General features: G+C 43.4%; 1 protein-coding gene and 1 pseudogene across 4 annotated transcripts; one reads left to right on the top strand and one right to left on the bottom strand.

The window, feature by feature from the left end:
• Positions 1–2385: 2385 nt before the first annotated feature.
• On the top strand, positions 2386–2761 carry LOC150010465 (large ribosomal subunit protein eL31 pseudogene; annotated as a pseudogene).
• Positions 2762–25001: 22240 nt separating this feature from the next.
• On the bottom strand, positions 25002–54780 carry OGDHL (oxoglutarate dehydrogenase L). Of its 4 annotated transcripts, none has more exons than XM_090278362.1 (24): positions 54752–54780; positions 52372–52441; positions 50662–50866; positions 48494–48664; positions 42623–42725; positions 42071–42186; positions 41791–41945; positions 40806–40952; positions 38974–39064; positions 36417–36596; positions 36145–36273; positions 35140–35319; positions 34687–34839; positions 34078–34180; positions 33467–33595; positions 32277–32427; positions 31037–31164; positions 29894–30072; positions 28332–28403; positions 28130–28255; positions 27956–28028; positions 26417–26580; positions 26126–26280; positions 25002–25722 (listed from the first exon to the last, which is right to left on the bottom strand). In XM_090278362.1, exons 3-24 carry the CDS (start codon positions 50863–50865, stop codon positions 25599–25601), a joined length of 3033 nt encoding a protein of 1010 aa, XP_090134488.1. In that variant the 5' UTR covers position 50866; positions 52372–52441; positions 54752–54780; the 3' UTR covers positions 25002–25598. The 4 variants fall into 4 exon arrangements, with proteins under 4 accessions (XP_090134488.1, XP_090134487.1, XP_090134490.1 ...); XM_090278361.1 differs by having other exon boundaries at positions 54660–54762; XM_090278364.1 differs by lacking the exon at positions 54752–54780 and adding an exon at positions 54437–54454.
• Between the last annotated feature and the right edge of the window lie 17309 nt (positions 54781–72089).

Here is a 72089-nt window from a genome sequence, read left to right on the forward strand (position 1 = left end):
TGATATCAAACTATATTCCAAGGCCACTGTAATCAAAACAATCTGGTATTGCATAAGAACAGATATATAAACTAATGGAACACTATAGAGAGCCCAGAAATAAACCCAAGTCTCTATGGTCAATTAATATTTCACAAAGGGGGCAGGAGCATAAAATGAAGTATAAATAGCTTCTTCATCAAATGGTGTTGGGAGAACTGGACAGGGACATGCAAAAAAGAAAAAAAAAAGAAACTAGACCACCAACCTACACCATACACCAAAATAAATTCAAGATGGATAAAGGACTTAAATGTAAACTGCACCACCATGAAAGTCCTAGAGGAAAACATAGGCAGTACAATTTCAGATATCCCACATAGCAATATTTTCACTGATATTTCCCCTAGGGCAAGGGAAGTAAAGGAAAGAATAAACAAATGGGACTACATCAAACTAAAAAGTTTGTGCTCTGCCATAGAAAATGTCAGAAAAATGAAAAAGGATCCAACCATATGGGAAAACGTATTTTCCAATGATACTTTGGACAATGATTTGATCTCCAAAACATATAAAGAACTTATATGACTCAAACCAAGAAGACATACAATCCAATTTAAAAATGGGCAAAGAACCTGAACAGATACTTCTCCAATGAGGACATACGGAGGTCCCATAGTCATATGAAAGGATGCTCAACATCACTAGTCATCAGATAGATGCAAATTAAAACCACAATGAGAAAGCACCTCACGCAGGTCAGAATGGCCATCATTAACAAACTCACAAACAACAAGTGCTGATGAGGATGTGGAGAAAAGGGAACCCTTGTGCATCGTTGGTGGGAATGCAGACTGGTGCAGCCACTGTGGAAAACAGTATGGAATTACCTCAGGAAACTAAAAATGGAACTGACTTTTTATTCAGCGATTCCATTTGTAGGATTATACCTAAAGAATCATGAAACACCAATTCAAAAGAACCTATGCAACCCTGTTCATAGCAGCGCTATTTACAATAGCCAAGTCCTGGAAACAGCCTAAGTGCCCATCAGTGGATGAATGGATTAAAAAACTGGTACATTTATATAATGGAATACTATGCAGCAGAAAGAGAGGAGGATCTCCTACCTTTTGCAACAGCATGGATGGAACTGGAGAGTATTATGTTTAGTGAAATAAACCAAGCAGCAAAAGACAAATACCATATGATCTCACCTAAGAGGAACCTAATGAACAAAACAAACAAACGAGCAAAACAGAACCAGAGGCACGGAAACAAGAAACAGACTGACAGTGACCAGAGGAGAGGGGGTAATGGGAGAAAGGGAGAAAGAAGGGAGAGGGTTTAGTCAAGGAACTAGTATAAATAACCCCTGGATATGGACAACAGGGTGGTGATTGACTGTGGAAGAGGGGATGGGGTAGGCGGGGCAGGGGAGAGCAATGGGGAAAAAATGGGACAAATGTAATAGAACAATAATAAATTTTAAAAAATAAAAATAAAAATATGAATAATAAAATGACAATAACTATGTACCTATCAGAAATCACTTTAAATGTCAATGGATTAAATGTTCCAATCAGAACATATAGGGTAGCTAAATAAAAAGAAAACAGGACTCATACATATGCTGCCTACAACAGACCCACTTCAAATTGAAAGACTCACATAAACTAATAGTAAAAGGATAGAAAAATATATTTCATGCAAATTTTTAAAAAGCTGAAGTAGCAATACTTATATCACACAAAATAGACTTTAAAACAAAGGTTATAAAAGGAGACAAAGAAAGACATTTCATACAATAGCCAAGATATTGAAGCAACTTAAGTGTCCCCCAATAGACAATTAGATTAAAAAGCTGTGGTACATATGTAGTACAATGGAATATTACTCAGTAATAAAAAAGAATGGAATCTTACCAGTTGCAACAACATGGATGAATATTGAGGGTATTATGCTAAGTGAAATAAGTCAGACAGAGAAATACAAATACCATATGATTTTACTTATGTGGAATCTAAAAAACAAAATCAATGAATAATCCAAACAGAAACAAGCTTATAGATAACAGAAAACAAACTGATAATTGCCAAATGGAACAGAGGTTGTTAGGATGGGTGAAAAAGGTACAGGAAGTAAGAAGTAAAAATTGGCAGTTATAAAATAGTCATGGGGATATAAAGTACGGCATAGGGAACAGAGTCAATATGGTGATAACTACATGCCAGGTTGGTACTAAACTTCTACGGGAGGGATCACTTTTTAAGTTATATAAATATCTAACCACCATGCTGTACACCTAAAACTAATATAATATTGAACGCCAACTATAATTGAAAAATAAAATATAAAAAAGTTTAAAAAATTGTTTAGCTTTCTTTCCAGCTTGGGCCTGGTATAATGGCTCCTGCTAAGAAGGGTGGTGAGAGGAAGAAGGGCCATTGTGCCATAAACAAGGTAGTGACCAGAGAATACACCATCACCATTCACAAGCACATCCATGGACTGGGTTTCAAGAAGTGTACCCCTCAAACATTCAAAGGGATCCAGAAATTTGCCATGGAGGAGATGAGAACTCTGGATGTACCCATTGACTTCAGGCTCAATAAATTGTCTGGGCCAAAAGAATAAGTAATGCCCCATACCATATCTAGGTGTGGTTGCCCAGAAAATGTGATGAGGATAAAGATTCACCAAACAAGCTCTGTATGTTGGTCACCTACATACCTGTCATCACTTTCAAAATTTACAAACAGTTAATGTGGATGAGAACTAACTTCTGACTGTCAAATAAAGTTATAGAACTACCAAAAAAATAGTTTAAGGGTGAATGCAAATACTGAAAAAAAAGTCAGGAAAATAAATAATTGAAACATGAATTCACTCTATATAAAATTAAGTTCACCCAGTCAGGGCACATGATTAGGTTGCACGTCAGATCCCCAGTTGGGGGCGCGAGTGAGAGGCAACCACACAGTGATGTTTCTCTCCCTCTCTTTCTCCTTTCCCCTCTCTCTAAAAAATAAATAAAAACAAAAAAATCAACAAACAAATAAATAAATAAATAATTTTAAATAAATAAAATAAAATTAAGTTCATAAAGCAGTCTGACAAAAATTATTGTTGCTCAAAAAAGTTTTAAAATAGCACTTGCTAAAAATAAAAATAATTTTAAATAAGCAGAAATGAAGAATACATACAAAAATGAAATATTGGGTGGATATAAACAATTTAGAAATCTTGGAAAAGTATGGTCATTTAAATTTTTTAAAAACTCACTAGAGCCACTCTGGAAGATAGTTTGGCAGTTTCTTATAAAATTAAAACATAATTTTGCCATATGATTTAGCAGCCATGCTCCTCGGTATTTACCCAAAGGAGATGAAACTTATGTTCACACAAAAACCTGCACATGAATGTTTATTGCAACTTTATTCATAATTGCTTAAACTTAGAAGCAAGTAAGACATCTTTCAGTGGGTGAATGGGTAAATAAATTTTGGCATAGCAAGACAATGGACTATTATTCAGCACTATAAAGAAATGAGCTACCAAGCCATGACAAGACATGGAGGAACTGTGAATGCATATTACTAAGTGAAAGAAGCTAAACTGAAAAGGCTACATACTGTATCATTCCAACTACATGACATCTGGAAAAGACAAAACTACAGAGACAGCAAAAAAATCAGTGATTGCCAGGGGTTAGGGCAGATGATGGTGGAGAGGAAAAATCAGGCAGAACACAGAGACTTTTTAGAGCAGCAAAAATATTCGTATGTAACCATAATGATGGATCATGTCATTATACATTTGTCCAAACCCATAGAATGTGCTATATTAAAAGTGAACTCTAATGTAAACTATGGACTTTGGGTGATTATGGTGGGTCAGTGTAGGTTTATCAATTGTAACAAATGTACCTCTCTGGTGGGGCTGTTGATAAGGAAGGAGGCTATGCATGTATAAGGGAAGGGGGGTATGGGAAATCTCTGTACCTTCTCCTCAATTTTGCTGTGAACCTGAAATGCTCTTTAAAAAAAGACTTAAAACAAACTTCATTGGACAGAATAAATTCTACATAGAAACTAATTGAAAACATTAAACCATTGGAAGATAGTACTGAGAAATTCACCCATGACACAGGATACAGGTAAAAATAAATTAAGATATATTTGAAAAAGCAGTTATGACTTGAAGCCTGCTTCGAGATGTTCTAACAGTTATCTAATAGTGGTTACAGAAGCAGGGAATGAAGAAAATACCTATTTAAAGATGCATATAATACCTGAGACATTTCCAGAATTAAATAAAGTGTTCTCAGAGGGCACTATTAGTACCAGTCAGCATAAAGAAAGACAAATCTATACCTAACTAAACAGTAATAAAACTGCAGAACATCAAGGGTAAAAAGCTTCCAGAGAGAAAACAAAAATTGCTAATAGAACAATTAGACCGATGACAGGCTTTTCATCAGCAACAATGAGAGCCAAAGACAATGGAGTAATATCATCCAAAGGGCAGAGAGTAATGGACTCAATTTAGAGTTTTATACCAGATAAACTTTCCCTGTTAAGTGCTAATGAAAGAGTGTTATACATACAGACTAAGGGTTTATCACCTATTGACTTTCACTAAAGTAATTATTAAATGTTTGTTTTAAGGGTAAAAGGATTTGTTTTACTCAGGTGCGGTAAGACCCAAAGACATGGAAATAAATGTCATGAAACAAAGTTTTATACTCACAGATCCTGAGAAACAGAGGGCATGGAAAACCACATGCGGGGCCAGATAGGGAAGTACCAGAGTCTGTCAGAAGGCAGAGAGAGTGGGAGAAACATGGGCAAGAGCCTTTATTGTGGTTTCTGCAGGAAGCAATGGGTAGGAGAGATGAGCAGGCTTTGGACTAGCTAGTTTGAATAATCTTGGTGAGCTCTGAAGCAGAGGAGTTTTCCCTAGTTCCCTGGTACCTGACCTTTGGGTGATTAGGACAGGTGGATAGTGGTCCAAAACAGAAGAGTCCAATGAAGAATATAGTGTAGGTATGGGTTCTAAAATGGTTGGTTTGCATGTTAAATCCATGGTCTAGGGCAGGTCACTTAGTACCTCTAGAAACTGGCTAGCTCTGGGAGAGGCAGTCTCTCCAGGGTAAGCAAAAACCCAGATGTCAGAACATCAGAAAATAAAAATTAAAAATATGATTAATGCAAGGTTGTATTTAGCTCAAAGTACAATGAATCCAGAGGGAAGTTGTGGGGTACAAAATACAATGCTAAACATAGGGATGAATAAAACATCATTAAATTTAACAAAAATGATAATATAGTTTGTTAAAGTAATGTAATTTCTGCTTAACAATATTTTTTTTAGGTAAAAAGACCAAAAATGGAAGTTATTCAATGGGTTGTTAATTTTTTCAAAGTTACCTTGCTGATGAGGTTACAAATACTAAATAACTCTCTCTGTCTCTTTCTCTCTCTCCCTCTCTCCATATATATAAATGCATAGCCTAAAGAATGCATAATAAAATGAATAAAAATATCTATGGCTTCCAAACAAGAGGAAGATAAATTGGATTTTAAAAGTTTTCAATGTTTGTTCAATAAAATATAGAATTAGAAAATGGAAAGGTAAGCTACAATTTTGAAAAGGATATTTGTAACTGTCAAGATTGGATTCCATAATTTGTAAACTCATAGAACTCAAAAGAAATACAACAGAGTTTCAATTGTATCGGTTAGGTTTTATTGTTTTAAAAATATATAAATCATTATTGTAAGACATTAGGATTTAATCAAGTAAGTGGTTGATGGGCACACTGATGTTTGTACTCATATTTTTTATTTTTCTGCATATTTTAAATATTTCATAATTTTTTAAGAATGAGAAACAACTATAAACATTATAGCAAGATCAAATACCCATTTGATCCCCAAGTCTTTACTTTAACCACCATACGAGAAAGCAAATGCTCACTGTGCCCCCTCCCCAACCCAAAGTGGTCTCAGCTGAGACCATAAGGCTGGGATGGTGGAGGAAGGGAGCTCTGTGACAGGGCTTTGTCAAGCAGCAAAGATCTTTGCCTCACTGCTGGAGGGAGTCCTTTTCTTTCTGCTGCTCTGAAGAAGCTGAAGATTCCACATGGGTGGCAGATGTAGTTCTCCAACTGGCCTTGCTCTGAAGAATCCTTTCTCTTTTAGGGTTGTTTTCCCACGGAGCCTCCCCATAGGTTGTCTAGCAATAGGGAACCACTGGCTGTTCCATATGGTTCACAGGGGGTGGAAGAACTGCTGTCATTTCTGCTGCAGATGCCCACTGACTCTTTAGGACTACTCACTCCCCAGCATTTCAGGACCTTTGGGATAGGGATTTCAATACAAGACAATACAGTTCAGCAGTTAACTGGAGGAAGATAGGTAACCTTGAGCAGCCTTCAGGCCGTGGATGTTTCAGATGGCACACCCTACACGTTTTCCAGAGAAGTTAAACTTTAAAGATAGAAATTTTATATAAGTTGTTCCTGAAATGATAACATTGGAGTCCCAGGAAAGGCAGAAACTCCAATTTAAAGTAAAAAAACACATCAATACAATCAGTTTTCAACCCATAGTTTCCCAGCTTTCATTAATTGCAAAGAACTTACCTCTTGGAGAGATCTCAAGGGCATTCTGCTGAATGAAAAAAGCCAATCTCAAAAGGTGCCATACTGTTTGATTCCACTTACATAACATTCTAAAGATGATAAAATTATAGAAATGGAAAATAGGTTAATGGTTGCCAGGGATTGCCAGGAAATTAATGGTGGTGGAGGGGGTGGAAGTTGTTACTATAAAGTAAGAGCAATGAGGAGATCTTTGTGATGGTAGAATAGCTCTGTGTCTTGAAGAGAGTGGTAGTTACAGATGTCTACACCTGTGATGAAATAGTGTAAAACTATACACACACATTGTATCTATGTCAATTTCCTGGGCTTAATATTGTAATAAAGTTATGTACAGTGTAACCCCTGGGGAAACTGGGTGAAGGGTATACATGCTCACTGTACTATCTTTGCAAACCTACAACTAATTTGAAATTTAAAAAAGAACTTACTTGTATATAAATGGTTAAATCCATAGATAAGGAGTGAGCAATTTATGAACCACAGGCCAAATCAGGCTTACCAGTTATTTCTGTATGAAGAATGTATGTGCACATGTAGGAATATCTCCAGGATAGAAACCAAGAAATAAAGTCATTTAACTTTTTAATAGATATTGCTAATTATCCTAGGGAACAGCTTCTGGTAATGTGAAAAACTTATATCAGATTAACCCTCCTGCAGATATTTACAAATGCTGGACAAAGTGTAAAAAGAACACTGGATATCCACTAAAAGCAGGCAGAAATTCATGGGATATGACTCTTTTTTTTTTTTTTAGTTTTTTTCGGGGAACCCCGCTTTGTCACAATTCCCCCCTCTCAGACTTAAGAGTGTTTATAATCTTATAAAAAACAATGGGCGAAGGTCCCATGCTCCTCTAGTTGCTTCAAATTGGACATGGTCATCATCCTACCTACCCTTGGGTCCATAAATCCCTAATATGAGTGGGGTTGTGAAGAGAAGGGTGGCCTTCCCACATGGGGAAGGATCTTGCATAGGCCAGGTCAGTTGGCTGTCCCTGGGCAACAGCATGCTCAATTTAACAAGCTGGTATTCTTGTTGTATTTTCAGGGTAACATATCTGGCAACAGGGTTAAAAGGCATCATTAAAACCATAACCACTAGATGACAAAATGCAGGGGTTAATTTTTCAATGTCTCACATAGGGAAAAAAAAAAAGGTTTCTTTGGAGGAAGGTGTGCAAGGCACGCCACACCTGTCTAAAGCCCTTTTGCCCACTATACTTAGTTTGGGCTCATGGGAATATACTAGGTTTCCCCTCTCTCAGACCTCTGGGCCCTTTCTGTCCAAGCCATTAGGACAGAAAAGAGAAACCGGTTTAAGTGAAGCCCACAGTCCACCCCATACTTCACCAAATGAACCACTTAGTTCAGCCAAACCGTTGAGTCTCAGGAGGCAGTGATGCAGACAGGATTAAGTGAGGCCTATACATAGAGACAATCACTTAGGTAATGAGATCATAGGCTTATGCCCTATGAAAACAGAATACATATATTAATTTACACGACATAACCCACAAAACAGTCTCTAAATCTGCGAGACTTATTGGGAAGACATCCAGTTGCAAGGCATTTGACATTATTCTTCCTGTAAATTAAGCATCCTTGATGATGTCACAGACATAGTTTAACTTTTAAATGAAAAAAAATTTCAAATGAAAATAAACTTTAAAGACAGTTAGCCGACTAGTTTATAGTTGACCACCGAGCATTGTGATTTTCCTTGAATCGCGATTTTTCTCCTTAAGATTAGCCTCCTTGTCATTAAAGGAACTGCATCAAGTCCAGTTTAAATTTATCCTGTTCATTTGCACAAACACAACAAGAGCAGAAAATGATCACATATGATCTTTATGTCTGCTTCGCTGGAATTTACACAAGGAAGCTTTAAGTTGACCTTCAGTCTGCCCTTCAGGGCACAGAAGGTGAGCCACACACTGCCATCTGGCCTTGCCTGTAAAACCCATGCTTTTTCCAAGTCTTTCAGGTTTTCTATTGTACCTTAAGGCACCGTCTATCCATCTTTCATGAAAGCAAGCTTCGTTTCTTCCCTGGATAGATTGCCATGAACCGCACAACCAACCAAGGTACCAGGATTTTTTTCTCATGGACTTTTTTTACCTTCAAAAGTCAATCTCAGTTCCTCAGGGCTTTTTTATAACAACTAGAGCCCAGGCATGCCTCCTTAGGGCATGACATTCCAGTCAAAGTCTTGGTTAACAAAACCTCTATTAACAACGAGTCTTATTAGTTTTATGCAAAGAAACTTACGTCATTACTTACTTCTTCAGAATGCCAAATTCTGGAGAGGTCAGGTAGGGAGAAAAATATACAGTGGGAAGAAAAATCCTTGTCATTCTAATATTTACTAAGATTGTATTTCCATACTTTACACTTTCTTTTGTTCACTTTCCTACATGTGAAGGGTTTTTTTGTTTGTTTGTTTTTTGGTGGGGGATGATTTGCTGGCTTACTTATTTATTTGCTTTTATTTTATTTTCCCACTAAAATTTTGTTTGTTTTTCTATTACAGTTGTTCCATTTTTTCCCTATTTCTTCCCCTCACCCTGCCCACCCTTTCTCCCAAGTCAACCGCACCCTATTGCCCCTGTCTATGGGTCATGTATACATGTTCTTTGACTAGACCCTTCCCCTTCTTACCCCCTTCTCTCCCTCCCTGCCTTAGTCACTATTAGTTCTGCTATTTGTTACATGCCTCTAGTTCAATTGTGCTCATTTGTTTCTGTTGTTCATTAGTTTCCTGTGTTAGGTGATATCATATGGTATTTGTCTTTCATTGACTGGCTTATTTTACTAAGCATAACTCTCTGTAGTTCCATCCATGTTGTCACAAATGGTAGGAGTTCCTTCTTTCTTTCTGCTACGTAGTACTCCACAGTTTTTTGATCCACTCATCTATACACGAACACTTAGGTTGTTTCTAGCACTTGGCTATTGTAAATAGTGCTGCTATGAACATAGGGGTACATAAGTTCTTTTGAATTGGTGTATCAGGTTTCTTTGGGTATAATCCAGCAATGGAATTGCTGGTTCAAAAGGCAGTTCCATTTTTAGTTTGTTGAGGAAATTCCATACTGTTTTCCATAGTGGCTGCACCGGTCTGTATTCCCACAAGCGGTGCACGAGGGTTCCCTTTTCTCCACATCCTTGCCAGCACAAGTTGTTTGTTGATTTGTTGATGACGGCCATTGTGACCCGGTGTGAGGTGGTATCTCACTGTGATTTTTATTTGCATCTCTCTGATGGCTAGTGATGTTGACCATTCTTTCATCTGCCTATGGGCCCTCTGTATGTACTCTCTGGAGAAGTGTTTGTTCAGGTCCTTTACCCGTTTTTTAATTGAGTTGTCTGTCTTCTTGGTATTGAGTCATATATGTTCTTTATATATTTTGGAGATCAATTCCTTGCCTGAGATATCATTCGCAAATGTTTTCCCATTTGGTTAGTTCCTTTTTTTATTTCTGTTGTATTCTTTTGCTGAGCAGAAACTCTTTAGTTTGATGTAGTCCCATTTGTTTATTATTTCTTTTATTTCCCTTGCCTTAGGAGATATATCAGTGAAAATATTGCTATGTAGGATATCTGAAAATTTCCTGCCTGTGTTTTCCTCTAGGACTTTTATGGTGTCACAGCTTACATTTAAGTCCTTTATCCATCTTGATTTTATTCTGGTATATGGTGTAAGTTGGTGGTCTAGTTTCATTTTTTTTTTTCATGTCCTTATCCATTTCTCCGAGCACCATTTGTTGAAGAGCCTATTTTACTCCATTTCATGTTCCTTTCCCCTTTGTCAAATATTAGTTGACCATATATACCAGGGCATATTTATGGGGTCTCTATTCTGTTCCATTAATCTATATGTCTGTTCTTATGCCAGTACCAGGCTGTTTTGATTACTGTGGCCTTGTACTATACTTTGGTATTGTGATTCCTCCAGTGTTCTTCTTTCTCAAGATTGCTGTGGCTATTCGGGGTCTTTTTTGGTTCCATATAAATTTTTGAAGTATTTGTTCTAGGTCCATGAAATATGTCATTGGTATTTTAATAAGAATTGCATTGAATATATAAATTGCTTTGGGTAGTATGGACATTTTAAAGATGTTGATTCTTCCCATCCATGAACATGGTATTTGCTTCCATTTATTTGTATCTTCCTTAATTTCTTTCTTCAGTGTTATGTATTTTTCTGAGTACAGGTCTTTTACCTCTTTGGTTTAGTTTATTCCTACGTACATTATTTTTCTTGTTGCTATAGTAAATGGGATTTCTTTTCTAGTTTCTATCTCTGATATTTTATTGTTGGTGTACAGAAATGCCTTCAACTTCTGAATATTGACTTTGTAGCTTGCTATATTGTCAGATTCACTTATTAGGTCGAGTAGTTTTTTCCTAGAGTCTGTAGTGTTTTCTATGTACATTATCATGTCATCTGCAAATAATGACAGTTTTACTTCCTCTTTTCCAATTTGGATGCCTTTTATTTCTCTTTCTTGTCTGATTGCTGTGGCTAGAACTTCCAAGAGTATGTTGAATAAGAGTGGAGAGAGTGGACATTCTTGTCTTATTCCTGATCTCAGGGGAAATGCTTTCAGTTTTTGCCCATTGACTATGATGTTAGCTTCAAGATTCTTGTATATAGCCTTAATTATGTGGAGGTATGCTCCCTCTATTTCCATTTTGATGAGTGTTTTCATCATAAATGGGTACTTGACTTTATCAAATGCTTTTTCAGCCTCTATTGATATGCTCATGTGGTTTTTGTCTTTCATTTTTTTTATGTGGTGTCTTATGTTTATTGATTTGAAAATATTAAACTATCCTTTCATCCCTGAGATGAATCCCACTTGATCATGGTGTATGACCTTTTTAATGTATTGCTGGATCCAGATTGCCAATATTTTGTTGAGGATGTTAGCATCTATGTTCATCAGCGAGATTGGCTTGTAGTTTTCTTTCTTTGTTGTGTGTTGATCTGGTAATACTGGCTTCATAGAAAGAGTTTGGAAGTCTTCCCTCTCCTTGGATTTTTTGGAATAGTTTGAGGACTATAGGAGTTAGTTTTTTCCTGATATTTTGTAAAGTTCACCTGTGAAGACATACGGTCCAGGGCTTTTGTGTGTCAGGAGTTTTTTGATTACTGCTCCTATTTTACTCTTTGTTATCAGTCTGTTCAGGCTTTCTGCTTCTTCTTGATTCAGTTTGGAATATTATGTTTCCAGAAATTTTTACATTTCATCTAGGTTGTCAAATTTCTTGTGATACAGTTGTTCATAGTTATTTTTTACAATCATTTGTACTTCTGTGGTATAGATTGTGATTTCTCTTTTTTCATTTCTGGGTTTGTTTATTTGTGTCCCCTCTATTTTTCTTGATTAGCCTGGATAAAAGCTTATAAGTTTTGTTTATCTTTTCAAAGAACCAGCTCCTTGTTTTATTGATCTTATCAATTGTTTGTTTAGTCTCTATGTCATTTAAGTCTGCTCTGATCTTGATGATTTCCTTCCTTATACTCACTCTGGGCTTTGTTTTTTGTTGTTCCTCTAGTTCTTGTAGCTGTAGGGTTAGATTTTTTATTTGAGATTCTTCTATCCCTTTCAGGTAGGCTTGTATTGCTATGAACTTTCCTCTCAGGACTGCTTTTGCGGTGTCCCATAGGTTTAGGGTTGTTGTGTGTTCATTATCATTAGTTTCCAGAAACTTTTTGATTTCTTCTTTGCTGTCGTTGTTAACCCATTCATTATTTAATAGTATGTTATTCATTCTCCATGAGTTTGAATTACTTTGAGTTTTTTCCTTGAGGTTGATTTCTAGTTTCAATCCATTTTGATATGATAAGATGCTTCATATAATTGCAATTTTTTTTACTTTGTTAAGGCTTGTTTCATGTCATACCATGTGGTCTATCTTTGAAAATGTTCCATGTGCATTTGAAAAGAATGTATATTTTGCTTCTTTGGGGTAAAAAGTTGTTCAATGCCTCAATATCCTTGACGTTTCTTTGTTTTGAAGATCTGTCCATTGTTGACAATGGTGTCTTAAAATCCCCTACCATGGTGTGTTGCTGTCTATATCCTTCCTGAAGTCTTTCAAAATTTTCCTTACATAATTGGGTGCTCCTATGTTGGGTGCATATATGTTTACCAGGGTTATATCTTCTTTATGGATTGTTCCCTTAAGTATTATGAAATGTCCTCATTTGTCTCTTTTTATGGCCTTTCCTATGAAATCTGTTTTGTCTGATATAAATATTACTACCCCTGATTTTTTTTCATGTCCATTTGCTTGAAATATTTTTTTCCATTCCTTCGCTTTCAGTCTGTGTATATCTTTTGTTCTGTGGTGGTTCTCTTGTAGACAGCACATATGTGGGTCATGCTCTCTAATCCATTTAGCTACCTTATGTCATTTGATTGGTGCATTTAATCCATTTATATTTAAAGTTATTATTGATAGGTATTTATTCATTGTCATTTTCCCCCTTTATACTTGTGTTCCTCTCTGTATCTCTATGCTTCTTAATTTTCTTAAAACAGACCTTTTGCATCTCTTGCAATGCTGTTTTGGTGGAGATGTATTCTTTTAGCCTTCTTTTGTCTGGGAAACTCCTTATTTCACTGCCATTTTGAATGAGAACTTTGCTGGGTAGAGTAGTGTTGGCTGTAGGCCTTTGTTTTTCATTACTTGAAATATTTTTTGCCATTCCCTCTGGCTTGTAGTGTTTCTGTTGAAAAATCTGATTTAGCCTTAATGCAGCTCTCTTCTATGTTATTAGCTGTTTCTCTCTTGCTGCTTTTAGGATTCTGTCTTTGTTTTTCAATGTTGTCATTTTAATTATTATGTGTCTTCGAGTGGGCCTGTTGGGGTTCATCTTCATTGGGACCCTCTGTGCCTCATGGACTTGTGTGACTTTTTCTCTCAACAAGTTAGGGAAGTTTCCTGTCATTACTTTTTCAAACAGGTTTTCTATCCCTTGCTCCCCTTCTTCTCCTATGATATGGATATTATTGCATTTCATGTTGTCCTGCAGCTCTCGCAAAACCTCTTCATTCTTTTTCAGTCTTTCTTCATTTTGTTGCACTGTCTGCGAATTTTTTCCTACATTGTCCTCCAGCTTGCTGATGTAATCTTTTGCTTCCTCTAGCCTGCTTTTAATTTATTCTATTGTGTTCTTCAATTTAGAAATTGTATTCTTCATTTCCTCCTGGCTCTTATTGATAGCTTCTATGTCCTTTTTCATTCTGATTAATTCTCAGCAAGTTCCTTGTAGTTTCCCTGGCATTCTTTGTAGTTTTCTTTGAGCTCACTGAGCTCATTGAGCTTCCCTATAATCCATATTTTGAATTCCATATTTTGCTTTCCTCTATTTCTTTTAGCACTCTTTCTGGGGATTCCTTCTTTCCTTTTGATAGGGGTTGTTCCTGTGTCTCCCCATTTTTGTGACTCTTGTTTATTTCTGCTTCTTAGATTGATCTGCACTCCTGGTTCTGCCCCTGGTGGTGTCAGATCATGTAACAGTCTGGGCCTAGGCAACCTGTTGGAGACTACCAGAGATCTATTGCCTTTGTCTGTCTCCTTTAGTTGTTAATCTATTCAATCTGTGATAGTCATCAGGCTTAAGCACTGAGGGTCGGATAGATTAATTCCTGTGGGCGGGGCTGTTGCTTCCCCTCAGGCTGATGCTAGTTGCAGGGGAATGGTCTGCCTGCATTGTGGGGAATGAGTCAGCACTGGGACCTGGTCAGCTGCTCCCCTAGTTCTCTCCTCAAAGCCACCAGCCCAATTTCTCCCCAAGCATCTCTATTCCTCTCTGCCCTCCCTCTGCTTGAGCTCATGGTAAGTGGGTGCCAAAATATTTTTATACATGATGTGTTTAAGAGCATTTTGTCTACAGCTGTTTCTTTCAGGACAGCCTAAAACCCTGTGGCTTTTCACTTTTCACAACTGGATGCTATTTTACTTTCCGCTCTGTTGTTGTAGGCTGGGAAGCTCAGCTGGGGGTTTATACCCTGCTCTTCTCAGAAGGAACCCCTGGCTGCCGAGCTGTTTCTCAGTCCCTTCAGCTGCCACCCATGGGAGCCCAACCAGTTATTTCGTGTCTCCACACTTCCTACCTATTACATTGTGATGAAGTGGCATTTTCTTTCTCTCCATGGTTACAGGACTTCTCTTTAGCTAGTGTTCAGTTGGTTATTCCACATGATTTCTCCACAATTAAGTTGAAATTCCAGATTGGTCCTGTGAGGAGGTTAGTGTAGCTTCCACTTACTCCTCCACCATCTTGGATCACAGCATATGACTCTTATTAGAAGAGAAGTATGTGAGAGATACATTCAAACAACTTTTACTCTGAGGCCACCCCCTTAAAGGACAATGGGGAATAGGGCCCAAGTAGACAGTGTTTTATAGAGTCAAGGAGTCAGAAAGGTAAAGAACAGAGATTTTAACAACTGCCAGTTGATGGGGAATTGGGAGCTTGGAATTTAAATTCTGCAACTTATAGAACTGTGGTAAATTCAGAATTTCCACTGATATCTCAGAAGGATCATAATTTCAGAGTAAAGAACACTTACAAAGACTAAGGACTATACACAGCCAGAATTCTTCAGCCTTTGTTTTTTCATTATGTCCCCCCTCGGTGCCTACTGAGGAGAAAAAGTAAATTTAAATTCCCTTTAATGAGAAAAATAAAATAATAAAGAATAATATTTTGTCATGTAGGGTTGAGCATTGGAAGACCACAAACCATTGTCAAATCTAAGATAATTTTTGTTTCCACCAAGTACCAATTTTTATCCCTTTGGGGGAAATATTGCTCCTACTGAGAATGCATGTCTTGAGAATACGAGAAAATCTGAAAAAACTCACTAAACTTAAAGCCAATATCACACATAATGTCCAGCATACAATAACTTTGAAAAATTGCTAGACATCTGAAGCAGGAAAAAGTGATCCATGACCAAAGAAAAAATAATTAATACAAGCACATTTATAGATAAGCCAGATTTTGGAATTAGCAGGCAAAGACTTTAAAACAACTATTATAAATATGTTAACAAACTTACAGGAAAAACTAAATATAACAGGAGAAGTGATGTAAAATTTCAGGAGAGTATGAGACTCATAAGAATATATGGTAATTACAGAACCAAAATATACAATATCTGAAGTAAAATTCATTGAATGGGATTATCAGCATGTTTGGACTCTATTGAGGAATGGAGCAGTGAATCTGAAAGTCAATCAAAATGATCCAAACTGAAACTCAGATAAAAAATGGAAGAAAAACAAGAGAACAGTCTCAGTGATCCAAGGGATAACATCAATTTATCTAGTAGGAGAAGAGAGATGGATAGATATGAGGTCATTATGCTAAGTGAAATAAATCAGACAAAAAAGAGACAAATACTGTACATTCTCACTCATAGGTGGAGTCTATAAGAGCTGAACTCATAGAAACAAAGTAGTTGCCAGGGACTGGGGGATGGGAAAAATGGTGAGATGTTGGTCAAAAAGTACAGACTTCCAGCTATAAGATGAATAAGTTCTTGGAATCAAATATTTATCATGGTGAGTATAAGATCCTTTCAGTGCCAATGTCGCTGTGAGCAATGCTGACAAATTTTCCCAAAAGTGCCAGCATCACTCCCAGTGACTCTTTTTTTGATGGCTATAAATGTAAATAACACTGGAATAATTTGTATTTTATGTTTTGTTCTTTTTATTTTGTACCTCAGGTTATATATAGATATAACTTTTTCTCATATTGATCCAAATTTCAAATTTTTACACTTTTTCAAATACTGACATATTAATTGTTATAATTTTTACTTACATTTTAAACGGTCCTTTTAATTTCATTTATCTTTGCAATAATCGTCAAAACTATGCAGTGTGCATGATAAGGAAGCTTTTGTTAATGGACATTTTCATTGTTTCACAGTATAGCGTTAGCATTTTGTTTATAAACTGTTTTTCACTGTTGATATCTATTGATATACGTCTCTAGTGTGAATGCCGTTTGTGTTCATTTTTTTGGCACATTATAAAGTTTTCTCTTTTTCCAAAAATTTATGCAATATTTGGCATACTTCTTGCTTATTATCCATGTTGCTATGTGTTTTTTCAAATTATAATAATAGGTTTTATATTATGCCATATATTATACTTCAAAAGCCATATTGAATGAAATAATTTATTTTTTCTAAAATAATTGTTATAATAAAATAATTTTAATGCAATAATTTTTTTGCCAAATTGCATCAAAGAACATTGCTTACAAAAGAAGAATGTATTTACTATATGTCATGAAATTTTCAGGAAATCGTTATGAATAATAATGTTTTTAATAGACATTTTTCATAAACTCTGCATTTCTCAGCAAATTAGCCTGGCATTTCTCACATGAATTTTAGCAATTACACATGGCACTCAAAGGGTTAACAGTAATTAACTAGAAAGTTGTTGAGAGTAGATCTTGTTACCACCACACAAATATACAAAAAGGTAATTGTGTGAGGGGATAAAAGTACCAACATGAAAAATATTAGAAAAATAATGGATAAAAATTCTGCAAATATCATTTAAAACATCAACCCATGAATTCAAAAAACTCCAAGCAAGATAAATGCAAAGAAAATCACACCTAAATATGTTGTATCCAAACTTCTGAAAACTCCAGAAAAAGTTAAGCCATTGTTGATATGACAAGAATGGTTTGTGTGACATTGATGTAAACTAACAGCCAGGGAGAGAGGACTGGATGCACATTTGTGAACAAGAATGACTTCACTGTACTAGTCAGTGGGGACAGCAGATGCCATTGAGTGAGCATGTGTATTCAAAAGGTTGCATTCAAAATGACTAAGTAAAGCAATGAATCTGCATCAGATTTTGCGTTAAGCTTGAACATTTCCCCATGGAAACTATTCAGATGAGTCAGAAGGTTGCAGCTATGTGCAACTGGTGATTGGCAGCTTCATCATCACAACACACCTGCTCATGCATCACCTCTCGTGCAGAGTTTTTTGTGAAACATCAAATCACCTAGCCCCCTACAGCCCAGATTTGGTGCCCTGTGACTTCTTGCTTTTCCCAAAACTAAAATCACCTTTGAAAGGGAAGAAATTTCAGACTGTCAATGAGATTCAGGAAAATACAACAAGGCAGCTGATAGTGACTGGGAGAACTGTGTGAGGTTCCAAGGTGTCTACTTTGTCATTGTCCTATGTACAGTGTTTCTTGTATCTTGTACCTTCTTCAATAAATGTCTCTGTTTTTCATATCACATGGCTGGATACCTTCTGGACAGACTTCGCATATGGTAAACCCTAAAGATACTACTCACAAAAATAAAAACAAATAGGTCTAGTGTGTAAGTTAATAGTGAATATAAAATGGGACATTAAAAATACTTAACCCAAAGTAAGACAGAATAAGAGAAAAGGGAAAAGAATGGATTAAATGGGGGTGGGGGGAAGTGGCAATATGATAAGTTTAAACCATATTAATAACCACATTAAATAAGAATGACCTACCCAATACAATGTTGATGAAAATGTTCTGAATCTATACCATCCAATACAATAGCCACTACCCACGTGTGGCTACTGAGCACTTGAAATGTGGTTAATATAACTGAAGAAATAAATTTTCATTTTACTTACTTTTAATTATTTTAAACTTAAATAGCTATAGGTGGATACTGGTTACTTTATTTAATGAAGATCTAAACAATTCAATTAATAGGCAGCAAAAATCAGATTAGATAAAATATAAAGGTTTAACTATATACTTTCTACAAGAAAAATCATTTTGAGTACATAATGATACAATACAGACTAAAAATAAAAGACTAGAAAATATATACCATTTAGATACAAAACAAAAGGAAGTTGGAGTAGCTATATTAATGTCACACAAAGCAGAATTCAGAAGAAGAAATATTAGAAAGAATAAAGAATGATATTATGAAGAAATCAATTGATCAAAAAATTATGTGTGCATGCATCTAAGAACAAAGCTTCAAAACATATACTATATGATCTAACCTATAAGAGGAATCTAATGAACAAAATAAACTTATGAACAAAATAGAACCAGAGGAATGGAAACATGGAACAGACTGACAATGACCAGAGGGGAGGCAGGAGGGGGATAGTGGTGGAAAGAATGGGAAGAGATTAATTAGTCAAAGAACAGGTATCAATGACCGATGGACATGGACAACTGTGTGGAAATTGACTGTGGGAGCTGAGGGTGGGATGTGTGGAAGAGGGCAAAGAGGGAAAAATTGGGACAACTGTAATAGAATAATAAAAATGATTTAAAAACATATAAAGAAATAACTGATAGAACTGAAAGGAAAAAATAGAATAAATCATAATTGTAAACAGCATTATCAACCAACCTAATTGGCATTTATGAAAGAGTCTACATAACAACAACAGAATAAACATCTAAGTTTACATGGAGCATCATCAAGATAGACTATATTTGGGGACATAAAACAAATCTCAGTAAATTTGAAAAGGATTAAAATAGGCATACTTTCTCACCAAAACAGAACTAAATATCAATAACAGAAAGGTATGAGAAAAATACCCAAATATTTGGAAATTAAACCACATGTTCTTAAATAATTTATGGGTCAAGTAAGATATCACAAGGGAAATTAGAAAATATTTTACACAAAATGAAAATGAAAATACAATCTGCTAAAATTTGTGGGATCCAATTAAAGTATCCCTTAGAGGAAAATGTATATTAATTATTTATATTGGAAAACAATAAAGGTTAAATATCAGTGATCTACCTGAAGAAACTTTTAAAAAAACAAATGAATCTTAAGATAAGAAGAAAATAATGATGAGAGTGGAAGTCAATGACAGATAATTTTAAAAATAGAGAAAATCAATAAAATCAAAGTAGGTTCTTTGAAAATATTTTAATTGAACAACTTTAGTCAGAATTATCAGAAAAAAAGAAAGAAGACACAAATTGCCATAATCAGGAGTGAAAAAAAAGACAATACTACAACACTACAGAGGTTACACACATTGAAAGAATAAAGGCAATACTGTGAACATTTTTTTCTTGTGGTATAATATACATAACATAAAATTTACTATCTTAACCATTATGTGTACAGTTCAGTGGTATTACATTTGTAATATTATACATCACTACTATCCATCTACAAAACTCTTTTCATCTTGCAAAACTGAAACTCTATACCCATTAAACAGTAAGACTCTATTCCCTCCCACGCCACCCTGGGCAACCACCATTCTACTTCTGTCTCTGTGATTTTGACTACTCTAAGTACCTCATGTAAGTATATATTGGTATAAATAGCTTATTTTACTTAGTATGTCCTCAAAGTTCACCACATTAAAGCATAAGTCAGAATTTTCTTCCTTTGTAAGGTTAAATATTCCACTGCATTTATATACCACATTTTTCTTATTCATTCACTCATCAATGGACACTTGGATTGCTGTCACATTTTAACTATTATAAATATTGTTCCTATGAAAATGGGTATACAAATGTCTCTTTGAGACCCAGGTTTTAATTCTTTTGAGTATATACCCAGAGGTGGAATTGCTGGTTAATTCTATTTGCAATTTTTTGAGGAACTGCCATACTGTTTTCCACATGCCTGTACCATTCTACATTCCCATGAAATGTGCACAAGGGTTCCAATTTCACCACATCCTCATCAACATGTTATTTTCTTTCTTTTTATTTTTTTTTGATAGTAGTCATTCTAATAAGTGTTAGGTAGACTGTTGTAATTTTGATTTGTATTTCCAATACAATTTTATGCTACAAAATTCAATAACTTAGTGAAATAGACAAGTTCTTTGAAAGACTCTGTATTACTTTACTAGGGCTGCCATAACAAAGTACTAAATACTACAAACCAGGTGGCTTAATCCATAGAAATTTCTTTTTCTCACAATTCTGGAAGCTAGAATTCAAAATCAAGGCGTAAACAGGGTTGGTTTCTTGAGGCCTCTCTTCTTAGTCTGTAGATGACCATCTTCTCCCTGTATCTTTATATGATCATTCCTTTGCGCATGTCTGTGTCCTAACCTCTTTTTATGTGGACATCAGTCATATAGGACCCATCCTAATGTCCTCATTTTAACTTAATTATCTGTTGAAAGGCCCTACCTCTGAACTCAGTCACATTATGTAGAACTGAGGGTTAGCCCTGGATGAGTGGCTCAGTTGATTGGAGCATTGTCCCATATACCAAAAGGTTGTGGGTTTGATCCCCAGTCAGGGCACATTCATACTTGGGTGAGGGCACACATGAGAGGCAACTGATCAACGTTCCTCACATTGATGTTTCTCTCTCTCACTCTCATTCTCTCCCTTCTCTCTCTTTAAAATCAATAAACATATCCTTAGGTGAGGATTAAAAATAAAAGTTTACTTTGTCTTTCCCACTTTCAAAAAATACAGGAAGAACTGAGAATTAGGACATTAGAACTTGGGGGGGGGGGCAACATTCAGCCCGATAACAGATATAAACTACCAAAGCTCATGCAAGAGAAAGTAGGTAACATGACTAGCCCTGAATTTATTACAGAAATTGAGTTCATAGTTTAAAACCTTTCCATAAAGAAAACCACAATCCCAGGTATCTTCACTGGTTAACTCTATCAAACATTTAAAGAATTAATACCATGTGTGCACAAACTCTCTAGAAAATAAAAGATGATGAAACACTTTTCAACTGATATCAAAACCTGACAGAGACATTACAAGAAAAAACAAACTACAGAACAATAGTCCTCATATGTGAATGCAAAAATCTTAACCAAAATTTTAACAAATCAAGTCCATCAATATATAAATGGATAACACATCATGACCAAGTGGGTTTATTCCAGAAATGCAGAGTTGGCTTAGTATTCAAAAGTCAAGCAATATAATCTACCATATTAATAGACTATGAAAGAAAACTATATGATCCTGTCAATAGATGGAGGAAATATTATGAAAATCCTATTTAAAAAATCTTAAAAGCTCTCGGCAAATAGAAATAGAAAAAAAGTTGCTCATCCTGATAAATAGTATCCAAGAATAACTTTGGGTAACATCATGCTTAATGATGAAAGACTAAATGCTTTCTCCCTAAGAACAGAAACAAGGCAACTTGTCACAACTTCTATTCAACATATCAGAGAAGGTTCAAGCCAGTACAATAAGGCAAGAAGAATAAATAAAATGCATAAATAGTATAAAAGGAGGTATAAGACTATTTGGAGATATGAGTGTTTTATAGAAAATTCAAGAGGATTAATTTTTAACAGCCATTAAAATCAGTGAACCTGTTCACATGATGTAAAATAAATTACATTCTTCCCTGGCCGGGTGGCTCAGTTGGTTGAAGCATCAAACCATATACCAAGTGGTTTTGGGTTCGATCTCCAGTCAGGGCACATATCTAGGCTGTGGTTTTGATCCCCGGTCAAGGCACATATGGATTGATGTTTCTCTCTCATATTGATATTGGTCTCTCTCTCTCTCCCTTCCTCTCTCTCTAAAGTGTTAAAAAAAATACAACATATCCTTGAGTGAGGATTAAAAATAAATAAATAAGTAAATAACATTCCAATATACCTAATAAAAATTAGAAATTAAAAATTAAAAAATAGCATTTATGATGGCTATAAAAGTACAGATAAATTAAACTAATTATGTGTTATAAATAAACACTAAAAAAACTACAAAAGATTCTGGAGTGAAATTTAAAGACATAAGTAAATGGAGATATAGAACATATTCATGGATTAAAAAGTATTTCTCCTGAAATTGATATATAGATTCAACATAATTCCAATAAAATCCCAGCAGGCCTTTATTGTGGTTTTATAATAAATCTTGAAATTAAGTAGTGTAAATCTTTTGAGTTATTCCCTTTCAAAGTTGTTTTGACTATCTAAGTATTCACCTATTTTTAGAATCTACATTTTAAAAAGTTCAATATAATTTGGACAGGGATTGTGTAAAATATAGATCAACTTGGGGAGAACTGATTCTTAACATTAAGCCTTCTAATCTAGGAACATAGTATAACTCTCCATTTTTTAGGTCTTATTTATCTCAGTAATATTTTACCTTCAGCATATAGGTCTTATATATCTTTTCATATTTTTGATGCTCTACAATTTACTATACATACAAAAGGTATCAACTTAATTCAATAAATAAAAGATAGTTTTTTTAACAAATGGTATGGAATCAATTTGGTATCATATAGAAAATACTAGGTTTTCACCCTCACCTCATACCACATGCAAAATACCTCAAAGCGTATGTTACAGACATAACCTCAGGAGTTAGAACTATAAACTAATATAGGAGAAGAAAATATAGGAGAAAGTCTTTGTGATATTAGGTCAAGCAACAATTTTTTACTTGGGATACAAAAAATGAAAACCATTAAAAATAACAAGTTGGACTTCATAAGAATAAAAATATTTTAATCTTAGAGAAAATTAAAATATAAGCCGCAAATTGACAATATTTACAAAACATATATCTGATAAAAGATTTGTATCCAGATTACATAAGGAGTTCTTAAAAACCAGTTAACAGGGAGCAAACAGTTCATTTTTAAACTTTTACATTTGATTTAATTGTATACTTACATGCAATTGTAAGAAATATATCTTATGTAGCCTTTATCCAGTTTCCCCCAATGATAACATCTCGCAAAACTATAGTACAATATCACAATCAGGATATTGACATGATATAGTCAGAAGACACAACATTTCCATCACCACAAGAACCCTTCATGTTTTCTCCTCTTGGGAGTCCTGTTAACATGCATGTGAGGAACTGCAGGATCTAAATGTACTCTATGTCTCTTTTAAGAAATTTTTTAAATATATCTTTGTTCTTTGTTCTACTTTCTTAGGATAATTCCTAGGCCTTTTGTCCAAACTTATTATTTTACATTTCAGCTATGTCCATTCTGCTATTCGTCCCATTTCTGAGGTTTTATTTTGGCAATATCTGGTATTTTCTAAATATCTGCTTATCCTCCTTGCCATCTTAAAATCATTAGTTTCAAGTTTTTGTTTGTTCCATGAGTTCCATTTCATTTCCAGCATTAGTTCTTATGTTTACAGTTTGCAGTTCTGTTTTCATATGATTGGTTGTCCTCAGTTTAGTGATGTTGGCAGATGGCCCCCACAGTCATCCTCCATGAGACTGAGGAAAAAGCAGTGTGTGCTATGGAGAAGATGTGCCCACCACCTAACTGTAGAGCATGAGGATGCCCATGCAGCCCAGGCATCTGTGTCCCGCCCACTGTCAGAGCTAAACTGCAGGGGGAGCCCAGACTGATGGATCTCCATGAGGCCAGGGTTATATGATATGAGAAAAGCTTATGTCCCAAGAGAAGCAATGTGGTCTTAGGGACAGAGGCCAAGTCCAGTTGGCAAGTGTTCCTAGACAAATAACTTCAGGTGAACCTCAATTTCCTCATCTGGAAAATGGGCATATTCCCAGCATGCAAAGACACAGTGAAGGTTAAATAGTATTTAGTAATACACGCAAAACACCCAGCAGAAGACCCGTGACACAGTGGACACACTATAAAGGCAGCTGTAATTATTTTTACTTTATGTCACTTAGAATGCTCACTGTAGTGTGATTCAAAGTAAACTCCAACAAGCTATATTTGAGACTGATGGAACTTAACACTTGTTTTCTCCAACCTTAGGCTGATTTTTTCTTTAGGTTGCCCCTCCCCAACTCCATGACCAGTATTTCTGCTCTGCTCCATGGAAGGCTCATGTCTCCCATATTCTCCTGTAAGACTACTTCCTTCAGACACCACCTCCTCCAGGGCACCTTCCTATACTCCCACAACCCTCTGCACTCTTACCTTCAATGTAACTCATAACTCAATGAATGAAACTATTTACAGGTCTCCCCAGCTGGACACTGAATTGGAAGAACTGGCACACAGACCCATGCCTCTTTCTTCCCAGGCAGCATCTAACACAGAGGTAGTGCTCTGAGAAGGGGATAAATGAATAAATGATTTACAGAAAGTGAAACTGCCCTCCTGTGCCATAGCTTCCCCAGCATCTTTGCAGGGAAGCAAAACCAAGAAAGGGCTGAAGAGTGGAGATATCAACAGATTTGCAAACATGGCCTGGAGCTCAAAGAAAAACATGTCCAATGGAGGTAGATATTTTATCTTCTACATGTCTAATTTTTTTCTCCTTCCCATTTTATACCCTCTCTAAACCATCTGCTTTTTCCCCCCAATTTTATGACAGGAAATGAAAACACAAATCTCTTTTAAGCATTTTTTATTTCTCTGTCATTTGGTTTTCTAGGTTGGTGTACACGAGCTGTGGCTATATTTCACATTCATTATGACAACCCATAAAACAGAGCACATATAAATCATCTGGCACAGTTTTGTTTCGCCTGGTTGTTATTGCTGAAATCTCTATTTCTAAGAGCACAAAAGATAACATTCCTTGCATCTACAGATGAACAAGGACAGGGTGAGTGGCAGATCTGCCAGGAGGGGAAAGACCAAAGACATGGGCTGCTGGATGGCTGTCTGCAGAGACACAGATGGGAAAAGCCACACAGAAATTCTAGAAAGACCAGGACAGCTGGGGAACACTCCAGAACCACATCCCATCTGTCACCTCCTCTGGTTTTCTCATTCCTAACAGATTTTGAAATAAACACAAAGGCCCAAGGTGGCATAACACCAAAGCCAGGGGTGCCTACTCTAGGGCCTCAATTGCTACACGAGCATGTTTTATCCTGGGGCCTTCGACAAACCTCTCTGGTACATGAGCATTGACCCTCCCCTCACCAGCCCTTTGTAGTCCCAGACAATGCCATGGAAAGACCCAGGCAAGCCCTGCCACGCTCTAAAATGTCTTGCCCTCAAAGGCCTGAAGACTGAAGGCAGTATCCAGAAACTTCTTTAGAGACACCAGGTGCGTGTTCCTGTTTCCTGTGGCTGGTGCAGCTGCTGGTTCACGGCCAACATACCTAGGGGAGGAGAGACAAGACAAGAACTACCCCGAACTGCATCAGGTCTAATCCTTATTAGTTCCCTGCTATGGAGATAAAGAGCCTGAGGCACTACAAGGCAAAGTAACAGGCCTCAGATCAGAGGTAGGAGATTTGAGACATGCAGGAGGTTCTTTAGTTCTGGCTCCAGAACAAAAGCAAAGGTTTTTCTCTGTTAGGTGGTACTCGCAAGAGTCCCAGATGGGGAAGCTGTCATAGAGCCAGTAGGTACTATGGTTTCCAATGTGGTACAGAAAAGGACAGTGGCCAGTTCTGGATTACACAACAAATGGGGCAGGCAAAGTCAGCACAGGGCCTCAGGCCCCACAAAGGGGAAGGAGAAGTAGAAGTGACTGACATCCCCCAATACCCGGCTTCGTACCATATGGGCCGTGCCCGGCTCACGATGGTCATGAAGCGTGGACTGATGTAGTCATAGTAGCCCATGTTCTTGTGCTCCTCCTGGCACCACACCAACTCCGCACCTGGGTACTTCTCCACCTCCCGCTTGATCAGGTCGAAGGGGAATGGAGAGATCTGGGGCACAGAGGGTGAAAGAGCAGCATAGCCCAAGGAAAGGGGGCAACAAAGCTCCCTTTGACTCTGCCAGGCACAATGCCCAGGGCCAAGGGGCTACCTACTTGACCTTGTCCATCATCCTGAGCAGGCGTACCTGCTCCAGGCGTGTGATGGCCACTTGCTCCTCCAGGCCCTGGCTGCTGCGCTCCTTCACCAGGTCATAGAACACCTTTCCAGTGCAGAAGATGAGTCGCTGCACCCGCTCGGGAGACCGAGCCGAGGCCCCATCCTCAGGAATCACCCGCTGGAAGCTGGTCCCTGCAGGACCAACAGGGTATGGTAGAGGAATCCGCTCTAGAGAGGCTGGAGTAGCTCGGGAACCAGGCCCACATCTCTGGCACCCACAGTCTCTCCCTGGCCACTGAGACTAGTCTCAGGTTTAGATCTGAGACTGTAATGGGTACCTCTTGAGCCAAACAATGGGGAAGAGTATAAATGAAACCTGAGATGTCATAGGGAAAGAAGTAGAGACAGGGGCTGGAGCCAAGGGCAGAGCACTGGGAGCATCAATGTTCAAGGTGATGGGGTGGGGGGGGGGAGGTATGATGGAAAAATCCTCTGGCAGGGACAAAAAAGGTGATGTTGTGTCCCTATCTGAGAGGTCATTATCTGGACCAGATCTGCTCCCCATCCAGTCCAGCCCATGTCCTGTGTGCATTCTAGCTACCCAATCATCAAGCTTAAAGGTGAGCAGCTGTCTCCAGAGACCACAGCACATTCCTCCCTCCCTCAGCCCCACAACCAAACCCCCATCTCTTAAGCCCTGTCCATCTTTCCTTCCTGAGCTCACATCATATGCCAGGCACCAGGCCAAGCATGATGCAAAAGCCTCTGAGAAAGCGACTATAGTGTCCCTGCATAACAGGTGAGGACAGTGAGCAGAAAGGGTAACAAGCAGCTTTTCTCCACCAGAGAAAAGCCAGTGCCAGGTGTCCAGCCCAAGTGCCAGAGCTCTGAACTGCTGGCTCAACCACCTGCCCAAACCAGAGGGACACCCAAACACACACAGGTAATAAAACACCTGTCTCCATTGCTGAGACCTTCCTGGACAGACCTGCCTCTCCTCCTACCACCTGGGACTATTTTCTAGGACAGCTCTACTCTGCCAAACCTCAGAGCTCCACACCTGCCACGCCTTGCTTCTCTGCTGGCTCACATCTCGATTCCAATACCTGGTCCTTCGGGTGCTTTATTTGACTGACCCCAATTCCCAGGTAAATGAGGCTGAGAGCTCCTGGAGGAGACACTGTGTCCTCAGGGACAGTAATGTCTGTTTGGCTCATGAGTGAAAAAAAAATGTGTGAATGAATACCTGATATTCAGTTTCCTGCAAACAAGGCAGACTTCCCCCCGGCCTCCAGCCTCTAAGCTCCCCTGGCGCAGCCAGGCCAGCCCTGCCAGGGCCAGTGCACTCCTTTGGCCCTGTGCTCAACCCAAGTGACCCAACCTGACCCGGTCCAGCTGGTTGCCTTGGCAACCTCCCCACCCCGCCACTGGTGGGGACCAAGTAGGAGCTGCTGCAGAGCCCACAGAGCCACAGACAGAGGTGAGAATACAACAGTCCTGGGAGCAGAGGCCATGATGGGTCACCAGGTCTCACATCTGCTGCCTCCCCAACATGCCCAGCACATACCAGATACCATTTGGTCAAAGCTGGACTTGGCCTCTGGGTGCCTCAGCAGAGATTTTGGTGTGAAGATGATCAGCTGGAAGGGAAACACGTGCCCAGCTGCCAGCTGTCCACTGGACCAGGGCTCTCTACATTTGGCCCCTGCACTACCAGTGACAGCTAGGGCGGGCGGCTCACCGGCTTGCGGAAGGGCAGCAGGACCTGCCGGCGCAGCACATGGAAGTAGTTGGCTGGCGTGGAGCAGTTGACCACGATCCAGTTGCAGTCATGGAGCTGCCTCACCTCAAAGTCCTTGGAGAATGCCTGCGAGGACAGGGAGTGGCTAGGGATGGCCCTCCTGTGGCACGCAGGCCCTGGCTTCGCCTGACACAGCACTCACGGGGTAGGCATCCGAGTCATCATTGCTCATCTGCAGGAACCTCTCAGGTCTTGCTGAGGAATGCTCTGGTCCCTAAAAGCAAATGCCACATGGTCCAGGTGGGCCCGACCGGGTGGGAGGGGGTGTCACATAGGACAGACACCTGGCCTTGCAAGGACCCACATCCCAGGAAAGAGGGTGATGGCTTCTCAGAGAAGCTGCCTTCACTCTAAAGCCTAGACCACAGGAAAGAACCAGGAGTGTGGGAGAAGATCAGGGATGGCGTCCTCAAGGGGGTCTGACCAGAGCAGCACATGTGAATGTGTAGGGTGGGAGGAAAAGACAGAAAGGCAGGCTTTCTCCAGAAGGTTCTGACCTACAGCAACTGCTATACACTGAGTGCCTATGTGCCTAGGCACAGCTCTACAACCCCATACATATTATCCACTAGTCTTAAAAGCAGCCCCTGATACAGACACTGGTTTCCTCATTTTACAGATAAAGAAGATGAGGGGCAAAGAGATTAAGAAATAGCTCCAGGCTCAATCAGCCAGAAGGAGCAGATTCAAGCCCAGAGCTGCCTCCTCCTGCCACCTCACTGGCCTCCAAACTTGCTCCCTGTGCAATAGGGGTGATCTGCCCCTCCCCTCCCCCTCCCTTAGTGGACACTCATCAAGGCCTCAGTGCCACAGGCACCAGCCAGGCCACCCGGACCCTCCCCACCCAGCCTGGCTTAGACTACAGGGAGATGCCTTTATAGCTCATGACCTTGGGTTGGTCATGCCCCTTCTCTTATCAGGTGTGAAATGGGAACGGGACTAATGCCCAGTCCCGTGGTAAAAATTCTACAGTGTTTTACAGGGCATGTCAAGTGCCCAGCACACAAGTCCTGCCTCTAGACAGCTGTGCAGTGACGACACTAGTGAGCAGTCCCTTACTGGGTGACTAGCCCAAGCTGAGAGGGCCCTTGGGGACATCCACTGAAGCTGAACCATGCAGGATGGGGAAAACCCTACCCCAAGTCACACAGCTGAGCCTGCCTTGCTCAGAGCTGCCACCTGGTCGGGCTGCATGAGCACTGGGGTGGCATCTCACAATGCTCTACTCCTCCTCTGCCTTCCCCTACTGGCCTGCACATCTCCCCTCTTCCCCCATGAGGGGACCAGAAGATAGGTATTACTGCACAGATCAGGTTCAAATCCAAGCTACTAGCTGAGTGAACTTGGACAAGCTAGTCCACATCTTTGTGCCTCAGTTTCATCTGGAAAATGGGAACAGGACTTACTTCATTAAGTTGTTGTAAGGATTGGAGGAGTTAATATACAGAGATGGTTTTAAACAGGGCCTGGAACAAAACAACCTCTCGGACATGTCTGCTACCTCTACTGCTAGTAACAAGTAGTGTCATCATCATCTTTGGCAGCAGCAACACAGACCTATGCAGGCCACACCCTAAGCAGACCCATGTGCTCAAGGGGCCCAGAAGGTACATATGCTCCAACCCTCCATGTGGCCAAGGGTCCACCCACCCTCTCCCAGGCCTGCCAGAGAGCCCCAGACCCCAGCCACCAGGCAATCCTCACCATGCCCTCCATGCCATGGGGCAACAGCAGCACAATGCCATTGTGTCGAACCCACTTAGCCTGGCCAGTGCTGATGAACTGGTCGATGATACACTGGGCGGTGTTGTGGAAGTCACCAAACTGAGCCTCCCAGAGGACAAGGGCGTTGGGGCTTGCCATGGCATAGCCCAGCTCAAAGCCTAAATAGAATAAACTGAGATAGAGCCTGCCACACACTATCACCAAGTGCCAGTAACTCCAGTCAAACCCAACCCTTCCTCATACACCCTCCCTACCCTACCCATCTCTTGCAGCAGGTCAGGAGGAACCTGGGGACTCCTTGGGACCCGAAGGCTAGGATCTCCCTTCCTGGGAACTGACAGCATACCAGAGAAGCCACCCTCAGCCTTAACTGCATGTATGGCCAGCTTCAGCCTCACCTAGACCAGGATACGAGTCCAAAGATACCCTGGGGAGGCAGCAGGGGTCTTCTACCAAAAGGATCTCGCAAAATATGTATAGTGCTGCTGAGGAGAAGGGGCAGGAACAGGTGTCTGGGGGGTCCTGCCTCTAGGAGAAGGCGAGGAGGGAGGAAGCAGGCCAGCTAAAACTCAAGTCAGGTGAGAGAGAATGTAGGGCATACAATCTGGGGAGCCCCTGTGCCTGGGGAGGGGACATCGGGACAGAGCTGCTGGGCACAGTGAAGGGAAGCAAGACAATGGTCAGGAAAGTTGAGTGGGCCGGGCCAGGCCCAGGGCCCATTGGTGACTGTGTCCACAGCAGACTCTATTGGGTTTTCTGGGCCCACTGGGGTTGGTGCCCAGGAACAGGGCTCTGGTATCCAAAAAGTTCCCTCCCAGGCAAGCAGGGCCCCCCAACTTGGTTCTCTGAGGGGTCACACAGGACAGGACTTCAACTCCCATGTGGCCTCAGGCAGGAACAGCCCAAGCATCATTCCTCTGGGCTGTCCCAGAACCCAGGTCCACCCCAGGGGCGTCTGAGCCTCTGAGCCTCTCCTCGGCCCTGACCCTGCCTGGCCCCCTCTGAGTCCCAGGCCCAGTCCATGGTCAAAATGACAAAGACAGCGCGCCTTAGAATGCAAGCCCCTCTTTGGTCTCCAGGCATCCCAGGGCCTGCCTGACCTGCCTGCAGAGTCTGACCTACCCAGGACTCCATACTCCGAGAGGGAGCTGTTGCACACGGTGTATGGGGCCTGATCAGGCCAAAGGTGGTTCATGGGGACGCATGTCCTCCGGTCAACTTCCTGGTCGTGGAGAACGTGGTGCCGATGACTAGAGAGAAACAAACCAGGAAGGGATGGGACAGGTGGACTGGCACTTGTTTGCCCACAGCAGGTAGGCCAGGCAGCAGGAGGCAGGAGAGCTCTCATCACTGCACCAGAAAACCTGACTGAGTCCCTCAGGATGGGGATAACAAGAAGACCCTGGAAAGCAAAAGCGCTCTGTTCCCTCCTCCAAGCAGCCTCCCTCCCAGTAGTGCCCACACACTGCACAGACATAGGAGTCTCAGCTTCTCACCTCAAGAAGGTGAAGCCTAACACCCTGAGAGGCCACACCCCTGGTGCACTGTACCCTCAGCTGATCCTGCTACCACCTTCACCTTCACCACCTCGCCTGCTCTGCTCAGGTTCATAGGAGGCAGGAACTACACAATGAGGGGACCATTTGGCTGAACCCCACATCAGTGAGGACTGACATGCAGCTTACAGTGCAGGGGAGCAACCCTGTGCCCCCTAGCTAGAACAGGGCCAGCAGTGATGAGCAACTCAGACCCTAGAAAGATGGCTTGTTGGATCCTGGATGCCACAGCACCATGATTCACAGGGCAGTGACCAAACTGGGATCCAAAACATCTGGAACCCCAAAGAGGAAATGTGATGAGGACAACTTACAAGTGTGAAGTCCTTTATGGGGATTCAAAAAAATCAATGAAAACAAGCAAAATAGGGACGCTGGCTTGATAGCAATTCACTCACACACACACACACACACACACACACACACACACACACACACACACACACAAGAACTACAGATGATCATAAGGTTTGATATCAATCAACTGCTTGGGCCAAGCAGTCAGCTCTGCATACTTGTCCCATGGGGGTCAGAGAGGTGGCCCAACACCCTTCCGATGACTTGGCCCAAGGGCATGGGCTGAGGGGTGCTGATGGGGTTACCTGCAATCACTTCAGCCCAACGAGGGCCCTCCTTGGGGTCCTCAGAAAAGGTCTAAGAAGAGGAAGGAGGGCCAGCTCCATTCCAGAGCTCCTGGGATGAATCTGGAGACCCCAAGCATAGCTGACCCCTCAGCTCTCTCATGGGCTCAATGGTGACAAGGCTAATGTGCACAGGAGCTGGAGCCTGGAGCCCCCTGCCCTCACCTGAATGTGCCTCTCTCCACATCCTGCCCGCTGAGGCGCACGTGGATGCCCTCCTTGAGCAGGGACCCAAAGGCCATGTACTCTGCCAGTGCCCAGTCTACCATCCGCTGCTTGGTCATGTCCATACGGCCCCGCAAGATTCGAGAGAGGCCTACGGAAGGGAAGGGCCAGCCTGAGGGACCCAGGGGCTTGGCTACCCTGCCCAGGACCGCCATAGCACCAGGGACCAGGATCAGGTGTGTATGAACTCAGTATACCTCCCTCCCACTGAGCAGAGAGCCCTGGCCAGTCACCCCTCCTCCAACACTGCCACTCCAGCCTATATACAATGGGCTGATCTGAGCCCACAATCCTCACTGGCCTCACTCCTTGTGGTAACGAGCAGGTACCACTAGGTGAGTGCCTGCATTGTGCATACACTGCATGCACTGAGTTGGGTACATTCCTCACAACCCTAAGGGGTAGACTGTTCTAACAGTGTAGATGAGGAGACTGAGGCTCAGTAGAAGGAAGTCATTTACTCACAATCACATAGCTACTAAGATGGTTGAATTTGAGCCCAGGCACCTGGGCCGTGCTGGGCTCCCACAAACCCTACACCTACAAAGACCCCATGACATGCACACAGAGCAGGCACCTCAGGATACATGGGCCCTCATGCACACTGTGGCGGAATCACCTTGGGATACCCACAGGCCAGTCATAAGGGGTGCAGGTGCCCCACTGCCACTCTAGGGGCCCTCAAGGGTGCTCAAGCAGAGGTCACCACCAAGATTTGCAGCAAGTGACCACCTACTAGCACATGCTTACCCAGGAGCAGCAGGGTCATCTGTGTCATCCATCCAGGCTGCTGGCAAGCCCAGCATTCCTGCCCACATATTCCAGGCGCACCACCTTTCCACAAGAAGCCCTTGCTTCCCTGCTCTCCTTTTGCCTGACCAGGGAGGCAACATAACCCTGGTCTCCATAGCCCAGCTATCAGTGAGGCAACCACACCAACCCACCCTGACAGGAGCTACTATCAAGGGCATCTCACAGGGTGCAAACAAGGCTGCAAGAGTTCAGTCAACCCACCAATGCCCAGTTGAGAATGCAGGCCAGGCTTCGCTGACCCCTGACGTCATCTCTCTTGGGGCATAATGTTGGGTCTGAGACAGTGGCCCATGCTGGAGCTTCCATGGAAACCTCACCTGAGTGGATTTTAAAGTCCTCCAGGGGCACGGAGCTTGCCACATTGCCGATGTGGGTAAGCACGTCCTCAGGAATGCCCGTAGTTGGGCATGTCATGCTCTTAGGCTCCCCATCCACATTGAAGAAGCCTGAGAAGGCAGAGACTGTGCATTTTTGGGTGGCGATGGGGCCTCAAATGTCCCATCAGCCTGCCTCTGCAGCCCACCTCTCCCTTGACCATGACAGCTGATAGTCATAGCTCCAGCTCCTCTGGGCCCTTGTGAAGGCCACTCCCTGAGCCAGGATCACAGCCATCTAGCTCTATCCCCAGGGGGACCCCTTGAGCAATCCCCTTCTCCCAGGGCAGCCCTCTGAGCATCCCTCCCCACCCCTCAGCTCTCTCCACTGTGGTGTTCCACTGGTCCTGGCTCAGCCCTGTCTTTCCACAGATCAGCTGGTCACAGGTATTTTGAGGGTGATGCCCACCCCAACCTTCAGGAATAAGCCCCACATGGCCTCAGGGGTCTCAGGGTTAGAACCATAGCCTCTGGCAGAGCTGCTCCAGACCTGGGCCCAGTGCCAGAGCCCAAGGCCTAGGAAAATCACTTTCAGCTACATGCCTCTCACTCACCGGGCCAGGGAGAGTCCAGCCAGTGCTTTATGTGCAGGATCTTTTTATCCTTGGACCTACCATATGCCTCCTCACAGATCCGGTCATATTTGGCTATTTCTTCCTGAAATAAGGGTGAAGACATGGATGGAGGCAAAAAACTCTGAGCAACCAGAGGCTAGGTTGACCTAGACTCGTAAGTCTGGTGCCCCTCACCACGTTGTAGAACTGGCTGCTGGCCTGCAGGGACCTTGTGGCCAGAGGCCAAAGTCTCAGAGTTCAGGGGGACCTCATTCAGCAAGGGACTCAGGAAAGACTCTAAGAGCTCCATTGCAGCAAGAGGACCAATGTGCCCACATATAACTGAGGGGACAAACCTGTCTCAGGGCCACCTCCTACAGGAAGTCTTCTCAGACTCCTGCTTGAGGTTGGGCTTCCCCACTGCAGCATTTGCTGTAGCCCATCAGGCTGTGTATGTCTTTGGGCTTCTGTCCCCCTTTACAATTAAAGGACCATATTAAATCACTAGTTCCCAGCATTAGGCTGGCAACATTAGCAACTACCACAGGGTCACGGTTCCATGGAGGCTTATCCCAGGTGTTCATGGGGCCCAGCCACCCATCCATGCACCTCGAACTCCTGCAGGGTGACGGTGCCCTCAGCGATGAGCTTGTCTGCATACTTCTTTAGCACAGGCACCTGTCTGTGGATCTGCTTGTACATGAGTGGCTGCGTGAACATGGGCTCATCCATCTCATTGTGGCCGCGCCTGCGGTAACAGACCTTCAGGGACAGTAGGGAGGGGGCTCAGTCCCTGTCCCCAGGCAATGCAGGCATAGTCACTGAACAGCTGGGAACATTTGGAAGGCATACCCATAGCGGTCCCTGAAAACCCTTGCCAACACTGCTCACTGAATATCCCACCCCCAAGCCTTTGCACATTTTGTTCTTGGTAGCACTAAACCTTCTATCTCCCAGAAGGACTCCCAGCCCCAAAAGTCACAGGAGCTTCAGACCTGGCACGCTCAGAACAGCCAGGACAGGCTACACACCCCTGCCCCAGCCTCAGCCCCCAAGACCCACCAGGTCCACAACAACGTCTTTATTGAAGGTGTTCCTCCACTCAGCCGCCACACTGCATACATATATCACAGCTTCTGGGTCATCTGCATTCACGTGGAAGATGGGCGCATTGACCACACGGGCCACATCAGTTGGGTATGGTGAGGAGCGGGCCATTCGAGGGTCCGTGGTGAAGCCAATCTGCAGAAGCAGGAGGAACTGGCAGTGCCTGGTTATTTAGAGCTAGACTGTGGGTCAAGGAACTCAGGAGGTATTTGCCTCAAGGTCTATCAGGTGTGCCCAGAGGGCACATGGGACATGAAGGGATAATGTGTGAGTGACCCCAGAATCAGACATAGCACCAGGTCCTACGGGGATGGCAGCAATACCTGGGGAATTGTTCCTGCTCTTCTTTTCTGCAATCACATTATACAGTGGTAGTGAGGAGCACAGGCCTGGGTAACCTCCAGTCCCCCCAGCTACTAGCTGTACAGTCTTGGGCAAGGCACTTAAATTCCCAAAGCCTCCGTTTCCTCATCTATTGAAAGGTCTCATTAAATTCCTATCTCACAGGGTTATTCTGTGATGACTTAATGACTTATTGCAAATGAGGCAGTTAACCCAGAGCTTCATCGGTCAGAAGAATTGTTATTAACCACAGGTGCCTGAAAAGCAAAGGCCTGTGAGAGTTGTGTTCTAAGACTGACTAATTCACATGGAGCAAAAGGCAGCATCTAGCTACACGTGCAGCCACTGTGCTAGTTATACCTGTACTCCTTTGTCCTTACACCTTTCATCATGATGACTGATAGATAGACAGAAATACAGATAGATGTTTATATCTCCCAATTTCACAGGCCAGGAAACCAAGGGGTGGGGAGCAGGCATCCTGGCTGAGGTCACATACTGGGACATGGCGGAGCACTGGGATTAGAACCAGGATGGTCTCACTCTCCACCTCAAAGTGCCACCTGGATTTAGAAATGGGCAATGCTGACAAGGCCTGGCATGCAGCCAGGTCCTCACCTGGTTGTTGACAACAACATGCACAGTGCCATTGGTGGTGTAAGATGGTAGATCACTCAGGTGGAAGGTCTCATAGACCACACCCTGACCGGCGAAGGCAGCATCCCCATGAACCAGGATGGACATGACCTACAGAGTAAAGTGCAAGCCAGGAGGAGTACCCATGGCCCAACCTATGTACTCCAGCCCCGCCCCCTGCCCTGCAGAGACCCAGGGCCCACCCCTCTAAACCCAGCCCTCAGGGCCCATACCTCAGGGCCAGGTGAGCCTACCTTCTTGCCCTGGGCATCCCCACAGTAGAACTGCTCTGCCTTAGTTTTCCCCTGCACCACAGGGTCCACAGCTTCCAGGTGGGAGGGGTTGGCAACAAGTGACAGAGTAATATTTCTGTTTGTGACCCGGTTGATCCTCTCATGGTACATGCCGAGGTGATATTTGACATCTCCGGAGCCCTGGGATTGAGGTGGACCATGATGAATTTGGCCCTCCCACCTCAGACAGGGAGACAGATGGACAGAAAGATGAAAGTGTGCAGTGTAACTAAAATAATCCCTGGATTCTGCTCCCGGGAAAGGCTTGTGCTGTCCCTGACCTACACCCTCTTCCAGCCACCTCCCACTCCTGCACACTTGCCTCCAGGTTGGCCTGAGAAAGGCTGAGGCCAGACCAGATGCAACCTCATCAAGGCCTCTCTGCATTTCAACTACTATCCTCTTTTCATAAATGACTGAAGAGTGGGAAGAGGGTAAGGCATCATTCAGAAGTGGCCAGCCAGCCAGCAGCAGTGAAAGCAGAGATATGAAGTATGGTTCCCAAGTCGTGTGGAAACCACTGGCCAAGCCTCTGGGCAAACACTAGAGCTGGGTGCCCCCTAACTCTTTATAGCACATGACAGATGAAGCTACAGCACCAGAGGGAAACATGACATATTTTATGATCTTAGAGTAGGAAAAGCCTTTCTAAACAATGTGAAAACCTCAGAAGCCATAAAGGATAAGACAGATAAAATCTAATAAATTTGTCATGGGGGAAGCAAATTCGTGCACAGTGTTAGCAGGGGGAATCAAGCTGAAAAAATATTTATGAGACAAATGCAGGCAAAGGGCTAACTCACTCAATATATAAAGCACTTTTACAAATAAGTAAGATACAGCCCAAAACCCCATAGAAAAATGTGCAAAAGCCATAAAGACGAATTTACAGGAAAAGAAATATGCATGGCTTAAAAACACAAAGATACTCAAATTTGTACAAAGAAATACAATCGTTTGTGCACCAATCATATTGGCAAAGATGGAAAGATTTAACAGAGTAAGGGAGGACTGGGGCCTTCCCACACACCAGGCCTTGAATGACTCCCTAACATCTGCGAACACTCTTAGCTCCAGCCCTGGCATCTCTCAGGTGCCACCTGACAATGTACTCACATATGTGTGCGAAGACACTCATTCCAGCAACCTAATGGCCGACAACAGGAGATGATATAAACCACTGGGACACTAGAAGCTCAGGGAACTCCCTGTGCTGCTATGAAAGTGACCACTTGTTAAGTGAAAAAAACAAGGTGTGGGAGCTGCTTCCCTGTTTTTTTACAATTAAAGGTGTACTGGACAAATATGTGCGTTTGTACCTGCATGGGACATTTATGTAGGTACACAGCTTAACACAACACTGGCCACAGGGGAGCCTTTGGGAGAAGGAAAAGGGGTTTACCAGGGAAACCTACTCTCATTGCATAAACTGCCTTGGTTTTTTAAAATAATGCTCATATTTTTAGTTAAAAGAAAAAACTAGTAAATACTTTTTTAAAGTATCCTTTGACCAGTATTTACCCACATCATCTCTGATTCCTCACAACCATCCTGAGGCAGGCGCTGCTATCTCCACTGCACAGAAGAGCAAACTGAGGCTCAGAGAGATGAAGGTACCTGAGCTAAACGGACAAAACAGTGGGAAGATTCCAAGCTGGGAGGAAGCAGATGTGAGTTCCAGTCCTGCCCTGGCCTAATATTCTGGGACCTTAGAACAGTCATTTAATGTGATTCATTTTAACAAACCAAGCACCTGTGCTGGGCACTGGGGCTTCAGGGATGAGGTCCCTGCCCTTACCCTGCCATCAGCCTGACAGGGAAAACTGATACACACACACACATGCACACATGAGCATAGGCTGGATAAGGCTGGAGAAGAGATGGTGTGAGGGCAAAGTGGGACCAGAGGAGGAAGTGATAGGCTCACTGCCTGGAGGACCCAAAGAGGAGGTAGGCTGCACCTTGCAAGAGGCAGAAAGCAGAGGAAAAAGGAGGACCATCAGGACTAAAGCCCAGCATGGCAAAGGCAAGGGCTGTGAGGCATGCATGACATGTATGCATGTCAGGAAGGAGGAATGAGCAGAAACATGTTTCCTCTGCTCATCAGTGGGCAGTGGGCACAGGAAACCGTCCTGATCTCCCAAGGCTGTCCTGGGCAAACAAATGACTAAGGCCCTCTGAGCTGGTGGATAGGACTTTGGGCAGAGAAGCATAGCCCAGGCCAAAGTGAATGCCTCAGGACTTCCCTGCACCTCTTTGGGCCCATTTCCCTAGCTGGAAACAGGGAGGCTGGCTAAGCTTATCTGAGGGCTCTTCTAGCTGTCAGAGACCAGAGCACTTGCTCCAAAAACCCCTTAGTGGCCTCATGCAAATATCCCCAGCCTCTCTCCCACTCTCCTGTGTGTCTGTCCATCTCAAGGTCTGTCCAAGGCTGGAAACTTCTGGCCCAGTTCCTCCCCAGTCCACCTCCCAAATACCCAGCTCTCCAGGGGTTCTCAAACCTGGGCTTGGCACCCACCTCATCTGCTGCCTCCAGCTTGGGGTCAAACTGGCAGAAGATCTGCTCCAGGTCCTTGCGGATGACGTTAGCCAGTACATTCAGCCTGCCCCTGGAGCCAGAAGGGGCTGGGCTCTCACCTGGCACAGAGGCCACCTTCCCTGACTGGGCCCACCACCACTATGCTCCCTGCCCACCTGGGACCTATCAGAATCATCACGGAGTCTGGAGAATGGCCCTCTTCCTGCCCCAAATGGAGCCCAAGAAAGGCCCAGCCCCCTCAACTTGTCTCAGTCTACAAGCCATGCGAGTGATCCTGGCCAGCCAGTTCCCCCCCGATACCCCTCCCTTTACAGCTCTGACTCAGGAGGCTGTCATGAGCAGGAAGCCATCAGCCTCATGGCAGAGTGCCCACCCTCTCCTCTCAGTACTTCAACCCCAATCTGCTAATGCATCATTGTGATTCACATATGACCCCCAGCCTAGCTCAGCAGCACCTTGGAGCAGGAGAGGGAAGAAGGAACTAGACTGACCCTAGGATAAGGAGTCACCAGAGAAGCCAAGGTCTGAGGGGTGTGGGGACAGGAGAGGAGCCAGGGATCAGGGATTCTCCAGTCCAGCCTGAACTTCCCTTTAGGGAGCAGTTAATTCAGGGTGGACACCAGCCAATGAGGGCAGAGCACATGGCTCAGAACTCATTTCCCAAAGCTCCCCAACAGATGCCAGCCCCAGGTACACACATACCTCGGTCCAACCTCCAGCCCCACATGGCCCTTGGACAGAAGGGGCTTCTCTCCTGTTCTGTGGGGTCATGGGAGCCATGGGGCCATAAGCAAAGCCCTTCAGCTTCAAAGGCCCCTTTGTGACTATGGAAGCCAGAACCAGAACACCCCTCAGCTCCCAGAGCCCTCCTGAGGTCAGGAGCCTGACCAGCACCACAGTACAGTCCCAGAGCTGACCCTGACCACCCAATGCCATCCTCTTCTACAGGTTCACTGGAGCCACGGTGGCCCATGACACCCCAGACCATGGGGCCAGCTCTGCCTGACCCTCTGACCAGACACTGGGTATTTCCAGGTCCCTGAGAGCATGAAGCTTGTGATGGGCAAACTCCCAGATCCTGGCAGGATAACCCGCAGGATGGAGACCCTCTTGCCCTGCATCTGGACACCCAAACACCCCTCATGCTGATGCAGTCTGAGGCTGGCCCAACCATGAGCATCTAGAAACGGTCACAGGAAACACAGGGGCTTTGTCCCCAGACAGTTCAGCATGTCCTCTTACAGCTCATTCAGCATGAACCCTGGCCACCTTTACTTGTCCCTGGGCTGTTTTCCTCATTAGGCCACAGGAACCAGCTCAGAAGTAACTGCTCAATTGCCAAACCAGTCTTCCAAGTCTTTATCAAGGTCACAGGGAAATGTGTAGTCAGCTTACAGCAAGGGGAAAAGATCCCCAGAGAAACTCCTCCAGAGGATGCCAACCAGTGTCCACCTGCCCAGGCTCTGCCTGCACTTCCCTAGGACAGGCCCCTCCACATCTCCTTGTCACAGGAACCTCAAGAAGCACAATACAACCTTTTCTAAAATTTTGACCTTCCGAGGGACAATGACAACAGGGTGAGGGAGAAACTGAGTCTGAGAGAGGCTGATTAGTCCCTGGTTTTGTGGTTTTAGCCAAGTGCTTGGCTCTTTCAGTGATGAACTGGCCAAAGCCCAGGGACTCTGAGAACTTTCTAGGTCACTCTACCACATGCCCCACTAGCACCTCTGCTTTTTCATCTTCTCCCTTCCACCTCAGTCTACTGGGCCTGGATAATGAACAAGGCTGTGGAAGGGAGGGAAGGGGCCCACCTGTGTGGCATCCCCAGGATGACATTCTTAATCCCCATCTCACTGGATTTGTCAATGATGGTCTTTAGAGCAGGAATCATGACCTCACAGCCCTCCAGGCCAAACCGCTTCTCTGAGGACCACTTCCGGGCCAGGAAGTCTTCAAACCTGCTTGGGGAAAGGAGGGAAAAAATGGAGAGGCTGAGGCTCATGAGGCTATTCATGATGGCTTGGAGCAGAGTGCCTAGAACAAAGGAAGTTGCAAAATCACCTCCCTCCACATAGTCCAGAACTTGCCACAGACACCACAATGTCCCCACGAGCAAGGAGACAGGTCTGAGGAAAGCTAGGGGTCTTTCCAGCTTAACCAAAAACCTCTGCCTATACCCATTCCCAGCTATCATCTTTTCTCTCCCTTCCAATCAAACTGCTTCAATGAGCTGTCTCCCCTGCTTCCAGCCCACTGCCCTCCTGCGCACACATGCACTGCACTTGACTCTCTCACCACACCCCAAAGACTTCTTCATGGCTCAACTCAAATTCCAGCCCAGCCTCACTGCTCAGGGATCCACTCTGTATCTAGTGGCTGAGCCAAGTGTTCCTCCAGGCCCCTGCTCTGGGAAGACCCAGCTTCAGAGGAGTCAGTAGACAGAGCCAGGTGATGCCCTACCAGGGACACCCTGTTGTACTCACTCCACACAGAAACACCTTCCTGCCCAAACATTCCCATAGACACTTTCTGCCACTTGGGCCCTTCTTGGTGAGCCTTTGCTGCCACATTCTCCTGGAACCCCATCCCTGCGCACATGCCCAACTCAGCCTGAGCACCTGGCCCCAATGTTCCTCCTAAGGGCCTCTCCCAAGTCAGGGGCTGAGGCACATCTAGTCCTGTCTTCCCTTGCCAGGCCTCCTCCTAATTTCTTAGCCAGGGCCTGGGACCTCTTGTACAGCCAGGAGCAGGCCCTCCAGCCACTTGGGCTATCTGGGGTAGTGCTGAGGGCCTGACCTCATGGAGCGCACCAGTCGGGCCAGCAGGGTTCGTTTCTCCTCACTGGAGAACTGCATCACTCCGGGGGTCTCAAACTTCTGCCGAATCCACTGGCACTGTTCCACATCATTGATGAACATGAACTCCAGGCCAATGTGCTGGCAGTATGTGCTCTGGTGGAAAAGGAGGGTTCTCCACAAGAGCCAGGAAGAGGAAGAAATGGCCAGGCATTTGGAACAGAAAAGGCAGTGCCCTCCCTCCCTCTAGCAGTCTCCAGAGAGCACCTGCCTGTGCTTACCTCCAGGCGCTGAATGATCTCCCGCAGAGTGAGGGTGTGTTCAGAGCCTCCAATGAAGGTGGTCGTGGGCAACTGGAACTCCTTATCTAGGTCAGCCTCCTGCAGGTCATAGAAGGCTGAGGAGGCACACATGGCAAAGCCCAGGAGGCAGAGAGGAGGAAAGAGGGATCAGGCCCAGGCAGTGCCCAGCAGTATCTCCAGACCTGCCCCCATTACCCTGGCACCCTCCCAGCAGGCCCAGCCTAAACTCAGGGAACCTCTGTCTGCAGGGAACAGGAAGTGAGAGTCAGAGCCCAGCTTGCTGCCACAAGGGTGAACCTGTACAAGTCTCAAGCTTGCTGAGCGTGGTGCACCAGCTAGAGAAGACGGACACACCACACCCCTCAGAGGGACACTGTGCAGGAAGAGGGGCAAGGGTCAGAAAAAAGCTTCCTGGTCTGCTTGCTGGGCCCCAATACCCAGAGTCACTGTGGTCCCAGAGTCCCTCACTGGGAACAGGCACCAGCTGGTTCTAGTGTCACCAGGGCAAGAGGAAAGGGTACCAACTCTCACCCAATTTATCGATGGTTGTGATTAAGTCTGAGGGCACAAAGGAGTCCAGGTCTGCATCCAGAATGCCCAGGGGGTCCAGTTGGGCCACATGGTGGCCCCGGATCTGGGAGAAGGGGGAAAGGTTTGGGTAGGGATAGGATGCAGCTGGACAGACCCTCACCAAGAACAAAGTTCTGGGCCCTGGCCACTCACTTCCCACTTCAGAATTTCAAGTTTCCACATGTCTCCAGCACCCAGCCACTGCACAAGGTGCCTATAAGGCCCCACCATGGCCTTATATACAAAGAAATACATATATCAGAAGAATAAATTACAAAATAAGAAAACTATAAAATATGAAAAATTATTATCTATGAAGAAAGGATGAAATAGGGTAGAGGGGCAAGGCTAGAAGCTAGACTTTAAAGGATATCTTGCTTTGAAAATATTTGATTTTGGAAACTTGTGAACATTTTATACCACTATTAAACAAAATTAAGATTTAAAATTGAAAGTAAAACAAAACAAATGAATTCATGCATCCATTTGGTGGCATAACTCATAGAGAAGAACTATTCCAATTGACTAATAGAATATACCCTAAAGACAAACAGAACTGTAAGAAAAAGATTCATAAATTCATTTCTATTACCAATAAGTAGTGTGGTATTGGAATTGTATTCTAAGACTGTTGTGTGTGGGTTGTAAGAAACTCAAATAAGCCACTGTATTGCTATGTTGAAAACCTCTATATTTGACATCTTTAAAAAGAAATGGTGATATAAGATTGATGAGATCAAGATAAACCCTAAGTCCCACACTTACATAGAAGCATCATTATAAATCCATAAAGTATGTTATCTTTAAAAAAACAAACAAACAAACACATACTTCCTGGCTGTAACCATTGACAATGCCCAGAAGTCATAGCCAAAGCCATAGTGGAGAGCACTCCCATGCTCCCTGGGGAGGTAGGTCCCAGGGATGAGCAGAGATGCACAAGATGAGCTCAGAGCCCCTGATCATAACAGAGAGCAAAGGGATGCTCAAACACAGCCAGAGAAGACAGTAGGAAACATTTGGAGCAATGATAACATCTGTAACAGAGTGAAAATCATCAAATATGTTAAGTTCATATATTCCTATCATACTAAAAAAGTATGAAAAACCTTCATTGGCCGTCTTTGAAGGATGCTAGGAAACTACCCTGTAATTTTGAAAATTTATCAATAAAAAGAAAAACCAAGCATTGCTTCTGCCTTTCCTGTACAAATTGTACCTCAGGAATAAATGGAGTTGACAAAGGGCAGTTTATCTTGATAGAAGTTCAGGTAATAAACAAAGAAAGATTGAATTAGAATATCATTATTTTTACTACCCTTAACGAATTAATGTATTCAGGAAATAATCGTCCATAGCTGCTAACTGATGAAGTACCATCACCACCAGGAAGCTGATTTTGAAACAAAAAAATCAAATCTATATTGGATAAAGTTTCTAGATCTAACTACCAATTTACATGGGACAAAGGGACAGATGAAGTGACACCATGGGGATGCAATGAGCAAAATCCAGACTCAGGAAAATTCTACAGGACAAATAACCTGGTGAGAGAAAGAAAAGAAAGAAGAAAGAAAGAAAGAAGAAAGAAAGAAAGAAAGAAAGAAAGAAAGAAAGAAAGAAAGAAAGAAAGAAAGAAAGAAAGAAAGAAAGAAAGAAAGAAAGAAAAGATGGAGGGAAGGAGGGAAGGAAGGAAGGAAGGAAGGAAGGAAGGAAGGAAGGTGGAGGGAGAGAGAGAAGAGAGAAAGAAAGGGAGGGAGGGAAGGAAGGAAGGAAGGAATAGAAAGGAAGGAAGAAAAAAGAAAGAAAAAGAAAAGGAAAGAAAAAAGAAGAAAAGGCAGAGAACACAAACAGGCAAACATCAATACCAACTAAATATTAGATGACATTAAGAATTATTGTTAATAGCCATGGCTGGTGTGGCTCAGTGGATTGAGCACTGGCCTGCAAACCAAAGGTTCACAGGTTTGATTCCTAGTCAGGGTACATGCCTGGGTTGTAGGCCAGGTCCCCAGTTGGGGGCATGCGAGAGGCAATCACACATTGATGTTTCTCTCCCTCTTTTTCTCCCTCCTTCCCCTCTCTCTAAAAATAAACAAATAAACTTTTTTTAAAAAGTAAAATTACCTTTAAAAAATTATGATTATTAGTTTTAGGTGTGATAATGCTATCATGGTATATTTTTTAAGAGCCTTTATTTCTAGAAATATATGCTGAAATGTTCAATTAATGAAATATGATGTCTGGGATTTGCTTCAAAATAACACAGGGGAACAATTTTTAATATAATTCCTGTTGAGTTCGATTTTTCAGCTGTTTTAGACTTAAATAGACATGCTGATTTCAAAACTGCAGTTAGTTTTCTTCTATCACGTCAAGATTTTTCTGTAAAACTTATCTTAATGTGACCACTCTAGGCTGAATCCAGCCTGAATGGAGGGAAGCACTAGTGCTCTCCTATTGCCTGAGAGTAAACCTCCCTCAAGCGGGGAGGGGTGGGGACGACCTTGGAGACCAGCAACAGGTTCATACTTGTCTAGGCTATTCAGTTACACATGAGACAGTGTGGTAAGAGGTTGTGTGCCACTCTATATAGTAAATTGTATTCCAAAGTGTAGTCTGAGTTCTTGTATGTATAAAAGGAATTAGCAGAGTTTATTTTTTTATTTACATATGTACTTATTTCCTTTCCTTCAGGTCATGTCTGCCTCTGCTATTTCTTGTTGTAAGTGCCTAAACAACCCTGACTCATTTTGTTATATCTGTAGCAGTGTCACCATTCCCAAAGGACAAACATCAGCACATTTGTCAGGCAAGCCTATTTTGCATATTTTAAAGTAAAACTTGGTGATCAAGATAAGTATTGGGCCTCTCACAAGGGGTGCAAGCAGTATGTCGAGAGTTTGTGAAATGTGGATGAAGGGAACACATGATAAATTGCCATTTGGTATACCTGTGGTTTGGCGAGAGCCCAGAGATCATTCAAGTGACTATTACTTTTGTATAGTGAAAATATCAGGATATAACAAGAAAAATAAATGTAAAATAGAGTATCCTAGTCTACCATCAGCTATATGCCCAGTGCCTCATTCAGCTGAAATTCCAGTGCCAGTTTTCACTGAACTACCCTCTTTGAAAAAACAGGACTATGGTGAAGAACTAAGTGACAGCAACGATGAAGATTTTGAAATTGAACATGACTCAGTTCATAACGAATTTGATCAGCATGAGTTGAATGATTTGGCATGAGATTTGGGACTATCCAAAAAGGCTTCAGAACTCCTAGCATCAAGACTGCATGAGAAAAACTTGCTTGAAAAAGGAGCGAAGGTATCCTCCTTTTGATCAAGAGAAAGTGCATTTCTGCAGTACTTTTGAAGTGATGGTGGCTTTGTGTATTGCCATAACATACATGGTTTAATGAAAGAATTGGGAATTCCAATCTAGAACGCAAGTGAACGGCAACTGTTCATTGATAGTTCAAAACGGAGCTTGAAGTGTGTCCTCGTCCACAACGGCAATTTATTCAGTGCAGTCCCAATTTGCCATTCAGTTTATTTTTGTGAAGAATATGAAGACATAAAGAGAGTCATTGATCTGTTGCAATATCACAAGCACAATTGGATCATCTGTGTTGACATTAAAATGGTCTGCTTCCTTCTTGGTCAGCAACGCAGATACCCCAAGTATCCCTGTTTTCTGTGTATGTGGGACAGCAGAGCTCGTGAGAAGCAATGGGTAGGAGTTGAAATGATCTCCAAGATCTGACCTCAAACCTGGTGATTCAAATGTTCTACATGAGACACTTGTTGACAGAAAAGAACATTATATTCCCACCTCTGCACATAAAACTGGGTCTCATGAAGCAATTTGTTAAAGCTTTGCCAACTGAAGGAGACTGTTTCAAGTATCTCATTTTGGTATTTCCTAGCCTGTTGTTTGAAAAGATAAAATACCTTAATATGTATGTTTGGTAGCAGAACTTTACTACTCGTACACAATTTGACTTACAGTAACAATATATAGCCTTTATATGAATTAAATAACTCTAAATAAACAGTATATTCAGGTAATTTTTTCTTTATTTTCCTTTGTATGTACATTTTGTATGATTTTTGGGACTAAGGGAGGGTATTCTGTACCTTAAAAAGTTGATGTGATAGAGAAAAACTGGGGTCATTTTTGAATTTAGATGCCAAAAGTTAGTCAAAAACAAGTGTCAGATCTAACTCAATGAAAATTGTGTTCCCCACTGTAATCAATGACTAGTGGGTAGAACAGGAGGTGGGTAATAGATGAATCAAGACTGGTTCTGTGGCCCTGGCCAGGTAGCTCAGTTGATTAGAGCGTTGTTCTTGATATGCCAAGGTCGTGGATTTGATCCCTGGTCAGGACATATACAAGAAGCAACCAATGAATGCATAAATAAGTGGAACAACAAATCTGTTTTTCCCTCTGTTGCTCTCTCCTCTCTTCTTTCTCTAAAAATAGATAAATAAAATTTTAAAAGACTGGCCCTGCATTGTGGGGGGTTCTCTGCACAATTCTTCTACCTTTTATGTTTGAAAATGTCCATAATATATTTTTTTCAGTACTGTGTGCAGATAAGTCAAATCAGAATTCTGCCTCCTACTTGCTTGGGGGTAAGGGTGTGGTGTTCACCATCAGGCACAACCTTGAACAGACACAAGGTAACTTGCCTGAATCCAGAGACTATACCTGCTGGAAGGCCTCTCTAGGGCTCAGCCTTGGCTAAGGATCAAACGGCAGCTGAAGAGCTGGAAACAACGCTTAGAAGGTAAGACCCTTAGAAGCACTCTGAATATTGCTTTGTATATAATATAGTTTTATGTTCCTTGCTTTTTGTTTTCCAAATCAATGGTAAAGATAATTTTCTGCTTCTTTCATCCAGCCAAGAAAAACATAATTACAAATACTACTGTTTGCTCCCAGAAGGCCCGCAATCCATGAGTCCTCAGGCCAGTGAGGGAAACCCGGTCCTACTTACTTTCCCCCTTCAGTGTACAGGGAGTGCAGCTGCCATGCCACACAGAGGGCTCCATTCAGAGGCAAGGCACTATTCCCATTTGCTAAGGCCTCCCCACACCCCAGCTCCTGGAGCAGCTTGATACACCTTCCCATGGAGTATCTGCCAAGGACCTCAGGATGCCTTTGCACTTCCTTCTGCCTATCTGTAAGACAACTTTCTTATCAAATACTTTCTGCCACTGACTCCCAGAGAAATCCCAAACAATATCACTTGTTTTGGTGTGAACACCCAGGGAAGCCCTCCAATTAGTCCTGTTCAGTCAAGACCAAGACTATGGAGCAATATCATGACTCTTCGGCAGAGCAGGTACCCAACCTGGGGACCCACTGGTGAGATTCCAAGTCTCCAGAACAGAGTAGACTATGTGAGAGCCATTTCCTGAATTATTCATTCATTCCATGAATATTAGCACCAATTTCATATCACTCCCTGTCCTCTAGCTCAGTCAAAAGAAGAAAACAGACATTAACAAAGGCTAATCTACTCAACTTTCAACATTTACTGAAATTGGTTTTCTTCTAAGTCCTTGTCTAGATACTTGGAGCATAGTGGTTTTTGAGACAGATACTATTCCATGAGAAAGGCCACAAACAAATCAGTACACAAACAAAAGGCTAGGGGATGTTAAGTGACACAGTAGTGTGACAAAGAGTAGTAGGAGGAGAGCACCTGACAGAGGGCTTAGAGAAGGGTTCTCTGAAGAGATGACACTGGAGCTGAGCAAATTTCTTTCCTGTGGCACCCAGCCACAGCTCTCAGCCTGTGTCCTCCCAGCCACTTACCTGGTAGGCCCGGATCAGGGACTGCACAGCCAGGTGGTCTTCCACCAACTTGCTGGTCTTGGTCCGGTTTGAGACAGCAGGCCCGCTCTCGGGGACAACAGAGCAGGGCTGTGGCTGAGGCAGGCCACAAGAGGTTTCCTCACTGGCTTTCCGGAAGAAGCTGTCCCAGGACTGGACAGTGGTAGAAGCAAGAAAACAGCCATATCTAAGCCCAGAAGGAGTTGGGGGTGGCACTGGTTTGGGCTCTGGGGAATGTCAGGTGTTCTTTCACCACTATCACTCTCAGAGCCTTCCTAGGACCATGCCAAGACCCATCAAAACCAATCCATGCCCCCCACCTGGGTGGTGGTGGTGGTGGGAGGCTATAAGTTGTGACCCAGGGGCTTCAAGTGTGAAAGGGGCTCCTACCCCTAGGGGAAACATGCTCTCACACATATTGGGTTGGAGGAGGCCTTTGTAGAGGGCAACTGGGCAGGCAGGCACTCAACACATTCAATGCATCTATCTTTTGAACTAGCATCCCACTGCTCGTAATTTATTCTACAGATGTACTTGCACAGGTGTGCCTAGGTGTATGTACATGGTTGATCCTTCTCTGCAGAACTATTTATAAAAATGACAATACGAAAGCAATCTAAGTGGTGATCAACAGGGAAATGATTAAATAAATGATGACACATTTAGATTCTGGAAGATTATGCTGTCTTTACAAAAAATAAGGCGCATTTATTAATGTGGATGTGGATTATCACCACAATGTGTTGTAAAGTAAATACAGCAGAAGAGGCTGTATGGTTCGCTACTATTTGTGTAGAAGCAAAAAGCAGATGTGCATGTGGACAAGCACCTCCATGTTCTGGCACAGCACTTCTCTATCTTTTTCACCTCTTGGCACACATAAACTAATTATTAAACGTCTATGCACATCAACAAAATATATATTTTTTGCTGATCTTACCCAAAAAATAGGTATAATTATGATTCATTCACACCAGATGGCTATTGTTGTATTGGCTGCTGTCATTTTTTATTTGGGAATTTAAAGGAAAAGAGGTCAGTGCCCCTGACTAAATAGTCAGGTATTGCATGTTTTAAAAATTCTTGTGACATTCTGGTTGAAAATCACTATTCTAGCAGAACATACAAAAAGCCTTTCCTCTCACCCCGTACTGGTGGGAGAACAAGGTAGTACAATCCCTGTGGAAAGCAATTTGGTAAAACCCATCAATATTACATATATAGATATCTTTGACCCAACAATTACATCTTGGGATATTTCTTCTACAGATAGCTGCATGCATGCAAGATGAGGAATATACAAGATTATGCACTGTGGCACTGATCATGACAACCAGAGGATGGAATTGAGCTGGATGTCATCCATTTCCACATCCACATGTGGCACATCCATACAATGAACTATTACACAGTTGGATAAAAGAACAATGAGCCTCTTGATGTACTGACCTGGAAAGAGCTTGGAAATGTATGCTAAGTGTAAAAAGCCTGGAGCAAAACAGTATATGTTATATGTTACTTTACATAGAAGAAATCTAGAATTATGTTTGCAATAAGTTTACCTGAAGAAATTCTCTGAAAGGACACAGAAGAATCTAAGAATAAATTGAGACAGATGGGTAGGAGTTGAGCAGATAGATGGACTGGGAGGGAGCCTTTTTACTGTCTAACCTTATACTTCTTGTTTTTAGATCATGTGAGTGTGAGTAAAGAGGAGGAAGAGAAACTTCACTTTTTACTTTCCTCTTTTCATGTTTTGTTGTTGTTGTTTTACCATCAGCAGGGATTTATTTTGTCAGCTCAAAACATACTTAAACACTTATGCACCTAACTACATAACAAGGTGCCATCTGGAGACAGCACAGCATGACAAAGGGGTAGAGGCAGGCCTCAGACCAGGTGTGGATAAGCAGGGCATTGCCAGGGCTTCTCAGACCAGCCCACCACCCACTATATGGTTCAGCAACGGGAAAGCAACACTTTTCTCATCTAATATGAGGACAAGATCCTTTCACATACAGGGATGATAAAGGATTGAAAGACAAAGAAATGTGCCCAAGATCACACAATTGACAAGCTGCTTCTCCCCACTCCCCTCTATGGCCCCAAAAGCTTCCCTCCCACAGAGCAAGCCGGGTTGGGGTGCCAACCTTGTGGACACTCTGAGGGTTTTCCAACCAGGCGAAGTACATCTCCTCCATGTAACTGGAGCTGCCTCCACCTCTGCGGCTCGGATAGCTGGCCCGTGGCCCAGACGACCTGCTGCACCAGCTGAACATCTGGATGTCATGTGGTACCAGAAACCTGAAGGCCTGTGCTCCTAGCCGGGATGGCAGCAACCTCAGCTGACTCATTCTGGACACAGGGAGAGGCATAAACCAGGACAAAGACAAAGGGAGGCTCTGGCAGCCATTCCTTCACTCATCTGGCATTTGTCAGTCCTACCAGGCAGGTGGCAGAAGAAAAGGAGACAATCTGCCAGTCTTCCTGGATTCACTGCCTAGTGGGAGATCCAAGCACAATAAACTCCACCAATAGCTTTCAGCCTCCCTGGGCCCCTGTCCTGCTGTGCCCCACCCACCCCAGCCTGTGCTCCCACCCTGCTGTTCCCCAAAGCCTGGGGCAAAAACAAATATAATCAAGCCCAGCATCAGGCAGCACCCAACCTAGGCTCTAGAGACCATTGGAGGGTCACAGGGCACATGCATGCAGAATCCCCAGTAAGGAGTAGGCCACTCAGCTGGCCAGCCTGGAATTTGAGCAGGAGATGTACCCAGGGGCTGAGTGTGCCATGCCTGGTCAGGAAAAAAACAGGAAAGGGGTCTGGCTGAGATGCACTATTTCAAGAGGCCCATGGCACAGCTGGGTCTCCAGTCATTTTGACCAAAAGTGACCAGTGATTTCTTTTAACCACAGTTCTGACCCAGAGCACCCTTCCTGGCCAGAAGGCCAATGACATTGACCTGAATTGCCCTACTTCACAGCAGGGAGGACTGAGGTTCAGAGAAGGGAATAGCACTGGGGAACCAATACAGGTAGACCAGAAGGCAGGCCCCATGCCAGTCTCTCATCTGGAGCCACTCTTTGACTCCTGTACCCTTCCCAAAGCCTACACTCAGCACCAATGCTTCTCAAAGTATTTAACAGTTCAGGGGGTATAGACAGGCTGGAAGTCCACCCAGATTGGAAGGAACAAGAACCCGCAGCTCATCTCACCCCCAGTAGGTCACCTGCCCATTTCCAGGGAAAATTCCTGAGTAATGGTGAGAAGGGTTGTTCTACCCTCCAGAGGACAGGAGTTCTAAGGGTCTCCTCCAATCCTGATGAGCCCACAGGAATCCCTATCAAGGCAAGCTGAGGGCAGACAGAGCCCAATGAGGCTCTTGCAGCCCAAACTCTGACATGTCATGCCACACAGGACCTCTGTTCCCCCACCTCCACAACTGTGAGCAGAGCCCCCTCCTCTGTCCCAGCCCAACACTGCCTAGACATAGAACAGTTCCCCTTGGATACTTACTAATGCTCTGCTGCCCAGAGAATCCCAGCCTGTGAGTAGGGTCCAGTAACAGAGCTACTCCACCAGAAATAATGCAAATAGGAGGGGCCTGCTTCCCTTTGTATAGCTCAGTCCAGAAAATGTGCTTTCTGGGGCATAACTGGTTCCCAGGTCCTGCCTGGGCCTGGCCCTGAGCCAAGAGGCCTTCAGTCTGGTGTGCTCAACCAACAGGGCCCCTCTCCTATTTCATCAGCTCAACCAAGTCACCAGAACCATCTCACAGGGTCCTTCTACAAGGAGTCATGTCCCAAGGCATGGTACAGCCCTCCCAGCCTGTATTCTTCATCTCTCCCTCCAAACTTACATGAGCCAATGAGAAGGGGAGAAGATTTCAAGCAAAGGAAAGTGGGCTCCTCAGGCTACCAGCAGCAAGTCTAAACAGAGGGGAAAAACAGCAAAAAAACATTCTGGTGCAGAAAGGAAGGAATGGGGTCAACCGGAAACTGAGCACCAAGTGCCCCAAACTTTCTCCCCAAATGCTCAGCTCTAGAAGTTTCTGACCACATGCTCAGCCCCACTAACCACAGAGGCCAGGCCCTGCAGTGAGGGCCACTAGGGGCTGGCTCTTCCTGGAGCAGCACCTCTCCAAGTGCAGAGTGGGGGCTTGAGTCATGGCATCCTAACCCCTGCTCTACTTCTGACCACTCCTGAGGCCTCAGGGCTGCCCTGGCCCAGAGAGCCACTGGCCTAGGAGCTACTAGCCTGGGATATCAGAAGAACCTAAACAACACATGAAGCTCTATCATCTGAAACCAGAGAGCAAGATCATCCATCATGGGAATAAAATAAGAGCACACAGTGAGCACTGATTCTGGGGCAGGCATTGCTCATTTAACCCTCTCAACAATCTCATGAGATGGGTGCTAGGATTAGCCTCACTTGATAAACAGGGAAACTGAAGCATGAAGAGGCTTAGCTGGTGAGTGATAGGGCTCTGTGTGGTTCCAGAGCCTGTGCCCCCCTCACTGAGGAGTCAAGATACAAACCCAGATTTTGTTTGGACAATGCATTTTCCAAAGGCTGAAGCCAGATCTGCTCTCTCTGCCATCCCTGACCCCTACCCCCACAGGGGAGTGGGAGAGTTCAAGGGGACAGTGACAAAGCCTGGTTGTACCCAACTTGGCTTGGTGCAGGAACACTGTGTTTTACAAACAACCAACGGTCTGGGCCAGCCACTGGGCACTACTGTGGCCTTCACCCAGTCTGGCAGGAGGGCAGTCAGCCAGTCACCTCTGCCCTATCCCAGCAGGGCTTGAGGACCCAGGAGCCCTGGAGTGTTGGAGACAAAGCCAACCTCAGTATGTGGAGCCAGAGTTCCTACACAGGCAAAGGCAGCAGCGAAGAGTCAGTCAGCTACCTTGCATATCCCCTACCAGTCCAACTCCCAGTACACTACCAGGCAGGTTGCTCTGGGCAGCTCTTGGGGTGGAAGGAGTCTCTTTTTTAAGGAAAAGGTCAGTATGATCCCCACCCCTATCTTCGGAACAATCACTACTGCAGACATCCCCAGTCACTAATCCTTCCACACATAAAGCCCTGTCCCCACTGCTCTGGTGAGGACTGTTCCGCAATCCGCCCACTGTAGATATCAGTTAACAGATCCCAAGAGAGGAATGGGCCTTCCGCAAGACCTTGAACCTGAGCGGCATTGAGCCTGGACTCACATCCTGAGACTTGAGTGAGCTTTTCTCAGGCATAAACCCCATCTCTAGTTTATTGAACTGAAGAAAAAACCCTGGAAGCAGACTCCAAGGTGGGAAGCTGGATAGGGTGTGCTTATTTACATGGCAGAGGTGAAGGGCCTGAGCTAAAGCCCAGAGATGGGCAAAGTACAAAAGCAGATGGGGCCCGTTCCAATGCACTGAGGCATGTGTGGGGAAGAGCCGGGAGGGCGGTTCATGGAGGAATGTCAGAGTGGGGCCTTTGGGGTCCCATTAACGCCCATTGCACCCTGCAGGGAATTCTGAGTAAACCCATGCCCCTCCTTCCACATCTCCCTGGTGGTGGTTGAATCACTTCCCAGGCTGGCTGTGACATCAGGCCAGTCTTGCCTCTCTCAGGGCCTCCATTTCCCCAACTGTGAGAGGAGACAGTGATTAAAGCCCTCTGTAAGGGCTCTGCCAACTTTGAAGCCAACTCCGGTCCCGCCAGGCACAAAACGTGGGCCTCTCCCCACCTCTCCGTAGCTCCAGGCCCTTGAAGGGGAAAGTAGCAGCAAGCCCTGCCCTATAACACAAAAGCCAGCATGGGCAGTCTGGGCAGTCTGGGCAGTCTGTAGTCTTTAAGCTGAAGACCCCCAGCTGATGCCTGAAACCCCATCGTTAGCGCGTCACTCCTTTACCCAAAATAGTGCACTCGCAGGGTCTCACCTGCGCGGAGGGCTGCGAGTCTTAAGGGTGGCCTTGAGGAGCCAAGGGCGCAGCCAACGTCATGCTCATTCCCTCCCCTCCCCTCTACCCCGCAGGGCCCTGGCTCCAGACTGCAGGCAGCAGCTCCCCAGGATTCGGGAAGGTGGAGCAGAGGAGCCGCCGCCAAGACTGGGGGGGTGGGGGGGCACGCAAGGACCCGGCGGGAAGGGGCTGCCGCGCTCACCCGGCCGGCAGGGCTCCGCACGGCAGAGTGGTCCGGAGACTGCAGATCAAGAGGGTGAGCGCAGGGCCTGCATGGCGCGCTTTGCCAATTACCTGGGTCAAGTGACGCTGCGGCACAGGCGATCAGCATGCGGGTGCGCGCTGGAGACTCCCCGGCGCGGTGACGTCTGTATGGGCGCTACCCACCCCCCTGCTGGCCCTGTCCGCGGTGCTGACAGCCCAAGCCCAAGCCCAAGCCCAAGCCCACTGGGGTCCGGAAGAGATATCCTGCAAACTGCAGGGTTTGGCAATCCCAAACGGCTGACTGCTGAGTTCCAGAAACCCAGTGTCCTTTTCCAAACACTAAGGAGCGTGTACCAGAAAATAAGCAGACGTTTGTGTGTAAGGGAGGATAGTTTCCGTTTTATCATCTGTAAACGAGATGCTATTAACAGCTATCTTGAAGAAAACATGAGATAATGCACATATAGTTCTTGTCACAAATACACATTTTACCCATCCATTGTCCCAGTGATGGAAACATAGGCTGCCTTCACTTCCTTGTTGCCACAAACAATGCTATAATAAACACCTTCTCACACTTCCCTCATGAATGTGTGCAGAAGTTTCTCTGGAATACATAACCAGGAGCTAGATTGCTGGGTCATGGGTACATGTATACAGTACTTAACTTGACTCATCAGTGTCACACTGCTGCCCGAGACTACAGTTCCATAAACGGTGCAAGAGGATTTTTAAGTTATAACCCAGCCAGTGTTGACAGTGCCCAGCTTTCTAATGTTTGCCAGAATAACAGATGCAATGTCATGTTATTTGCATCTCACATCCTTTTTAATCTTGGAGTTTTTCTGTTGTATTTATCTTGGGTTTTTGTTCTCATTTATACACAGGAGTTCCTCATGTAGAAAAATATAGAAACATATATGTCTGTGGTTCAAACCATCAACCCTCCATGGATTATTGTAGCAGCTCCCTAACTGGCCTCTTTGCTTACACCCTTGCACTCCTGAATTTTAATCTCAACACAGCAGGCAGACCTTTCCTTGTAAAACACTGATTCAAACCACATTACTCTTCTACTCAAAATCCTCAAATGACTTCCGATTTCATCCAAAGTGAAAGCCAAAATCATTACATTTGCTTCTAAGGCCCTTTATATCATCTCAAATATTTCCAGCTTGCAACCGTGCTTAACGAAGAAAATTAGGGAACCAAAAGAAATATGCAGTGTAATACTCCACATGCTAATTAAAAACACATGCCCACAAAACTACAATATACATTTCACAAGAAAACATTCAAATATATATCAAACGCATTTATATGGTTGCCTATAGGGGGAAAAGGTTGGGGAATGCAGAGGTAATTAATTAATTACCCATATCAATGCTGATAGGGTGCCATGAACAGAGGAATATGATTAACTCTACCCTCTGCACCTAAAGTCTCCCCCCAAAAGTTGTTTAAGATATTTTAAAGTCCATATGACCAAGAACCATACTCATTTAATTTATAATTATATCCTCAGCACTTCTCAAAGTGTCCAACTCATAGTATGTTTTCAGTAAATATTTGTTGAATGAGTAATTGAATAAGTAAATGGACACTTAAATTAGATCCCAAAGGATAAATATAACTAAGAGTTTGTCTGATACAGAAACATGGAGTTCATTGGGAGTTCTTTGATTAAAAGCACAAGAAAATTTCCTGGCCAAAAAGTTCATAGGAAGGTTGTCTATAGTGCAACTTACAGAATCAGAGGAAAACTGAAGAATTACTCTCAGAAAGCAGGGATGAGCCAGAAATGGGCTGTCTCTTCAAGACTCTTATGAGAAGAAAATTCTGACTTCTGTCTCCCTCCACAACTACCGCAAAACCAGAAATAACCAGAAGTTCCAGAAAATAAAGCTACATGGAAGTCCAGTGTATGAAGTTATAAAGAAGTGGTGCTTGTCTGGATGGGCAGGAGGGGCAAAGCTGGGGCAGAGAGGTCAAGCTGTGCCGGCGGCGACAGCTGCGGTGACAGTGGTGGGATGGTGGTAAGCAGAGACACCCATATTTAAGGGAGGCGAGAAGTGTCTGGGGAGCACCCCCAGCTGCAGACCAAACCCATTAGTTCGTGATTCCAATGCCAGGGAAGGGAGACCCCCCCCCCCCATTGCCTTGGACTGTGAGGGCCAGAGGGCATGGGGATGGAGGAGGAGGCTCCCAGTCTCTCAGTGGAGAGTGAACGGCAGGAATCCATCTTGGACCCCTGCCCCCACACAAAGCACCACAGTGTGTTGAAAAGGGTCACCCGATAGTGACCAGTGCACGAGGCTCCACCCCCTATAGCATAGGAGGTGTGACAGCCCCACCCAGGAAGCAAAGTAAATGCAAAACTGTCAGGATGGCACAGATCATAATAGAGATCCCAATCATGCAGCTGACCAGACAGCAAATATCTAATCTAATGGTTCAGCAGATAGGAAATCTTTCTGAGGCACAGTTCAGAGCTTTGGTTATACAAATGCTTACAGACCTAACAGCAGATCTTAATCAAGACAGGGAAGGAATGAAGGCTAGTCCTGCTGAAATAAATGAAAACACATACAAAACTAGTGGTGATGGAAAGAAAACCAGGGATCAAATCAACAAATCAGAACATAGGGAAGGAACAAACAATCAACCAGTGCAGAAAGAGGAAATGAAAAATGAGGAAAAATAGGAGAGGCTCAGAAATTTATGGTACAGCTATAAGCAGGCCAACATCTGAATCACAGGGTTGCCAGAAGGTGAAGAAGAAGAAATAAAAATAAAAAAATTATGTGAAAACATGATGAAGCAGAACTTCCCTAACTTGGGGAAGGTGTAGGGGCACCAAATATTCCCTGTAAAAAAAAGTTTCAAAGGTCTCCTAAATATGTAAGTATGTAAGGGCTTTAAATGTTCTTTGTAAGAAGTAGCAAGGACTTGCTAAAAGGCCTTGGAAAAAGAGATGTAAAAAGGAGTGTTATAGCAATTAGCGATTTACAAGCTAAAAGCACTTCAGCCTCTATCGCCTCCCATTTGCTTGCTTGTGTCTGGTTTATAACATTTGTGAAGGTTGTGCTTTGCAGAATGTCTAGCCCTTTGAAGATAAATTGCTTCACAGGGAGTTCGTCCCTGGCTGAAGAGCTATGCTGCCGCCGGAGATAACCTTATAGCCTTTAGAATTTCTGTTCCTGTTACTGCCAAGACATTCCTGCAGTCCTGCCCAGCCCCCTCTTCCTAAAGCTGTTTCCCACCAAAAAAAGAAACAAAGAGACTGCACCAGTACATGTAAGAACACTCTATTTTTTAAATGTGTATATTGTATTCACTTCATGTGTATAACAATTATATTTACCTTCTCTCCCATTGAATGGACATTGGCATTCTTTTTGACATTTACAAGACAAAAAAAAGTCCTTCTATATATAAATCCTTTAGCACATGTGCAACTACTTTGGTAACATTGAATCCTAGAAGTTTAATACTGGGTTAAAGGGTATGAATGTTTTATAAGTTCTGTCTTTGGTAAGACTATAACAATTTATGCTTCTCTGTTATCATTGAGGAGTTCCCACTTCCTTACATCCTTGCCAAGATTTGTTATTATCAGTCTTTTTAATTTGTGTCAATCTGATAGATGAAAAAAAAAAAAAACAAAAAACCTCTATTTGTTTCAGTTTGCATAAAGCTGGTAAATAAATTTGAGAATCTAATATGTTGATTCTTTTGTATTCCTTTTCATTGAATTTCCTGTTTGTGTTCTTTGCCCACTTTTCTATTGAGTTGTTTAGATTTTTCTTATTCATTATATAAACTCTGTATATATATTCTGGATAAAGGTAATCTGTATATTGTAAAAGTTGAAAATGTTTATTTCTCAACTTTGCTTATGGATGCTTTATCTAAATGGTAATTTATGTTCTTCATGGGCTAAATTGTGTTCCCCTCAAATTCATGTGCTGGATGCTAACACCCATGCATCGTAATATAAACGTATTTAGACATAAGGTCTTTAAAGAGGTAATTAAGTTAAAATAAGGTCTTTAGGGTGGGCCCTAGTCCAAAATGACTGGAACACTAATAAGAAGAGAAGAATTGAACACAGACATACACACACCCAGAGGACAGAACCTGTGAAAGCATGGAGAGAAGGCAGCCACCTACAAACCAAGGAGAGAGGCCTCAGAAGAGGACCTGATGACACACTGATCCTGGACTTCTGGCTACCAGAACTGTGAGGAAATAAATGTCTGTTGTTTAAGCCTCCAAGTCTGCAGTACTTTGTTAGGGTGCCTGACAAATGAACACAGTGCTCTTGTTGGAGGCTGCATTCCTTGATTTGAGAATCACTCAGGACTTCAGGGTCCTTCCTCAATTGCAGCTTCTCCTGGGTTAGGGTTCCTATCCTCAGGCGGTGTAGAGATGGCCTCATTTTGCCCTCTCAGATAGCTCTAGACTTAAGTCTACATAGTTTACAGGTACATTTCTTCTGTTCTTTTCCTCTCCCATATCACTGTATTATTATTTTGAAGAGAGATATCAAAGGAACAGGTCATCCCCCAGAGGCAAATACTGTTAGCTTTTGGGTGGATTATATCTTCACCTTATTTTAAAAAGATTTTATTTATTTATTTGTAGAGAGAGGGGAAGGGAGAGAGGAAGAGAGGGAGAGAAATATCAACGTATGGTTGTCTCTCGCATGTCCCCAACAGGGAACTGGGTCTGCAACCCAGGTATGTGCCCTGACTGGGAATTGAACCAGTGACTCTTTGGTTCACAGGCCAGCACTTAACTCAGTAAGCCACACCAGCCACAGCTATCTTCACTTTTTGAATGACTATTTGATACTGGTCAAGAAGGTGGAGTAGGTATATGCTGAGTACACTTTCTCCCAGGACCACTTTAAAAATTACAGCCAAATTGCAGAAAATCAATCTGGAGAACCATCTGAAGACTAGCTTAACAGAAGTCCTATAACTAAAGATATACAGAAACCACAGCGAGACAGCAGGAGAGATGAAGATGTAAAACGGGCAGGCACCACACCCACACGTGGCTACAGAAAATCAGGAGGGCTCTCAGCTGCAAAAGTTCCCCGCAAGGAGTGAGGAGTTTCAGCCTTGCACTAGGCTTCCCAGCCTGAGGCACCAGTGCCAGGAAAAGGAGCCCCCACAATATCAGGCTGTGAAAATCAGTGGAGATTCCAGGCGAGACAAAAGATTGCTGGAAAGCCAGTCATCCTCTTAAAGGTTGCAGAGGCTTACTTGTTCATGGCCACTAACCCTGGGCTCTAAGGAGGAAAGTGGCTTGGGAGGTGCCAGAGACATATGAGGAGAAACTGAGTTGTGTGGCTTCAGGGCAAGGGCTAGAGGAATAGGCACCATTATCCCTCCTCTGGCACAGCACACAGGTAGGCACCACCGTTCCTGTGTTGAGCCCCACCCAACCCTGCAGGGCCAAGTCCGAATCTGCATTAGCCTGGTGAACTTCACTCTTTCCACCCTGATGCCTCTTTGAGATCCCACCTTACCCAACACCTGCACTTCCAGAAGCTATTTCTACAGCAAGTTGTTGCGTTCTTTTTTAAAAAACTCTCTAAGGTCTTCAGGCCCCAGGCAGGCAGTAGCTGGGTTCCATGTGCCCTGTGCCTTTTGCTAAATGAAACCAAGCTCAGCACTGGCACCAAATTTGAACCTACATTAACCTGGTGAATACCACTCACACCATCCTGGTGGCTTCCTGAGAACCTGCCTCACCCAACTTGCATATTGCCTGGGGCTCTTTTAGCAGCTGAGCATATGAGCACCCAGTAAGCAGCTGCAGACCTCAGGGTGCCCTGTGAATTTTTCTAAGCTGCCCCAGGCCCAGTTATGGTGGCAGTTGGCCTAGGTTCACAGTATAGACTTTTCCCACATGCCTCCTGGTCTAACACAGGCAGCTACTGACTATGGGTTACTTTGTAGCTCCTACCAGATAACCCTAGGATGGTCTGCACCAGAGCCCCTCCCAAAAGGCCCCAAAGCCAACCCAGCTGTTAGTTGGCATCGAACCAAAACAGAGCACCACTCAGTTCCAAAAGTGGCGCATCCAAAGTGTAGTCTTGGCAGGGATCATATCCCATAGGACAAGTCACACCCTGTAAGGTTAGCCCTCGCACAACTCCTCCTATGCTTTGGTCATGGCAAACCTCAGCCTGAGGTTCACTCTCACCCACTGAGATACCAACAGCTATACAAACGCAACTAAACCCACTTCTGGCCAAGATGGAGGGCTAGATAGACACTCTGCATCTCCCCCCACCACTAAGAAGGAATACAACTACCTAAAAACTAGAGACAACCAGAAGATCCAGAAAATCAAGCTGCATGGAAGTCCAATAAACAAAGATGTAAAGTAGAAATACTTATCCAGACAGGAAGGAGGGGCAGAGCCAGGGTGGAGAGGACACAGTGTGGTGGCAGCAGCGGCAACAGGCCAGTGGAAAGCACAGTCAAACATTTAAAAAAATCAAGAGGGACACCTGGGGAGCACTCCCAGCACCAGAGCAGACCACAGAGCTCATGGCTCCAGCACCAAGGAAAATAAAGCCTCATTACTTCTGACTGTGCAAACCAGTGAGTGTTGGGGCAGACACAGAAACTGTCAGTCTCTTAGGAGATTCCACTTGTTTCAAGGACCCCCATGGTCCTAGAACATCTGCAGACTCACCCACTCTGGGAACGACAGCCAGGGCAACAGCTAGAGTGGCGCCAGTCCCATACGGAAATGGGAGAAGTGCCTGGAAAAGGGGTGAGGGCTGAGCAACTGGCATTGTTCCCTCTTAGACCTCTCCCCGCTCCCACAGCGCCAAAACTTGGTGATACGGATCGCCCCTACTGACAAATACTTAAGGCTCCGCCACTTATAATGTAACAGGTGCAAGAGCTCTACCTAAGACACAGAGGCAAATGAACTCAGAAGCCTGTCAAGATGAGGAGACAGAGGAGTATGGTCCAAAAGGGGAAATGGATCAAGGTTCCAGTGGAAGAACTAAGCGACAAGGAGATAGCCAACCTAACAGATGCAGAGTTCAAAACACTGGTGATAAAGATGCTCACAGGCTTGAAAGATATGCTTGAGTATGGCAAACGCATAAGGGAAGAAGTGAAGGCTATGCTAAATAAAATGAAGGAAAATCCACACAAACCAACGGTGAAGGGAAAGAAATCGGGGTTCAAATCAATTATTTGGAACAAAAGGAGAAAAGCAACAGTCAACCAGTACAGCTGAGGAAACAAGAATTGAAAAAAATGAGGAGAGGCTTAGGAACCTCTAGGACAACTTTAAATGTGCCAACATCTGAATCATAGGGGTGCCAGAAGGAGAAGAGGAAGAGCAAGAAACTGAAAGCTTATGTGGAAAAATAATGAAGGAAAACTTCCCAAATTTGGTGAAGAAAATAGACATACAAGTCCAGGAAGCACAGAGAGTCCCAAACAAGCTAGACCCAAAGAGGACCACACCAAGACATATCATAATTAAAATGCCAAAGAGAGAATCTTAAAAGCAGCAAGAGAAAAGCAGAGAGTTACCTACAAAAGGGTGCCTATAAGACTGTCAGCTGATTTCTGAAAAGAAAGTTTGCAGGCAAGAAGGGACTGGCAAGAAGTATTCAATGTGATGAAAAGCACGGACCTACAACCAAGATTACTCTATCCAGCAAAGCTATTATTTAGATTGGAAGCGCAGATAAAGTGCTTCCCAGACAAGGTAAAGCTAGAGGAGTTCATCATCACCAATCCATTATTATATGAAATGTTAAAGCGACTTATTCAAGAAAAAGAAGAGCAAAACTACGAAACTAAAATGACAACAAACTCACAACTATGAACAACTGAATATAAAAAATAAAAATAAAATCCAACTAAGCAAACCAGAATAGCAACAGAATCATAGGTATGGGGACCATTTGGAGGGTTTTCAGCTGGGAGGGGGAAGGGGGAGAAATGGGGAAATGGTGCATGGATTAAGAAGCATAATTTGTTGGTACAAAATAGACAGGGGGAAGTTAAGAATAATATAGGAAAGGGTGAAGCCAAAGAACTTACATGCATGACCCATGGACACGAACTAACGGGGGTGGGATTGCTCGAGGGAAGGAGGGTACTGGACAGAGGGGAGCAAAGGAAAAATAATTGGGACTACTGTAAAAACATAATCAATAAAATATACTTAAAAAAAAGGAATTCTGAATGCTCAACACAGTGATAGCAGGTGTGTTCATAAATCAACTGTCAGGAAATAGACAACCACATTGGAAGTCTTCAAAAAAAAAAATTCAACAAAGCTGAATGCAGTCTCTCACAACAATGCCAGCTGGTACACTGCAACAGATGGGTTCACACAACACTCACCTAGCAGGGGAAGCCTATACTACAAGAGGCCCACCCTCCAGAAGATAATTCTGGTTTTTGAGGGGATCCCTCCTCATATTCTGAATGATCGGGACAGTGTCTTTTGGACCAACTAAACTGCTGGGATTCAGAGCCCTAATTTGCATGAGGAGAAATCAATCAGGGACCAGAGGTGGGGACTTCTGTCTATATAACTCAGCTCCCCTCTGGCTCTGAGAGCCTCTGAAGAATGGATCTCTAGCCTGAGCTGAAACACCAAAAATGTCTTTCCTGAGAGGAGCAGACTGGCACAAAACAGAGCAGACCAAAGCACACCTGAGCATACCAGCACTGCACAAAGCAGACCATCAAGGAACAGAACAGAGCTATCTTGCTGGAGAAGGCCTGGCCTCAGGGTTGCCTCATGGCCATGCTGTACCATATTTGAGCTGTTTTACAATGAATAAAGTTTCCTTATTCATCACAGCCCAAATTGGGATTCCTGTTTGCATTGAATTGGCGCCAACAAAGGACCATAGGTTGGACATGGTTGACAGTGCCCACTGTTTGTGGAAATGGGCACCTGGGAGGCAAGCCTGTGCTCATTCCTGAAGGACTCCCTCAGCGAGTATCCTAGGAAGATCTAATCCAGGCCCCTGATGTGGAGAGATGCAGCATGCACTGTGAGAAAACTCCCTCTTTCTTAAGAGGGGCCTCAGTTTCCCCTAAAACGGAGATAGGCAACCTAATATCCCACACATTCTGTGAGCACTTGGGTATGGGGTCCCTCCCAGGCAGGATCAGACAGTCTGACCCCCAAATTTCCCTCTTGGGAACTAGGAACGAGGACAAATGTATTAGGGAGGGCTTCCTGGACAAGAAGGAAAGGATGTTGGAGTGAAGGGGAGTGTTATAGGCAAAGGCCTGAAAGGCAAGAAAGTGAGGAGGGCTCTTTGTGACCAGGTATGGAGTGCTCCAGGGCAGGGCATGGAGTTAAAATTGAGACATCAGCCAGGTCCAATGAAGGACCTTGACTTTCTACTTAACGTCTGAGTCCTCAAAGCTCTGTGGAGCCTCTTCAAAGTTTAAAAGTAGGAGATTTGTTATAATTTTAATTTAGTAAAACATTCTGGAAGGTGGTGGAAGACTGACAGGAGGGAAACAAGACAGAGGCAGAGGGAAGTCACCCAATCCAGGAAACAGCCAATAAGGCCTGTGTGAATTGCAGTTATACCAGTGGGTCTGGGAGTAGGGACCCATGGTAGAATATTACAGAAGTGAGATCAGGTGGCATGGGGGTATTTTGGCAGTGGCTCATGACAGAAGAAGGGTCAAGGGTGCATTCAAGCTCCCTGGAGGCATGCCTAAGGCCCTTCATGCTTATTAGGAAGATGGCTCTTAGAAAGCTCTGCCTCCTGTGGAGCTTAATAATCTTTGAGGTCAAGAAAATTGTGTTTCTTTATTACCTTTGGAGAACTAATATAAGCTCAATGGGGAAAGGGACCCAAGAAGTCCCTGCTTTCCTAGTGGTTTCAGAATATATAGGTTATTCTCAGCAGGTTCAGTAGAGACCTCAACCCTGATATGCAGAGAAGGCAAGACCGGAAAACCAAAAGAATAAAACAAAAAGAAAGAACACTAAAGTGGTTAACAAATCAGACAGGAGGCAGGCACTTTTAACTGAGTTGCTTTTTAGAGTTACTTTTTTTAAATTGTAATGTCAATGTATGCTCATTATAGAAAAGCTTAAAAGCACAAAAAAATGAGGAAAAAATTCATATCCTTTCACTCAAATTCAACCACATAGTTAAGTTTATCATTTATTGTTTTCCTACCTGTCTTTCTCTCTTGTGGAGTTGTCAAACTTTTAACACACTTGTGGTTATTCATTAGTCCTCTCTTATCTGATGTTTTGCTTTCCTTGGTTTAGTTAACTGTAGTCAACCATGGTCCAAAAATATTACATAGAAAATTCCAAAAAATAAACAAGTCATAAGTTTTAAATTGCATGTCCTTCTGAGGAGGGTGATGAAATCTCAGGCTGTCCTGCTCCATCCTGCCTGGGAGAAAATATTTACAGTCATGCATTGTTTTATTATGCTTCTCTTTATTGTACTTTGCAGACATTGCCATTTTTTAAAATTGAAGGTCCATGGCAACCCTGCATTGAGAAAGAATATCAGTGTTATTTTTCCAACAGACTCAGATGATGGTTAGCATTTTTTAGCAATAAAGTATTTTTAAATTAAGGTACGTCCATTTTTTAGACATAATGCTATTACACATTTAATAGACTATAGTATAGCATAAGCATAATTTTTATATGCACTGGGAAAGTCAAAATTCCTGTGTCTCGCTTTATTGTGATATTCACTTTATTGGGACGGTCTGAAACCCCCTGCAATGTCTTTGAGGTCTGCCTGTATGTGTATGTAATATATCCAACGAGAAACTTATATCTAGACTGCTTTTAAAAAACGTTTACAACTCTATCATAAAAAGGAAAAAACTCAATTTTAAAATGGGCAAAATATTTCTCCAAAGAAGATATATGAATGGCCAGTAAACATATAAAAATATGTTCAACATCATTAATAATTAAGGAATTGCAAATCAAAACCACAGTGAGACACCACTTTACACATACTAGAATGACTAAATTTTTAAAAAACCCAATAACAAGTATTGGTTATGATGTGGAGAAACTGAAATCCTCATACACAGCTAATAGGATTGTAAAATGGTGCAGCCACTTTGAAAAATTGTTCCTCAAAATGTTAAACATAGAGTTATGATTTGACCCTGCAATGCCTTTCTTAGAAAAATTCTCCAAGAGAAAAAAAATATATGTATATATATATATATATTCATACAAAGACTTGGATGTTAATGTTCATAGCAGTATTATTCACCAGAGCCAAAAATAGTGAAAACAATCCAAATGTCCACCAAACTTGGTAACTGATAAACAAAATGTGGTATATATTCATAAATGGAATATTATTCAGCCACGAAAGGGAAATAAGTAATATGCATGCTGCAACATTGACAAACCTCAAAAACATTATGCACAGCAGAAGAAGTCAGACACAAAGACCACATATTGTATGATTTGATTTATATGAAATGTCTAGAAAAGGCACATATCTAGAGACAGAACTGAAGTTGAAAGTAGAGAATAAGTCATCCCTATGTTTCTTTTGGAGTGATGGGAATATTGTAAAATTAGATTGTAGTGATGGTTGCACTTCTGTAAATATACTAAAAATCACTGAAGTATACACTTAAAACAGGTGAATTTCATGTTATGTAAATTACACCTAAATATAGCTGTTTTATTTTTTAAATTCTTCTTTCATTCCACCTTTACCCCTCCCTCCTTTCATATCTTTCTCTTCTTTTCTTCCCTTCCCTTCCTATCTTTTTCTTTTTCTCTTACTTTTTTTTTTTGCAACTCTTAAGCATAGGTGAGCATTTAAAACATAAATGTTCAGCAAGAATTCATGCTGCCACTACTCGGGTAAAAAAAATTGAATATTTCTAACTCCCCAGCTTTCTCATGCATACATATAGTGCTTCTTTTCAGCCACAACCCTCTCCTTTACCTCCAAATACCAGCTATACTAGTTTTTATGGTAGCCACTTTCTAACATTTCTTTATAATTTTAATACTAAGTATGCATCCCTAAATACTTTGTATTAGCTTTGCTTGTTTTGAAATAGATATAAATAGTCATACATTATGTGTACTTTTGTGTCTGCTTTCTTTCATTCATAATGTTCGTGAGAATAGAGTCTAGAAACAGTAACAAACCTTCACTGTTTCTTGATAAAGTTGCCAAGGTAATTCAGTGTAGAAATGAAAGTTTTTTCAACAAGTGATTGAAATACATAAACATGTATATACAAAAAAATGCTTAACTCATATAAAAATTTGACATGGATTACATAGATCTTAGTGTAAAACCTAAAACTCTAAAATTTTAGGAAAAAAGGCAGGAGAAAGAATCTGTGTGAGCTTTGGTAAGGCAAAGTTTTTCTAGATAGGACACAAATAGCACAAACCATTAAAATTTTATTGGATAAATGAATAAACAAACCACAAACTAGAAGAAAATATTTGAATACATTATTGATAAGTGATTTATATCCAGAATACATACGAAAATTAAAACCACACTGAGATACCACCTCACTGAGGTCAGAATGGCCATCCTCAATAAATCAACAAACAACTAGTGCTGGCGAGGATGTGGAGAAAAGGGAATCCTAGTGCACTGTTGGTGGGAATGCGAATTGGTGCAGCCACTGTGGAAAACAGTATTAAAGTTTCTCAAAAAACTAAAAATGACCCAGGAATTCTGCTGCTGGGACTATACCCTAAGAATCCCAAACCACCAACTCAAAAGAACCTATGCACCCCTATCTTCATAACAGCGTTATTTACAATAGTCAAGTTCTGGAAACAGCCTAAGTGCCCATCAGTAAATGAGTGGATCAAAAAACAGTGGTACATTTATGCAATGGAATACTACACAGCAAAAAGAAAGGAGGGACTTCTGGCCAAGATGGAGGCTTAGCCAGACATGCTGTGTCTCCCTCCACAACTAAGAAGGAATACAACTACCGCAAAACCAGAAATAACCAGAAGTTCCAGAAAATAAATGGGAGTCCAATGTATGAAGTTATAAAAAAAGTGGTGCTCATCCAGATGGGTAGGAGGGGCAAAGCCGGGGCGGAGAGGTCAAGCTGTGTTGGCAGTGGCAGCAGCAACGATGGCGGTGGGACAGTGGTAAGCACAGACACCCATATTTAAGGGGAGGTGAGAAGCGCCTGGGGAGCACCCCCAGCTGCAGACCAGACCCGTCAGCTTGCGATTCCAATGCTGGAGAAGGTAGACCCCCATTGCCTTGGACTGTGAGGCCCGGAGGGCATGGGAATGCAGGAGGAGGCTCCCAGTCTCCCAGCAGAGAGTGAACAGCAGGAATCCATCTTGGACCCCCACCCCCACAGAAAACGCCACAGTGTGGTGAGAAGGGTCGCCGAGTTGTGATGAGTGCATGGGGCTTTGCCCCCTGTAGCATAGGAGGTGTGACAACCCCACCCAGGAAACAAAGGTAAGCACAAAACTGTCAGGATGACACAGATCATGATAGAGATCCTGGTGATGCAGCTGACCAGACAGCAAATATCTAATCTAACAAAGCAGCAGATAGAAAATCTTTCTGAGGCACAGTTCAGAGCTTTGGTTATAAGAATGCTTACAGACCTAACAGCAGATCTTAAACAAGATGTGGAAGGAATGAAGGCTAGCCCTGCTGAAATGAACAAAAACACATACGAAACTAGTAGTGAGGGAAAGAAAACCAGGGATCAAATCAACAAATTGGAACATAGGGAAGGAACAGTCAACCGGTGTAGAAAGAGGAAATGGAAAGTGAGGAAAATGAGGAGAGGCTCAGAAACCTATGGGACAGCTATAAGTGGGCCAACATTCAAATCATAAGGTTGCCAGAAGGTGAAGAAGAACTAGAAACTGAAAAATTATGTGAAAAAATAATGAAGCAGAACTTCCCTAACTTGGGGAAAGAAACAGACTTACAGGTCCAGGAAGCACAGAGAATTAAAAAAAAACTGGATCCAGGGAGAACCACACCAAGACACATTATAATCAAAATGTCAAAAATTAAGGATAAAGAGAGAATCTTAAAAGCAACAAGAGAGAAGAGAATTACGTACAAAGGGGTCCCAATAAGACTATCAGCTCATTTTTCAAAAGAAACTGCAGGCAAAAAGGGACTGGCAAGAAATATTCAAAGTAATGAAAAGCAAAAACCTACAACCACAATTACTCTATCTAGCAAAGCTATCATTCAGAATAGAAGAGTAGAGAAAGTGCTTCCAGGACAAAGTAAAACTGAAGGGGTTCATCAGATCCAAACCACTGTTATATGAAATTTAAAGGGACTTGTCTAGGAGAAAGAGGATCAAAACTATGAACATTAAAATGAAAACCGTATCACAACGGTTTTCAGAGCTTATTCAGAGCACCCCTGCGAACACCCGCCAGCGAGGGAGACAGCCCCAGAGTGTCCTCTCCACCCCAGCTCCGCCACTCCTGCCTGTCTGGATGAGTATTTCTTCTTTGTATTTTTGTTTGCTGAACTTCCATGCACTTTGATTTTCTGGAACTTCTGGTTGTCTCTAGTTTTGAGGTAGTTGTATTCCTTGTTGGTTGTGGAGGGAGACGCAGCGTGTCTGTCTGTGCTTCCATCTTGGCTGGAAGTGCCTCCATTTATGTTTTTGCATCCTTGGTCATATATTAATTGACTACAAATGTGTGGTTATATTTCTTGGTTCTATATTCTGTTCCATTGATCTGTATGTCTGCTTTTATTCCAGTACCATGCTGTTTTGGTTGCTATGGCCTTGTAGTATAGTTTGATATTAGGTAATGTGATTCCTCCAAACTTGTTCCTCTTTCTCAAGATTACTCTTCCTATTCAGCATCTTTTGTGGTTCCATATAAATTTTTGAAGTATTTGTTCTAGTTCTGTGAAATATGCCATTGGTATCTGGGTAAGAATTGTGTTGAATTTGTAGATTGTTCCCAATCTTAAGGAAAACATTTGTAGTCTTTGCCCATCGAGTGTGATGTTGGTTGTGGGTTTGTCATGTATGGTTTTTATTGTATTGATGTGTGTTCTTTTTATTCCCACTTTGCTGAGAGTTTTTGTTATGAATTTGTGCTGTATTTTTTCAAGTGCTTTTCTGCCTCTATTGATGGGATCGGGTGGTTGTTGTCCTTCGTTTTGTTTATGTGGTGTTTCATGTTTATTGATTTGTGAATATTTACCAAACTTGCACCCCAAGAATAAATCCCACTTGATCTTTTCAGTGTATTGTTGGATCTGGTTTGATAATGTTTTGTTGAGTATCTCAGCATCTATTTTCATCAGGGATATTAGCTTATAATTTTCTTTTTTGTAGTGTATTTATTTGGTTTTGAATTATCCTTAAAATTTTTAAAATATTTGTGGAGTCTGTGACTATCATCTTTTTTGTTTCTGACTTGATCATTTGTGTCTTCTTTCTTTTTCTCCCTGATCAATCTTGTGAGAGGTTGTAGGGAACCGCTCCTTGTGGTTTAGGGAACTGTAGCCCCAGCCCAAGCCTGACCTGCTGCCACACCCAAGCCTTCCACCCATCCCCCTCTGATCAGAATCAGGGAATCAGGTCCTGGAAGGGGCAGGTGGCTCAGACACCAAGTGGGCCATCTCTACTCCTGTAAAGCAGGAAAGAGGAAGGACATCTCTAAAATCAGAGAAGGAAAACTCTGACTCCAAAAAACCTCCGCTGCCTTGCGGCATACCTCTTCAGGGGAAAGGCTAAGGGAGTAAACCCTGACAGAAAATCCGGAGCCGGAGTCCCTAAGGCGGTTTGACATTGTAGTCAACACCGGCAACTCCTGCGGCGCACCTGAAGCCAAGCTGTATTGACTTTGTCTTTCCCTTGGACCCTTCAGCTGCGAAGAGGGGGGGGGTCTGCTGCATGGGCAACAGCAGACCCTCCATATCACCCTGCCCAGGCTCTGTAGCTTCAGTTTCACTTGAGAGGACACTCCAGCGTCATCGCAAGATGTCGACTCAACACGGGAGGAGACAGATACCGGTTATAAGCTCATCCGATTGGCGAAGGAAACGAGCGCCAGGGGTCTCCTCTGACGGTGGGAGAGGTCATCGCACCTCACTGGACAGCTATCGTCTCGCCATGGCTCGCCTGCCCCACTGGGTGCGTGGGGATCAGAGAGGCGCCTCTCGAAAAGTGGGCCACAAAACACCCGCACCAGTTAATTCCAAGCAAACAACAAGAAAGAAGCCTCCGGCTCTTCGCCTCGCTAGCTGGAACATCAGGACCATGTGCCCCGGACTTACTGCAGACCTTCCGTGGATCAATGGTGCCAGGAAAACCGCTGTCATCGATAGGGAACTGGCACGACTAAACATCGACATTGCGGCTCTACAGGAGACCCGGTTGGCCGACAACAGAACTATCAGAGAAACCAACTACACCTTCTACTGGCAAGGGAAGTCTCCGGACCAACCAAGACAGCACGGTGTTGGGTTCGCTGTGAAGAACACGCTTGTTAACTCCATAGAGCCACCCACAGGAGGCACAGAGAGATTACTTACCCTCCGATTGTCAACAACTTTCGGCCCAGTCAGCATTCTTAGCGCGTACGCCCCAACCCTCTGCGCCACCATCGAAGAGAAAGAACAGTTCTACCATGCACTGGACGAAGCGTTATCCAAGATCCCCAGAAGTAACGCTCTCTATCTCCTTGGAGACTTCAACGCAAGAGTAGGAGCCGACCACATGGCCTGGCCCACCTGCCTTGGAAACTTTGGGAGAGGAAAGATCAATGAGAATGGTCAGCGACTGCTTGAGCTTTCATGTCACCACGGCCTGTGCGTGACAAACACATTCTTCAAGTGCAAAGAGATACACCAGGTGTCATGGAGGCACCCCCGCTCCCGCCATTGGCACCAGCTTGACCTCGTCATCACCAGAAGAACGGATATTGGCAGCACCCTCCTCACCCGCAGCTACCACAGTGCAGACTGCGACACGGACCATGCCCTCGTGGTAAGCAAGGTGCGCATAATGCCGAAGAGGTTGCACCACTCCAAGATGAAGGGTCGCCCACGCATCAACACCAGTTGTGCCAGCAACCCAGTTAAGACCCAGCAATTCATCAACAAGATGGAAGATGCACTCGGCGAGGGAGTGGCGGCAGATGACATTATCGAATCCAATTGGCCACGTCTCCGCGACGCCATATACAACTCCGCCATTATTGCTTACGGGAAGAAAGAGCGGAAGAACGCTGACTGGTACGAGGCTCACTGGGAAGAAATGGAACCCGTGATCGAGGCTAAGAGGAAGGCCCTACTGGCTTACAAGGTCACGCCCACTCCCAGTACACTTCAAGCTCTACGGGCTGCCAGGAACAAAGTCCAGAAGACCGCCCGCCACTGTGCCAACAC

Source organism: Furipterus horrens, unplaced genomic scaffold (assembly GCF_987537825.1).
Source record: "Furipterus horrens unplaced genomic scaffold, mFurHor1.1.pri manual_scaffold_5, whole genome shotgun sequence".
NCBI classification, from domain to species: Eukaryota; Metazoa; Chordata; class Mammalia; order Chiroptera; family Furipteridae; genus Furipterus; species Furipterus horrens.

Coding starts and splice junctions, on each gene's coding strand:
- OGDHL (XM_090278362.1), bottom strand. CDS start 50,865: ATGAGTCAGCTGAGGTTGCTGCCATCCCGGCTAGGAGCACAGGCCTTC. Junction 34,181..34,686: donor TCACCCTGCAGGAGTTCGAG/GTGCATGGATGG, acceptor CCCTTATTTCAG/GAAGAAATAGCCAAATATGA. Junction 30,073..31,036: donor CTCGGAGTATGGAGTCCTGG/GTAGGTCAGACT, acceptor TATTCTATTTAG/GCTTTGAGCTGGGCTATGCC.